The sequence below is a fragment of the Solanum verrucosum genome, unplaced genomic scaffold (assembly GCF_900185275.1).
Source record: "Solanum verrucosum unplaced genomic scaffold, falcon-dt-bn FXZP01000108.1, whole genome shotgun sequence".
Classification (NCBI taxonomy): Eukaryota; Viridiplantae; Streptophyta; class Magnoliopsida; order Solanales; family Solanaceae; genus Solanum; species Solanum verrucosum.
Window position 1 is genome coordinate 4,041,977 of NW_026020274.1, and position 72,089 is coordinate 4,114,065.

At 33.8% G+C, this 72,089-nt stretch overlaps 7 protein-coding genes across 8 annotated transcripts in view; 2 read left to right on the top strand and 5 right to left on the bottom strand.

Annotated features, from left to right (window-relative positions):
- Window positions 1–5,243, bottom strand: part of LOC125834084 (receptor-like cytosolic serine/threonine-protein kinase RBK1) — a 7,560-nt gene extending 2,317 nt beyond the window's left edge. The window contains exons 1-5 of the mRNA XM_049513256.1: window positions 4,939–5,243; window positions 3,659–3,795; window positions 2,480–2,577; window positions 562–893; window positions 1–29 (exon numbers count right to left, since the gene is read on the bottom strand). The exon at window positions 1–29 is cut by the window's left edge and continues 421 nt beyond it. Of these exons, the coding sequence (XP_049369213.1) occupies window positions 1–29; window positions 562–893; window positions 2,480–2,577; window positions 3,659–3,795; window positions 4,939–5,146 (804 nt within the window). The 5' untranslated portion in view covers window positions 5,147–5,243. The remainder of the gene's footprint in view (window positions 30–561; window positions 894–2,479; window positions 2,578–3,658; window positions 3,796–4,938) is intronic.
- A 1,856-nt stretch (window positions 5,244–7,099) lies between these two features.
- LOC125834002 (probable inactive ATP-dependent zinc metalloprotease FTSHI 4, chloroplastic) lies at window positions 7,100–22,821 on the bottom strand. Of its 2 annotated transcripts, none has more exons than XM_049513178.1 (17): window positions 22,519–22,821; window positions 21,726–21,981; window positions 20,826–21,201; window positions 16,469–16,727; window positions 13,798–13,929; window positions 12,468–12,542; window positions 12,261–12,386; window positions 12,044–12,153; window positions 11,894–11,972; window positions 11,671–11,808; window positions 11,457–11,568; window positions 10,567–10,730; window positions 10,384–10,489; window positions 10,158–10,234; window positions 8,685–8,828; window positions 8,443–8,605; window positions 7,100–7,193 (listed from the first exon to the last, which is right to left on the bottom strand). In XM_049513178.1, exons 1-16 carry the CDS (start codon window positions 22,750–22,752, stop codon window positions 8,462–8,464), a joined length of 2,532 nt encoding a protein of 843 aa, XP_049369135.1. In that variant the 5' UTR covers window positions 22,753–22,821; the 3' UTR covers window positions 7,100–7,193; window positions 8,443–8,461. The 2 variants fall into 2 exon arrangements, with proteins under 2 accessions (XP_049369135.1, XP_049369134.1); XM_049513177.1 differs by having other exon boundaries at window positions 7,100–7,189; window positions 22,519–22,799.
- Window positions 22,822–24,961: 2,140 nt separating this feature from the next.
- Window positions 24,962–30,440, bottom strand: LOC125834133 (2-oxoisovalerate dehydrogenase subunit alpha 1, mitochondrial-like). The gene is made up of 9 exons (XM_049513321.1): window positions 30,113–30,440; window positions 26,742–26,879; window positions 26,479–26,661; window positions 26,135–26,292; window positions 25,946–26,045; window positions 25,753–25,864; window positions 25,525–25,664; window positions 25,214–25,399; window positions 24,962–25,140 (listed from the first exon to the last, which is right to left on the bottom strand). The coding sequence occupies exons 1-9, from the start codon at window positions 30,341–30,343 to the stop codon at window positions 24,973–24,975; spliced, it is 1,416 nt and encodes a 471-aa protein (XP_049369278.1). The 5' UTR covers window positions 30,344–30,440; the 3' UTR covers window positions 24,962–24,972.
- A 13,615-nt stretch (window positions 30,441–44,055) lies between these two features.
- LOC125834146 (pentatricopeptide repeat-containing protein At1g43980, mitochondrial) lies at window positions 44,056–45,995 on the bottom strand. Its single transcript, XM_049513338.1, has one exon. It carries the CDS (start codon window positions 45,993–45,995, stop codon window positions 44,109–44,111), a length of 1,887 nt encoding a protein of 628 aa, XP_049369295.1. The 3' UTR covers window positions 44,056–44,108.
- Window positions 45,996–52,881: 6,886 nt separating this feature from the next.
- LOC125834004 (pentatricopeptide repeat-containing protein At3g26540) lies at window positions 52,882–55,020 on the bottom strand. Its single transcript, XM_049513180.1, has one exon. It carries the CDS (start codon window positions 54,995–54,997, stop codon window positions 52,901–52,903), a length of 2,097 nt encoding a protein of 698 aa, XP_049369137.1. The 5' UTR covers window positions 54,998–55,020; the 3' UTR covers window positions 52,882–52,900.
- Window positions 55,021–57,896: 2,876 nt separating this feature from the next.
- On the top strand, window positions 57,897–59,727 carry LOC125833896 (40S ribosomal protein S2-3-like). The gene is made up of 2 exons (XM_049513044.1): window positions 57,897–58,614; window positions 59,384–59,727. Exons 1-2 carry the CDS (start codon window positions 57,946–57,948, stop codon window positions 59,555–59,557), a joined length of 843 nt encoding a protein of 280 aa, XP_049369001.1. The 5' UTR covers window positions 57,897–57,945; the 3' UTR covers window positions 59,558–59,727.
- Window positions 59,728–64,158: 4,431 nt separating this feature from the next.
- LOC125834150 (TOM1-like protein 3) overlaps window positions 64,159–72,089 on the top strand; it is a 17,892-nt gene continuing 9,961 nt past the window's right edge. The window contains exons 1-5 of the mRNA XM_049513343.1: window positions 64,159–64,267; window positions 64,373–64,519; window positions 68,324–68,402; window positions 68,902–69,000; window positions 69,083–69,196. Of these exons, the coding sequence (XP_049369300.1) occupies window positions 64,410–64,519; window positions 68,324–68,402; window positions 68,902–69,000; window positions 69,083–69,196 (402 nt within the window). The 5' untranslated portion in view covers window positions 64,159–64,267; window positions 64,373–64,409. The remainder of the gene's footprint in view (window positions 64,268–64,372; window positions 64,520–68,323; window positions 68,403–68,901; window positions 69,001–69,082; window positions 69,197–72,089) is intronic.

The window sequence follows — 72,089 nt, forward strand, 5'->3', positions numbered from 1 at the left end:
ATGCTTCATATCTCCTCTAGCAGACCTATCTGTTCAAATTATCAAACATTTAAAGAAGGAAGGACAGATAACTATTCCCTACTTTGTATCAAATCCCTTACAATTTAAAACTAGAGATTGTAACATCATTACAGATCTATATAACTCAACTAGTTTTATGAACACCAAAAGCAGACGAAGTCTGTTTTGGAATCATGGAAACTGTAAGGAAAGGTATTTCTAAGGAGTCCTCTGCTGACTTCTTCCTCACCTATGGTGAGAAGGAATCCAATCTACAAAAGGACCACATACATTCAGAAAACAGAAGTTTCTTAAAATCATGAAAACTGAAAGGGAAAATATTGTCAATAATTGCTCTTCTGATCTCTCCTTGCTATGTAGAATAGGATTCCAACCAGAAAAGGAGAACAAACCCTCAAAGTTGGATGACAATACACTTCCGCAACTTAAAAGTATCACACAAAAAACAACAAAAATAACATACCTAGTGTAATCCCACAAGTGGGGTCTAGGGAGGGAATAGCTGCATTTATTTTTAAGATTATCATCATGCTACCTCACCTGATCTTTCTTGCATAGAATTGAAACTAAGATCTTCGTGTGAAGTGCTATGCTCCAGTTGATTATATACCACCAATTCATTCTCTGGTATTTCGGAGCTTTCCACAGAACCTGAATAGTTGATTGAAACAACAGACTGCTCTGTGTTCTCTGCAGTTGGAGGGGGTGCCAAGGGTACTTGTTTGGACATAGAAAAGTATAACTTATGCTCTATGTTGTCAGCATCAACTATGGAATAAGGTCTCACAACCTTGACGAATAAATTATCACCAATTAATGCAACTTTGCAAGGTATGTGTTTAAGGTAATACGTCAAATCCCGCCTGAGGTGCCTGTAAGGGTTTAATCTTGTCAATAGTAGAGAATAAAAAAATGTCAAGTCAAATAAACATGGGGTTCTATCAGAAATATAGAGTCAGATAAACATAAAATTGGTAAATAAAGTTTGACATACATGATGATATAAAATTAATTCAAGTGGCTTAATAAGATGGAAACTTCCTTGTAACAACTACAAAATGCTCATGGTTTTTCATGGATATAAAGTTGGAAGGAAATGATGATTTATCCAAGAGACTCAATTGTCAAGGATAAGTACGAACTTTCTAGTAATAAGTGCAAAAGACATGGTTTTTCTTGAGTCAAATAAGAGAAATGTTGCAAGACATTGTTCCACCTTTGATAAAACTATAGAGCTTTAGATTTATGTGTTTCTGTTTGTATCAGACAGTTCAGAAGCGCAAAAATTGACATCCTGAATACTAATATGGAACAAACAAAAACTCTTTATGCTGAGAAGAAGTGTGTCAACTAAGCTCTAATTAATTGCGGCAAGACCTTATTGTACATGCATGCATATCATGGATTTGATGTAGTTTCTAAAAGTACAATAGCTTAATTTTGCTGTTATCTTCATGAAATCAAAATGTTTATGATCGCATCAGTGAGTTGAGGGACTAGTTTCATGGACTTAAAAAGTATCTCTCATGTTCCTTCCCTTTCAATTAAACCAAACTATAAGAAAGTATTTAAATTAATAACTTCCCTTTTCTCTTCTTCCAACAAAGAAGCAAAATATCTTCCAATAGAAGCCTGATTTTCAAACCACCATAGGAAACACAATATATTGCAATCACACAATATTAATCATCTATGCGAACATTAAGCATAATAGTATATATAGATTAAAATCCCCATTTTACATACTGGATGGTGAGTTTGTTTTTTATTTACAAATCAGAATTATGACTAACAGGTAGAGACTTATCCATGCATTTGTAATGAGAAAAAAGTAGACAGACAGGGTAAAAATGAAGGGGGAGCATCTTGTGACGAAAGCAATGTAGAAGAATAAAGAACTCTAAACAAGGGTCCATGCAAATTCCCTGAAGATCCATTAGTATCTCTTAACTAGTGGAGGACCAAAATCAAAGCTACTCATCAAACAATCGAACAAAATGCAGTTGAAATAGTTCCTTCAATGAAAATATCAGTTCTTAAAAGAAGAGTTAAAAATCTTATCTGAGCAAAGATTTTATGTTTGCTTAATAATAATTAAGGTTCCAACTTTAAGTTTTGGCGGATAGAAAAAGATATATTTATTTACTTATGGATAATAAAATGGCCTCACGATGCATGGATAGATTCCTTTTCTATGGACCAACCACATTGTAATGTTGTGATAAAAGATGGTAGCAACACTGAGACCAGAAATTCTTTGCTCTTTGCCATGTTTATTTCTTCATCTTGTTTAAAAGCCTATTAGAAAGTGGAGCTTTTTATGTAGCCATGGTTTTCTAGTGCATTTCGTCACTAATTCATTGTTGCCTCAAGTCTCAGTATAACTCAGCTCCCAAAGATAGAGACAATATGCAAACTACAGCAACAGGAATTACCATGGTCACATCAGGGAACATACCTATCTAACACAACACATGTTGTATTGATAGTTGTAACCTCTTGTACAACCACCTTCCTTACTGGAGTCCCAGCAGTAATTTTGACTTCAATGTCGACCTAAGCACAGTTTAATAATTTGTATTAAGAGAAAAATTAAAAGGGAGATAGAAATATATAAGAAATAAAATGATTGCTTTAGAAAGCAACATATTGAGATGAGATAGCTAGAAAGACGAGTAAAAGAATAGCTTGGGCATTTAATTAAAATGCCACTCCATCCGGGTGATAGACCCTTCACTTGCCTCCACGATGACTATAGTCTACTACTCTCTCTCTCTCGACTAGTTGGTACAAAGTGGATGCTTTTCATAGCTTAGGTCATGCAAATGCTTCTTAGGTAAGAAGGCCATTCAAGGAAAATCCTGGAATTCCTAGATATTCCGCCTGGATGGATAAAAATACAATCTATATAAAGCCCAAGTATATAGGGGAGACAGTGTCCACCTAGTGCCAGTTAAAATATATAAGGAAAACGGGACTTAAATGAAAGTGCAAAAGGAATGTTAATCATTGCTTCATCAACATATAAAGTGGAGTCAACATGATACAAATAACAGTCCAGCCCTGATTCAGCCTGTAGGATTTATGAACCTTGAAGTCTCTTGTGATATTTATTAAAGTAACTGAAATAAAGGAAGGGATGGTAGCAGAAATAGAAAGATGTTCATGATCCCATATACAATTTAAGAATATAAAAAAGAAAGTTGTCAAGAAGAAACCAGAATATATATTTATCGTAGCCCCCTATCCTGATTAAATAAGACAATATTTAAAAAGCAGTTTCTAAACCAAGTTTGAATACTTAAGGGAGTTGTAATGTTTATTCCTATAGCGAACATTTGAAAATTACTTTTTCAAAAGCAAATCTGTCCTGCATCCGATAATTTTTTACATTTTGTTGAATATGCTACCGTACTGATTTGAACTAACTCAAATATACTGTATTGAAGCACATCAGATCCAACCCACATGTCCCCAGTCCCCAGAGAAGCAAACTTGCTACACCAGTGGGTCTTAAAAATTTCCAGGATTTCATACGTATGACTTCTATGGATACTTCTAGCCACATTTCTAAGATATATCAATTAATAGTTTCTTCCAGTACAGAACTATTATGAGGATCAAGTGTATACATTACCCCTTCACCTTCACAGTCTTGGGCACTTTGCATGAGCATGTTCACATATGCATCAATCTTCTTTGTTACTTCTTTTTCGATCTCACGTTTATGAGTTCCAAACATGGACAGTGGCTCTGCTTCCATTTGATAACCCACTGTGCACAAAAATGGGTTAGGAAACCATACTGTAGGCATGCATAATACTACACAAGATAAGTAGTCAGCTAAAGACAGTGGTCAATCGCACATTTAACCGGTCAGGTAATAATGGAATACCACAGTTCCACATTTACCATAAAAATGGCATAATATAGAAATTACATATTCTTTGTACACACTTCAACAACCACAGGAAAGCAGAACCGCTCAAAATATAGCACTACTGAAGTTATAAACTGTCAAGACCCAAAATATGGCTCCTTAGTAAAGTGACCTTTTATCACAACTTAACCGCAATATAAAAAAATAATCCTTGATGACTAAAACCATTCTATTTTAACCCATTAATTATCAAAAGGGAAAGTTAATCTGGTTAATGGGAATGGTGAAAATTGAAAGCCGCTATAACGCATTAAAAAGCAACAAGAAAGAGTAAAAAATGACTAAAAATATATCCTTGTTTACTTGTAATGGAACTAACTGATAAGTGAAGAAAGTAGAAATTTATTGTTCATTAGTTTCTAAAGTGTGCAGGACACTAAAAGCAAGCTTAAACATAATAAGCTACATCAACATCTTACTCTCATCTAATTTGTGAAAAAAACTCTATATGGAGAAAATAGCATCTAATAGGTCAAAGTGCAACCTCACAGAAAGCATAATACATCTCCATATAAGCTTAAGACGGAAAACAAATTTGTTCTTCCACATGTTTAATCATCGCCTCGATTTGGGTCCATTCACTTTAATTGAACATATAAAAGTTTAGGCCAATATAATGATTTCAAAAGTTTGAGTTGAGCCTAAAGTTGGATCATATTGTTCGGAGGACTCATCACCATCATCATCATCATCTGTAGAGTTATGAAATACCACAGGAATAGAAAACTATAACCTTACTAATCAAGTAAAACTTGTCAAATACAACCCTCTAATCATGGATTCAAAGGTAGCTACAATTGGTAAGATTTTCCTCTTCAACATAAGGAAATGAAATCACAACTATAAGAGTTACTGTCACAAAATTTAGTCAAAGATGACTAAAACGTTGTATCGCCATCCAACTCGAGCACTAAAAGCAACAATCATCAAATAGAAAAATGAGATAATTGCATCAAAAAGTGAGGCAAGACACTCACTAGGATGAAGATATTTATGCAAAACCCCAAGCACAATAATGGTATCGCCCGCATGAAGGATGCTACCCTGTGATCTGATCTCATCAGTAATGCGCTTGATTTCCTGCTCAGGGTGATCCCTGGTTGCATCTAAAGCTATAACAATACGACCCGTTATGAGACTATCAGCATCTGTATGACTATTATTGTTACCCATAGATGATGCCATTTCTTGCAATTCAAATTTCCCAACAAAACAAACACACAAAAATAGCCCTTCAAAAAACAAAAGATATAAAAAATGTCAAGCACCAATTAGGGTTTACTTCTTTGGCAAATTCAAAAGTACACTCAATTGATGAAACTCAAGCACATATTTATAAAGGACTTGAAGCTGCAGGTAAAATAATCAAATTTTGCGCCAATAAGATTGTTCGATAATGAAATCCTTTTAAATTTGTTGAAACGATTGGAGTTTAGAAAATTGTTCGTCTCAGCACCCAAAAAGAGTGATTGAGGGGAATAATTAGAGTATATTCTGAAGGGATATTCTTGAATATTTTTCTGGCGGGAAATGGAACGGCCGGCCATGACGGAACAAAAAAGAAGAAATTGTGCGAAAAATAGCAACAAGACAAGGAAATACTGTATCCAATTTGGCTGGGCATTTCTTGTATCACCTATTCACCAACATTTTTCATTTTCATCTGAAACTCCGATGAAACAAATCAATATTCGTATATACCATTACTTCTTCATTCAAAAGCTCTGCAAAATTTGAAAAATCATCGCATTGATTCAACTTCACAATCATAAATTTTAAATCTTAAATCCAGTACAAATTCCTTAGCTAATTGTGGAAAAAATGGACTTCACATTGTTTAATTTGATCTTATATTATATTTTGGAAGTACTCTTAAAGGTGATACACATAGTTCAACTTAATTAAAATGGTTATTGGAAGAACTGTGTTACACAAAATGAATCAGCTGGTCATATCTTTCTCATTTATGTACAAGGCATTGCATCATTACAGATCGAATGAATATACAGGTACACTTTCCTATTGAATTATATTCTTCATCTTCTATCTTTTCATGCTAACCTCCTGTCCAGCTCCTAGAAACTCTGATTCTATCGTGAATTCTTCCCCTTTAGGTAATAAATTGCAACATTAAAGGTGCTAGTGGCGGATTTTATACAGGAGAATTTAGAAATGTTGCACTAATAATCAAAACCACTGTCATAAAGTAATTTTTCAACTCTTTTTACTAGAATTTTTCCTAATTCCAAGAGTTCATCAATTGCCAAAAAAACAATGTTTAAACATTATAGGTTTTCAGCTGAAGGGAATTCAATTGAATTGGTAGTATTTTTTCCAAGTCACCTCTATTGTTGAGTGCAAGCAAAGCCCCTTATATTTTTCACTTGATGAAATATTCATAGAATTTATTCTTATTTTTTGTAGTCACTTATTTGCTCCGAATACGTTTAATTTCTGTGGATGAATGCCAAGAGATAATGAAAAAAACTGAAGCAAATTTGATGAAGAATGAAAGTCACTAATTTCTACCCAAAAAAAAGGTAACTATTCCATTTTATGCATGTCTGCTGTGTGAAACAAATACAGTTCTAACAGTTTTTCAGCCCAGCAGGCAATAGTAAGTATCGAATTTAATCGCCCTAGTTGATGACAGATACCAATGAATTTGAGTTCAGAATATAGCAAAACTATCAATTACCAAAAATTAATTATGACAACGGCAACAATATTCTGAAACAGAGGAAGTTGAATCTCCAGATATTACAAAATTCTGGATGGGACTTTAATGGATAGGGAAGGGGGTTCGAGCTGGTGTAGGGGAATAATTTACAAAATTTCACTAATAGGCACTTCCATAACCTGTTTGGGACCCAGGTGAGTTGATCGACTGACTGGACTAAAAGGGCACCTTGTAAGTTGTAACCCATCATCTAGAATAGGTTATCGCCCCTCTTGAGCTCCTGTTCCTTGTGCTACTGGGGATGTTAATTTTCAGCTCTGGGAAACACTTCATAAGTGGCAAATGTTTAAGGCTAGCATCATCGGTATAATTTATCACCATCAATCCTCTAGCATAGCCGGAGTCTAGCTCTGATATCAAAATACCTGAATATGCTACTGATGTCTTTTTTTTGAGATAATATGCTACTGATGTCAAAACTTCTCCGAGTAATGTGAGTGTTTGGCTCCTTATATCTAGAACAAACAATGATTGAAGAGTGCAGCAGCCTGCCTGCAACCAATTATGTCAATCAGTACGAGGAACACTGATTAATAGCCCCCTCCATCCAATTTGCTTGCCGCACTTTGACTAAGCATAATTATTAAGAGAAACACAAATATTTAGATATTTGTTGAAAAACATGTCCGTTATATTTTGACTTTCCATGCAGCAGAACGATACAAGAAGGAAAATTCTGTCCGGTAAAACATTTTGTGGTATTTCAAATGTACTAAAATGTTCACTCAAGGAAGGGAAACAACTTGTGGGACGTCTCAAAAGGAAAGTATCATAAGCACTTTTTGGACAGACAGATGTAACATATTTCCCAAAACAAATTTGGTTGTGCTATAATAATGAGTATGTTTCTGTATTGCATCTGCAGGAACTAAGCCATTAATGGCAAGTTACTCACTCCTGCTACGGTGAAGGTTGAGGAATAGTCACATGCTTACAACTCGGTGAGGCCAAAGGTTTAGTTTACCATCTTTATGTGGATTCCTAAGTTCACTGGGTCACTAGTCAAAGATGGTTTTTTGTTTGTCTTTTTTTTTTTTTTAATTTTGTTGCTTTTCTTGGGCTCATCTTTTAAAGTGGTTCTTGTATGACACATTTAAAAAATTTCCAGTTGGAGGATTTTGGCCACAAGAGGATTTAGTTAATAAATCTAAGAACTCATCGTGTCAATTTCAGCTGCATACTGGGATATCTAGAAGCGAAAGAAACTGACACTTTTTGGGAAGCAAAGCAAAATAGAAGGGAGTTGCAAAAAGCTTAGTTTTGTAAAATGTTACCTTCTGTGAACTGTATACAGTTTCATGATGTCCATGGGTAGAGTCCTCCCTATAATATTTTAGGCCATTTTAAGTTAAACAGTAGGCATGCCCCTTACTTTTTCTTAGAAAAAAGTTAACAGTAGGCATGCATTTAATATCCTATAGTCAAGTTTAAGAAATGTAAAGGAGTTGGGATGTCCGCTCTTAGCTTATGATAAAGCAATAGCCCACCTTCTTTATTTTGATCTTTGCTTTTAGTGAACAGGTCAGGCTCTACACCTAACACCCCACCCCCTTTCAGGTTCAATAATGCTCATTTATTTTTATTTTAAATGGGGCAAGCATAATGCAAGCTTTACCAGCCAACCTGATCTGACCTTCGAACTCAGGTAATCACAAATGATGTTACATCCTCATGGAATTGAAGCAGACAAAATAAATCCATAGCAGCACCATATATGCCGTTCAGAGACTAGTGGCAAAACCTGCATCGGATACTTGGATCTATAGGAAATGACTGGCCATCAGAAGTTTTGGCTTCTCCTCGTCTTCTTCAGTTTCTAGTGATACAGCAGCTTTCATTTCCTCGACCCTTTTATCCCATATGCCATCTATTAGCTTCCATGTTTCATCACTAACTATCTGGGTCTGCATAAAAGCATGAAATGACATCAATACATGAGTATTCATCATAAAGATCAATTAATAGAGCATCCATCATGCTTACCTCCATAGGTCGAGGTGCACCAAAAGTTGCAAATCCAACATTTCCAGGTGCAAACGTCACCCTCCCTGGAAGTGAAACTCCATGGACTCCCCACCGTCCAGCATATATAAGGGATCCATATTCATTGATGGGACTCACAGTAGGCTGACAAATGAAAAAACTTTAAAACTATAAATGCCATTACACGACAACAGGCAAGTAAAAGAGTACTATGTAAGAATCAACTGTAACCCACTGCAGGCCATGATAGTAGTTTGTTCATTGGTGATTTACCCCCCTGAATAATCTTAGTTTATATTCCATCAAGTAACTTTTTTTGCATATATGCAGCAATAGGATTTGGCACCCAGGTGCAGCTTCCAAAGCTATCGAGAGCCATGATAATAGTAAGTTATATAATGGGAAAAGGAAATGGGTATTAGAAGGGGGGGAACAAGAAAAAGCCGCCTTAACTAAGAGCATCTGCAGTACACCCCCTCACCACCACTTCACAAGCCTTCAACTTTCTAATCTCCCTACTTTCCCTGAATCACCACATTGCCCCATCCCCCTTTGAGTCTCCTCTCCTTGTTCCTGTCACTGTGCTAATCCTCACCCAACATCAATTGCAATTTAAATCTACTGAAAAAGGTGAGAAAATAAGCTACCCAAAAAAAAGGGGAAGGGGTTGCGGCAATTGATCTAGTCACCTGGACAAATATATAGGATGCTAACAGCAGCAGAATGGTGAATCAAACAAAAACAGCTACGATTAATCATAATAAGGTAGGTCAGATTGTGCTGTGCCACATTGCATTTTCCAAATGAACAGGTGTGCTAGTTCTCTTAAACGATGCAACGTGTAACCCAAGAGCCTGGACACAAGTCCAGGTGCGCACCCAGGTAAAGTGACTTACCTGAATGTTGAGCCATCTTATAACACTAAGAAGCATATAGAGAGAAGGATAACCTCTAGATGCAGACACCAAAGCTGTGAACGAGCAAAGGCAATCCGTCAAGAAAGGGGATTCATCCCCAAAGTTCTATTCTTTGATCAACCGAATTACCAGCTTTATCTCAAAAACCGCTCTAGTGAAGTGGTTCGTGAAGGTTAAATCAGACTAGTCAATCAAGAGAGGGGAAAAGGCAAGAAGCGAAAATCCTACTCTCTTTATCGGGAAAAAAGGCAAGAAGTGGTTGCCTGTATGCCTCAGACAGAAAACAGAATGGCATTTTCTGAGGAACCGGTGTTCGAGATCTCTAAACATGCAACATGTTTCCCAATCCCAAGAGTTTCGATACAAAAGCAGTTATGCCAAATCTACTCCAAAGACTGCCAAACCATAATCCTCCAAAATATTTTATTAATGAAATAAGCAGGCCCATCTTAATTTTTTTCCTTATCTTCGGGAGGGAAGAGAAGAGAATAAAATTGCATTAGTCTTTCCTCAATTATGTCAATAATAAACACTGGAAAGAGAAGTAAAGAATCACCTGAGGACTTTTAGGTGAGCTTTTGTAAATGCTCCAAATTTCATCGGCTTTGATCTCTCCCTTCTCAAGTAACACATCTGATCAACAGACACACAAGCATAAGCCAATCAACGATAAGTGGCCAATACCAGTTGCACAATTTTACAAGTCTTACTCATGGACTCGGCGCCAATAAAGGGAAGACAATGCTTAAAGTGACTAGACAATCAAGGTTAACTAACTTTACCTGTAATTGTCTCTACAGCATCGTGGTTCTCCTTTAGAATAGATAAGCATTTCTCCACGGCATATCGCATGTACTCATCTCTTAGTGCTTCAATTTTAGCAGGGAGCTGCAAAACACAATAACTTGTATTAAAAATTAGATGTTTATTAGATTTAACATTTACAAGATCTAGTATATACTGACATTTGGTAAGAGATCTCTCTGGTATCTGTAATAAGCCTTTCCCAAGGCAGTCAACCCTGTCTGCAGTATCAAAAATTCTGCAAGCCTGGAAGCTTCTAAAGTTGCTTTTGCAGAGATCCAGCATAGATTGTCAACTCCAAACATTTCTTCCTCAATTACTCTGGCTACAGATTCAATCTATCAGTGTCCCATGTGAAAGAATCAAACCAAGAAAAGGAGGAAAAAACAAAGATACAAAAAGAGTGGCCTTTTAAGCAGATTGATATTGTACACATAAGGGGTATTTCCATGGGTTTGCCTTGGCATCATGTTCATGCCATTGTATTGAATCTACATTGTCTAACAGTGCATATTCTCTCAAAGCAAATACCAAACTCAAGGGGATCATGAATAAACAAGAGAACAAGTACAGCTAAAACTGCAGTCTAATATCCAGAAGTCTCCTTTATATTAGTGACTTACCGATTTGAAACACATACTTTGGAAAAACGTCATTTCACTATATGAGACGTACAAGTCTAGTCTAGTATATAACAAGGTAGATACTCAAATTTGTGTCAACTATCAGAGTATTAGACTTATGGATCATATTATGCAATTTTGAAAAAAAAAACAATAATAAAGCATAGATTTAGGACTCATTTATTTGCACTTAACAAGAGTCTGAATCTGAATTATTCAGATCTCAGCCCATTAAGCACATTTGTTTATTTGAAGTATATATCATTGTTCACTTTAAATATCATTGTGCACTTAACCGTCTTATAGTAAATATCATTGTTGGATATGAACAGTGAAGACGAGAAACAGAGATTTCAAACATAAGATCCATAAGACAAATTCACGTCAAGTGTTTATAGAACAGAAATACTATTTTATTTCCCACTTACGAGCACATGCACGGACTATTGAGTTCACATAATCTGCTTTCCTTTTAAACACTCTGCCTCCAATCTCCATGAATTGCATATTGGGGTGACTACGAATGGATTTGATATCCGTCTGTCATTATATCGAAACCAATTGGCACAAATGTGAGCAAGTCACAAATTTAAGAAATACTAAGATTGACTAATATGATTATGATATTTATAGGAAAACAACCTCAGTGAATGGTCGGTAGGGATCTGGAAGGTAACAAGCAAGAACTGCAACAGCAGCTTCTCTGTAAGCTAGTCTTAGTGTTAACTCCTCAGGGACCTCAGTACTATCTTCTTGACCCGTTTCAAATGTGCCTTTTTGCTGTAATATTAAATGATATAACATGAACATAATGTACTAAATCAAACATACAACAGATGCTGCATATCTCAATTTTTACACCTACCCTCTTTAATGCCTCAAGGAGTTCATCTCGTCCTATATAGTCCAAGTCTTTCCTTGCGGTCAAAATTCCAGCTTCATTCCTGCACAGGAGGAGGTGTGAGCTAGTCCCCCCAAATGCAATCAAAAGGAACTATAGTTGAGGATTATGTACAATATATTTTGAAGTTCAGCTCCAGTAAAATCTTCTGTTTGCTCTGCAATTTCCTGCAATAGAGTGTCCTTTTCCCCTTCTGACTGGAAAAATTTGTTCCGAGCATGCACCTGAGAGAATTGAAATGAGAATCAAAACAAAACATACTGACACAAAAACTCCAGACAATCTTCAAAAGATTAACAGATGTCAATCACTAGTGTGCAGCGACACATACCTTCAATATGGCCAATCTACCGTCTTTTGAGGGCAAACCAACCCTAATAATCTTGTCAAAACGACCCTTCCGTAGCAAGGCAGGATCAAGAATATCCAATCTATTGGTTGCACCAATAACTAAGACCTGATAACCCAGCATTAACAGCAAACCTAAGAAGCTCTCATAACTTCTTTACGGGAAACCATCATCTTAACTACAATGTACCTGTGATGTTGACACTTTAAATCCATCCATTTCTGTCAGTATCTGAAGAAGCCCTTGTTCCCTCTCTGCACCACCCTAAGAAAAAAAATACATGTCGTTTACTGTATAAAGTTATTCCAGTACAGCCCATATGTATATTTATTAATGAAATTAGTGAGGGAACCAGCTGAAACATTGGAGAAGCACTCTAGAGAAAAAGGATTTTAGTATTAGAAGTAATACAGAATATACACATTCTAGATTTAGCTACCCAAAACAAGAATGACATTGAAATGAGATTAGACGGGATTGATACCTAAATTTAGACAATTCAGATATCTAAAACTCGGTATTCTGGGCGAACGGTATAACAGATAAGATAGAATGGCTGAATAGAAGGGTGCAACAGGAAGATATTTATGCTGGTGAAAGGCAAATTTTGTAAAAGAATTGTGAGACCTGCAATTCTACGTAGATTTCCAAATATGCTGGTCCATAAGTATGACATTATGATTATTAAAAAGTGTTAAGAACGAGATGAGATACACCTAAAGTCATGTGAAATGAAGTTGTTTGCCAACAATGTCAGTGTCCATGCAACCTATAGAAAAACTTACAATATAGGCAAAAGATCTTTATAAGCGATATCAACTTGTTGGGATTAAGGCATAGTAGTGTTGATACACTTACATCAAGTCTAGTGTTGGTCAAGACTCCAGTCTTTTTAGATTGTTTAGAGGAGAACTGTATGCTGGTAATGCAGATAACCTCCAGCGTCAGGAAACCCCTAATTTATATGTAAAGATAAGTTATTGAAAGGAAACAGCTCCAACGGAGCAGACCTATTTCCAAATCCAACTAGTTCGGGAGTGAATTACGGTTACTGTTGTTGTAGTAGTGATAATGTCTCCAACAAATTATTTAATATTGCATCTGTCGATACAAAAATGGTGAATAATAGCCGAAGTAAAGAAGATCATCAAATTTACAAAGGAGCACCTGAAAACAAACTCTCCACTAGATGTGCTGAAGTTAATCTACGTCCCTTAATTTAAACCCTTGCCCCCAAAAACTCGCCCTCTCTTTCTTTCCTTTCCGGTTTGTTGGTTGTATGGGTTTCAAACTAAAGTACAGAATAACATGTAGGAACAGAGATAGAAGAAGGGTATGGAAACATATGCAAATGGGTGTAGACTTAAGATTGCATGCATCCAAGTTACGTATGAACTTAAACTTCTTTTCATACAATAATTACCAGCGAAAAGTAATACCTCAAAACCGAAAATTGCTTCTGGGAGAATAATTTCAAATATGCAAAATGAAAAAAAAAAGAATAATATGTGTATCATACCCCACCAATATCTGGTCCACCACGTTTGCTGCCAATTGCGTCTATCTCGTCAATGAAAATAATAGAAGGAGCAAATGACCTAGCACTGGAAAAGAGATCCTTCACACGTGAAGCAGCCACACCAACAAACATCTGCATAGATGTGAAAGGTTAGAAGCTAGAAATGCTGCCAAACTAAAAAGAGAAATTCCTGAATCAAATATTGGAGTGCAAACATAGATAGTATCCACATATTATGGAAGTATAGAAGGTTAGGCTAAGGGCCTTACGAAACATGCTTCTGTTCTTTTCTACTTCCTCCCACTAATTTTTCCTATCTTTGGTTACACAGTTGAAGGTTAGACTGTTAAGAGTATATTTCCTGAAGCCACCAACTCAGTTTGATAAGGAGAGCAAAAGATCCTGATTTTTTAGAGAATGGGTACACTATTTTGAGGACATGCTTGCTGCACCTCTATTACAGACAAACAAACAAGGAATTCTGACTAACAGAGCACACCCAAACTTCACCGCACAAAGGAGAAGCACAGATAACTGTCTACCTAAACATAGTGGCAAGGGATATAAAGAAGGTGGAAAATTCTATCACCATTTTTGGACCCACATGCACTTTGAAATCAGCAATTCAGTGGTCTCAAATATTACCATTTTCAATAATATCAAAGCCTTAGACTTCCGCATGAACAACACAAGGTGTATTTATTACAAAATAGAACGCAACACTCTCATGGAGATAGTAAGGAACTTGTACACAATATTCTAGTAAACAAGCTCTTCGGAATAGAAGACGATGGATCCACTACCCAATTCATCCACTTTAACCACCTCCTCTTTATACTCAAAGGAAGTGATCCTTCTCCTCCACATTTACTTCCACTTCTCAAATCCTTGCTCTTTACAATCCCCAACTAAGTAAATTGAGTGACCATCTCATCTTCAAACTTAAACTATTAGAGAGAGCACACTTTTTATAACTCTATTATTATGTCCAACACGCCTCCTCACATTGTGCTAGATTCTTTTTCAAGGGCCAAAATACAAGGATAAAATCACTTTTTGAGTGGCAGAGAAATCTGAACCATGATATCTTAGCTGATTTGATACCATGTTGAATTTTATAATCATCTTAATCTAGTATTTTGGGTTGGGCTTTCATACTCGATCTACAACAATTGGTATTAGAACCAATTGGAGGGAATGCATCATCATCTCCTTGTATAGGCTGGGACAACATCATAAGAGCTAACTTTTGAGGTTGATTATTTAAGCACAAGGTCCACTTTTTAACCATGAAATCAGAGCTAACAGAACTCGTTTTTACAACCGCTTTCTACATTCATGTTCTATGGCACTTGACTAATCTCTCTCAATTTAGGCTCATCAAGCCAGTAGCTTTCTCTCTTCTTGTTCTATCGTTATAGCTTCTCTCTCTCAATACAGCCCATGGAGCTATTCTGGGCTTTTATATATATATATATATACATATATATCTCAATACAACCCATCAAGCCACTAAAACTGTTGCAGATACACTCATTAGCATGTTGAGCCTCATTTGTCTCCCTCTACTTCATATTCACTCCTACTGAGACTCCTCTCTCTCTCTCTAACTTAAAAAATACTAGTAACAAAAAAAATTCTTTAGTACACGTGTGGGATGGAGTTAGACAATGCACTTCTCCCTCATTGTTTGTGCAAGGGTAGAAAATGTCCAAAGTCACTTCACCCTTAACCTAAAGGTTTTGGATTGGATGAACAAATACTTCCACACCAAACATATGTTAGCCGTTAGGTAAATTTTCCTAGACTGTACTGTAGAAAGTAAAGACAATGTTCACACATATTAGATGTTTTACATTTGCTAACTGATACATACCAAGACTGACACACATAAGGTTATTATTTCTGAGGAGTTTTTGGACATTAACAATTGAATCATGCCCAGGGAGACCACAACATAGGGCTGGCCATCAGAGAATCATCCATATGCTTTACAAGAATCCATATTAGAGTATATCCCTGCTTTTGTGGGGAGCTAATATTGATTGTTGATGGTCCGCAATTCAGCATTGTAGCATAGCAAATATAGCGCAGAAGGCAGGTAAATGTTTATGAAAAGTTTATTAGCAGGAAGGAATGACTTTAGACATTCAATCGAGCTGTGCTAAATTATAGCATCCAAAAAGATATCCCACAATGTTTCTTTCAGATCTAAAGGACCTATAGACAATAAGCTTAAACAAAATTGAAAAGTGAATAAGGTTTATATATATAGGTTAATAAACAAAAAAAAGAAACAAATGAAAAAACTTGCAAGTGTTTACAAGAAATAAATACAGGTTCAAGAAACAGAAGCTAATGAAAACCTTGTTATCTTTTCTTATTCTTTTTTGAAATGGGAAGTAAAAAGACCTTGGTATCTTCAACAAGCAATTGTTTGAATCAGCAGGGAAATCAGGAAAATGTTACATCTGGTTTTGCCAAACATAACTGGAATGTAGCTTTCATTTTGGAGTTCATTATAGCAGATATAGTCATACATGCTGTGGTTAACCCTGTAAGCGGATGTTGTTGCCCAAAACAATAGTCAATTAAAGAAACTTTATTAATCTTGCAGCTGTTAGAATTTACTCTTCCATTTAAGTGTGTCGGAATTGCAAGTACTTCTCACCTCAACAAAATCAGTACCATTAGCAGCAAAAAAAGGTAATCCTGCTTCTCCAGCTATAGCTTTTGCCAGAAGTGTTTTGCCAGTTCCAGGAGGACCATGGAGAAGCACACCTTTTGGGCAATAAATCCCTTTGTCTTGAAACTCTTCTTCATTCCTCAATATTCGAACAATCTCTTGAAGTTCTCTCTTAATATATTCTTGGCCAGCAAAATCATCAAAAGTTATACCAGTCTTTTCTTCTGCTGATATGAATTTTGCACTGATGGCAGATGGTAAAAAGAAAATTAGATACGCACAGTGTTTTGTTATTTAAGTAATAAGATTTTATTGATGTTTGGGAAAAACAAACGCCCATATACAAGAGATATGCCAAAAAGTAGAAAATCTACAAAAACAAATGTTTTTTCTACAAAAGGCATTTAATCTCCTATACCTAAGGGGATCTCATGGGTGCACCAAAAATCAGTAAGGGATGAGGGCTACTCCTCAACTAAACTAAATTTATCACCATCCCTTCAAAAGCTCTCCTATTTATTTCTCTCCACACAATCCACTAAGTGCTAATGGAGCTACGTTCCAAACCCTATGTCTTTTCCTCCGTCTGCCACAATTACAGCTGGTCAACATTGCTTTCAAAGTGACTGGCATCACCCATTGTACTCCAAACCATGCTAGAGTTTCCCACCATAATCTCGAGAGTCGAGACAGACCAGCAATGAAGAAGAAGATGGTTAACATGCCCAGGCCCTTGCACATAAACCACCAACTGACATAAGAGAGTTTTCTCTTCCTTAAATTCTCGGTGTCATGATTACCCCCTCTAGCTACTAACCAAGTGAAAGAAAAATACACATCTCTTGGAATCACAGAAATCCAAATCAAACCATAAGGATAGTCAATCTCCTCCCTGGTCAACATCTTCTCTTCTTTTTACAAGGTAAATAATTTTATTAATATTTGGGGGAACCCTATATACAAGCCATACACCAAAAAAAGAGAACCTACACCAAAATATGGTTCTCAACAGAAGAGATCCAATCCTCTATACAAATTGGGACCTCGCAAGTACCAAAAAGAAACTAGGGACGAAACACTACTCTTCATTTTAACAATATCAAGTTCCACGCCTTCAAAAGCCCTCATATTCCTCTCTTTCCAAATGACCCACATGATTGATAAGGGGGCAATGTACCAGGCCCTCGGGCTTTCTTTCCCCTTTTATGAGTCCAACTTTGCAAGGCCTCCCTCACTGTACCCGGCACGACCCATTGCATCTCAAACAAATTTAGGGCCACCCTCCATAACCGACTAGCCACCTTATAATGCAAAAAAAGATGATCTACACTTTCACCTTCCCTTTTACACATGAAACACCAACTAATATAGATGACTCTCCTCTTTCTTAGATTCTCCGTTGTTAATAACACACCCCTTGCCGCCAACCATACAAAGAAACAAACCTTCCTTAGTGCTCTAGCGATCCAAATGGAGTCTTGGGGGTAAGTACCTTCCTCTCTCACTAGCAACTTCTTATAAGAAGAGCTAACGGTGAATAAGCCATCACCACTCTCTTGCAACCTCCCTACATCCATTAAGTTGTTTGGTGTGTCTAGGCTATACAAAAGCTCTATCAATTGTGAAATTCTTTCATCTCACAATGATTTAGGTTCCTTTTGAATCTTAAGTCGCAGTGGATAACACCCTCATGAGACCTACAAATTAGTTGGATTGTCCTCTCTCGCTGGCCAGATTCACGATATAAATTAGGAAAGGCTTCCTTCAACTCGATCTCCTTACACCACTTATGTGTCCTCAAACTAATCCTACTTCCGTCCCCCAACCTTGAAAGAGATATGTCCACAAAAATGTTCTCACCCCTTCATGATACTCCTCCACAAACCATACCTAAACAAAGTAACAATGTTTTTGATACTTGATCCACCATCCATTATACCATATTTATCCACCGCCCCCCTCCAAAGAGCATTCTCCTCCATCCCGAATCTCCATATCCACTTCCCTAACAAAGCTTTATTGTACATCCTGAAATCTTTCACTCCAAGCCCTCCCCATTTCTTTGGATATGCTAGCAAGACAGAAAGAAAGTATCCCAAAGACTTCAGACCCATTCCACCACCTATTTGCTATATCCACATAATCTAGTTCTCTGAGCTACATGTTCTTGAATCTAAACGGAATGCGCAAACTGCTCCTTCTACTCCCATCTAGCAAGATAAGCGCATGATCAGGTCAATCTAGGTAATGGGATTTGCAACACATTTGGGACCAACTCCTCTCAATCAGTGGATACCAAGAATCTAACAAGTCTGATTTTGATGTGGAATCACCTGCTCTGGCCCAAGTAAAATTTGCCCCTGTCAAAGGAAGATCAATAAGATATTGGTTATCAACAAACTCTAAGGACTCCTCCATCGCCCTAGAGATCACCCTTGCAATCCACTCTCTCCTCATGAAATCTTATAGTGTTAAAATCCCCTCCTAACACCCAAGGGACCTCCCACCCTATCATAATAGTGGATATCTCTTCCCATAAACTCTCTTTACTTCCCTCCCCCACCGGGCCGTACACCCCCCTTCCCCCGAAGCATAGCTCCTCACCACTTCCTAAGATTTTACCCGCATTGCGATCATATACTCCCCTTACTTACCTCCATCACCTAATTTTCTGTCATCCCCAAAAACTTTGATATCCCATGCATTCCCTAATGCCGAAACCCAATCATATTTTGCCCATCCACCACCCACCTCAAGACTTCTCTTAAAGGCACCAAAGTCCTCCCCCCCCCCCCCCCCCCCCCCCCAAACTCCCTACTCCCATTTTAGTAATAGCTCTCTTATTGGGTCATTCATCCCCCTTTCACATTCTAAGAAATAATTTTTACTTCTATAATCAACAACTTTACCCTCACACACATCCTCCCATCTCATGTACCCCCACTCTACTCCTACTCCTACATCTCCTCTTGAACACCAATAGGTTAAAATTTACCCTCACCAGCAGTCCTCCAATCTCCTATACCCCCGCTCCTACTCCTACTCCTACCTCTCCTCTTGTACTCCAGCAAGTTACCTTCTTCCTTTTTATCCTTCCGCAAACTCCTTTCCTTACCCACCCTCATGTCAACAATCTCCTTTTCTCTAACCCCTTTTGCCTCTTCTTCAATGTCTCGAAGGAGTTCTAACACCCTACCCTCCTTCCCTTCAAAGACCACCCCCGAAAATTCCCCGAACTTCAAGTATTTCTCTCCCTCCCTACTAATCAAGCTTCTACCTTCCTCAAAACATGCTAATGGCAACACATCATCTTCCTGAACATCATAACAGCCATATTTAGTACCCAAAAACAGTTAACAGTTACCAAAAACATGACTAGCATCCCTTTCTCCCTTAGAAGAAGCAAAAATGGAGTTGGAACCAGTAAAGCAGGTTCAAAATTCAGGATCTGAGATTTTCCAGCCGGACCCAAGGCATTTTCCGGCTCCGGCGACCTCACCGGAGGTGAACCAACCCTAGAACCACTTCCATCCCGGTTCGCCCAGCAACCTAGAGTGGTCGTCACCCTTCGAAAAGTCGGAACGAGTTCCCTTCAGCCCTAGATTTACATAAACCAGCTTGCCGAAACTGGAATTCCGGTCGCCTGGCCTTGTGAGAACTCCAGATCTAACGATCTACCAGCCCCCTGCTGCATGGCTGCTTCTCATAAAATGATTTGACATAAAAGTCTCTATTGTTCCCCAAACCCCATTCCCATACATCATGTCCCTTTGGTGAGCATCCTTGTTTATGCAACAACTCTAACAAACTTAGGAACTCCACCTCTTCTTATTTCCAAAAAATTTCTCCTAAACTGCAAATCACAATAGCCTCCCCATCTTGTAATCTCCAAACTCGCTAGATTGTCATCCCCTTTCGGCTTGAATGTTATATAAGTTGGGGAATGCAATGTTCAAAGCATTATCCACGCACCACTTATACCTCCAAAATCTTACTCTCCTCCTATACCCTACTCTAAATGCCATATTGTCGCTAAATTCTACCCATGTGAACTAGACATACATATGAACTTTGAACTTGTGCCGCATTTCGGGTTTCTCACTTTCATAGATAAGTTCAAAGTCATCAGGGAAATTGGTCCTAAAGGACAACTATACCTATCAAAGCTCACAGTAAAACCCATCTGATTCAAAACATACATAATTTCAAGCTTTACAGTGACAAAGACGAAACTTGATAAAATGCGAGGAAAGGTATAAATCCAACTTCTCTAGAACATACAAAATTGAAAGGAAGTTTACAGTCAATAAACATATAACAAGCAGTGAAAGTTTTCAATTACCGGCTTTTTCCTAATGAACCAAGGGCACGCTGCTTGAGTGGCTCTTTTATCTTTTTGGGAGGGCTGCCCAAATCGCAAGGTATTAATTTTGAATAAATTGGTCTCATCTTATTATCAATCCAAATGTACAATAGAACTGAAAGTGCCAGCCGCATAGACCACACAACTGCTGTCGCGACAGTAGAATAAACTTCAGCAGGGATGTTATTCACATTATACACATCAACATTTACAAGTTGTTGATGCAACTTCCTCCAAACATCATTCCATCTATCTATTGGCATCCGGTCAACGACATGACGCTTGAAAACAATTTCCTTTTTAGTGTCCCCTCCTGAACGATTTGTTTTTCCATCCTTGTAATATGGAAGAATCACTACAAATAAACCGGAAACCAAATAAACAAACTTGGGAATGCGGTAAGATACCATCTATTAGATATTGCATAACTGATTCCTAGAGAAAAAACATCTTGATAAGTGATAACTAAGTTGATAAGGTTAGATATTGTCAGAAATTAACAATAGATTGTAACAATGACTTCCAAGCCTTTCACTACCTAGAATTTTATCGGAGATCCCCAAAGGTACTAATACCTAGAATCATATTCTTTTAATTTGTAACCTTTTACCTAAATGCATGCACAATAGTTTAGTTGGGTGATTTGTCAATTTTCTTGGGAGGTGCAACCATACAAGAAGTGCTCCAACCACACACACTTACCCAATTTTCACCATGTGTATTGGACGGAAAAGTTGTCTGCTACCTAGAAATAAATTCTTTTAATTTGTTATGATGCTCAATCGCAGGAAGACCTTCTATTGCTTAACATATGGTGTACAAAGCTCAATCAAGCATCATAACAAAATGAAAATAAGAAACACATAGAGAATAGTTAACCTGAAACTGTCTGTCCGTAGTTCGAATACTCCATAAACTGCACATTGTTTGCATTCAGAAGGTTTTGGAATTCACTGTAGTCTATCCTATGAGAATTTTCAGGATCCCACTCTGTCCCCTTCAGCTTTCCCTGCATGGCCAGCAATTTCCTACTCCATTCTGAAGCCAGCACAAGCTGCCTCTCTAATTGAACATTTGCCTTTCTTTCAAACTCCTCTAAATTATTTATCCTTTCACGCTCTGCCTCCTTCAGTTTCTGAGATCCCATTAAACAAATCATAGCATTAAAACTAATTTCTTGTATGTAACCTGAAGTAACAAGTCATAATTATTTAGTTGTTGTTAACCCTTAATTGTTTTACCACGTACTTCTAATCCGAATAATGCAAAATATGGTTATCTCAGGAATCATAATCATACTTGAGATTGTTCAATAAATTCCCATAAACAGATAAAAATTCTGCAACCAACTAGAGCATCCGGTAACCAAAAGGAATAACTCTGTATCAAGTTCCACGGAATTCATTCAACAAAACAATTCATGCAATCTCCATCACCCTAATAGGATTCCTAAGTTAACTAATTGTTATAAGTATTATGTTTCGGCAGCAAGCAAAAATTCGATTATCAAATTCCGTAAATTTAACCTTCAAAACCAAGGTAATACTAATCAGCAATCAGCAAATTAGCATGAAAAAATCTAAAACTAATAAAAATTCTTCCCATCTACATCAATGCAAGCATGCGCAAAACCACATCATTCAAGAAAAAAAAAGAGAGAGAGAAAGCTAACCTCAAACAGCTGCTGAGCTGATTCAGTTTCATCACCAGCAGAGTTAGAATCGGAACTGGAAGTGGAGGCAGCAGCTTTACAAGGGTAGACATTGAAGGGCTTTGAGCCAATATAGAGGGAATTCCGGCGAGGTTTTAGGTGCAAATTGAAAGCGGTGAATGGAGATGAAGAGTATCTGGGTAGGGTTTTAGGAGGAGAGAAAGAGGGTTTTAGCAAATGCATATTGGATGTCATCTTCTTCGATTAGCTCATACGTCCTCTTCTCTTATCTTTTATTCTTCTCAATCCTTGTGAATGTCCTAAGTGAAACAGAACTCCATTTTCATCTATATGTATTTCAATCTTTTATTTTCATGAAAAAATATTTACTACTACTATTAGTTTTGGGCCGGCAATTAAAAATTTTGTGTGTATAGCTATTTCCTTTTTTCTTCGATCTCCTGTTCAGCATCTATATTAAAGCTCAATTATTTTGGATTAATGTTGTATAGAGGTTTATTTCTTATACATCCTACCAAACAACTTGTAAAGTCTCTATTTCTTGATAATATAAGCCTAAAAATCTATATAATTATAGCTCATGCCATGCTTGACTAGCCAAGTACACAAACGATCCTACATTTTCTTGTTTCTTTCATATTTTTATTTGTATAAGTATTTCACATTATTGACTAAACTTATGAAAATTGATCCACCACTTCTTATTCTTTACAATTATTTTTAAAAAAATATTTGATTGTGTCGCATAAATTGAAATAGAGGGACTAGTGAAGTAAAGGCATTTTCAATTATTTATATATTTACAAATTATGTTAAAAGTACTATGAATCACAATAATTAATAGCTTAAATTAGTTTTAAAAATTACGATCAAAGAAAAAATTGTTTAACTCTTAAAATTTTATCAGTGTCATATAAATTGAGATAGTATTAGTAATATATATTAGGTTTGTGCTTATATATCTTATACAGTATATAATACAAAGTTAGGAATAGATAAAGTGATGTAACACATCTCGATAATTAACAATGATATTTCTTCTTCTTTTTCCTCATTTTTTTATACAATAAAATATAGGGAAAATTGTATAAAATAGTAAACTATTAATTCAAATTAAATGTTATAACACAGTTTCATTTAATTGTAATTTGTAGCAAACAGTTGTCATTCGCCTCTCTCCCCAGCGAATCACGCTCCCCACTCTCCCAGATCTCGTTCTCCATTCTCCCTTGCCTCTCTCACTTTATACAAACACAAATGTATAAATTGCGTTTATGTTTGTATAAAGCGAGAGAAAATTATATATACAAATACATATATTTTCGTCCTATATACTTATAATTATACAAATACAGATCTTCACCTACCAGTTTTCTTTTCCCTTTCTCTTTTTCTCGCTTTATACAAACATAAATTATACAAATTACAATCTATACTTTGTGTTGTATAAAGCGAGAGAGAGATTTGATATACAAATGTTTTATTTCAATTCAATCGTATACAAATTCAAATATTATGCAGATATACAAACACAATCATTGATACATATACATAGTAGCTACATATATACAATTATCTAACCGATATACATATACAATCGCTGCGCTTTATACAAACGAGAGGCTGCCAACGATTTATACAAATCTGATGCTTATGCAAACTATAGTTATATAGCATACAAATATATTTTTATGTTTGCTAAACATAAAATTTACTCAAAAATATATTTGCATAATGCACTAATTAATTTACAAAAGTTTCTTTTAAATAAATTTTGTCAAACAAATAAAATAATATGCATTAAAATTATAATTATAAAATATTCATCAAATATTTCTTATATAAATTTCATTAATAGAATTAGAGTTAGATGACCAATAATTTTTATTATTATGTCTTTTTAAAAAGTAACTTATATAAAAATAAAAGATTTTCTCTTTTAAATACAATGTTTGATATGTCATTCTAATAGTAGTAGACTTGTGTTTTTCATTAGATAATATGAAAATTTTGTTTTCCAAAATAAATCCACTATTAATAATCAATCACAACAATAATTCAGTGAAATTTCTTAAGTAGTATCTAAAGAGAATAGAGTATACTCAAATGCATTTTTCTTAATTGACATATACAAATTGAATAACTATAACATACTCATTATAAAATCAAGCCATCAACAGAGAGAAAGTTAATACCATTAACATATACTAGACGAGAGATGAAGTCAAGAATTTGTTTCAGAACTTTTGTTTTTAATGTAGCTATTTATATATATATATATAGTTGCATTCTAGCTAGCTATTCAGAAACGGAGTTGGGATTCTGAGTTTATGAGTTTTGGATTCTAGAAGATAAGAGCTTACTAATTAATTATACATATAACGCGAATATTTAAACACAAATGAAGTAATTGTGAAGCTGTAGCTCTGCCCCTAATCATAACACACTATAAGCTTATATAGGAACATCAGAAGGATATTCTTTTGGGAATCTTCTAACAGCATCCTTAACAAATTTCTCTTGGTCTTGAAGATTTAATGGCATTTTGTCATAAACATCTGTAAACAAATCTGTCAATGAAGGTTTCTCCACCTTCTCTGCTGCTTGAATAGCTTCCAACACCTGATTCAAGAAGTAGTTATAAGTATTTAGCAGATATCAGATGAAGATCAATGTTGTTCTGCCAATATTGAACCTGTTTTCTGATGTCTCCGCGAAGTTCCGATTCATTTTCATCATTCCACCAGCCATTTCTTTGAATGTATTTTCTGAATTTTGATATTGGACTTTTTTCTGTTTTCCAGTGTTCGATTTCCTCCACGGGTCGATACTTGGTTGAATCATCAGATGTTGAATGGTGAGCTACTCTATATGTCATGGCCTAAAAGTTACACAAAGAATGTCAAGTCTAGTACTTATAAGAGTGATTTATGTTTAACAATTTCAAGATTCAGTCCAGATTTTGCAACATTGTGTTGTAACTTGAACTCTGATGTGAGTTTTTACCTCTACTAATATTGGCCTTTGTTCCTTAATTGCCATTTTGCGAGCTGCACGAATAGCACTATAAGTTGCCAAGGCATCGTTGCCATCTACACGAATGCTTCTAATACCATACGCTTGTCCTTTAGAGGCGATTCCATCACCTGACATAACAAGACATCAGAAAATCTACCTTGGAGAAAATTCCTAGTAAAAGGTGCATTGTATATCAAATGAGTTTTAGGAAAATACTTCGAAATTGTTGGTTTATAGGAGTGCTAATGGCCCATCCATTGTTGCGGCATATAAAGACAACAGGAGCATCCAGTACCGCTGCAAAGTTTAATGCAGCATGGAAATCTCCCTGCAAATTACATCACGAAAAAATCAGCCAATTGACGTAGAATTTGCCTAAAAGTCGCGTTATTTTGCTTAGTTTAATTACCTCACTGGTGCTACCATCTCCAAAGTAAGTGACCGCGCAAGCCTCCTTTTTTTCCATTTTGAGGGAATAAGCAACGCCCACGGCCTGAGGAATCTGTGTTCTGAGGAAAATGGAATTTGGAGCAGAAAATTGTTTAGATGGAATATCCTGAATCTTAAGGGAAAATGCTAAAAACTTTGAGATTCTTACGCGATTGGCGAAGAAACAGTTAAGTAATTGAGCTCATTAGAACCATGGTGGCATGGCATTTGCCTTCCTTTTCCATAATCAAACTTGTTTCCGAACAATTGATTGGCAACCTGTTCCAAGGGGTAACCGCGCCATAATATAACCCCTACTTCCCTGTACTGCAATGTACAACAACATATTGAATTACATCATTTCCCGGTTGTAGGATCATGAAACTATTGTTAAAATCTATTAGAACAAAAAAAATGCTACTAAACATGATACAAGAAAGTGCCAAAATAAAAAGATTACACTTATTTTGAACCTACGATCTTGAATTCGTCTGTGAATAACAATAATAATACCTGAGGTAACACGAAGTCGTCTAAGGAGAGAGCAGCAGCAGATGCTATGTTGATAGCTTCTTCTCCAGCAGTTGTGAGATAAAAAGACAACCTCCCCTGCCTTTGTGCTTCATAAAAAATGGTATCCATAGTTTGAAGTGTCACCATTGAACTATACATCTTTATTGCCAATTCTTTGCTGACCTAACCAAATAAATGCATCAAATTTCAATTCATTTTATTATTTTTGTTTTCAATTCAATAGAAATGAGTTTTGAAATTACCCCCTCAAAGATTGTCCCTGGAAGTGGATAACCATCATCATCAAGAACTCTATAACAAGGTAATCTCTTTTCAGACGACTCCGAAATAAACTTCATTTGAGAAGTAATTGGAACTTTTCCACCAGGAAAATCCATCACCTGCCAATTCCAACATTAATTACATGAATCATCATTGTACGTGTCGTTACAAATAAAACTTGATCAAATGATAATAACCTGAAAATCATCATCATTTTCAGCAAACAGAGAAGATTGTTCTTTCAATGATAAAAGTCTTGTTGATGAAAAACCAACAAGTGTAATAGATTGGCTAAATGCTTTTTTACTAACTATTCTATGAGTTTGTTTACAATTGGAGAAGAGGATTTTTAGGAATCCCAACATATTATATGAAGTAGTAAAATTAATGGATTCATGAATTTCGAAGGAACAATAAAAGGAGACATTGTTTTGTAGTGTTCACCAATGACAAGTGTAACATGTATCACATGGCTGCCTACACATGACGGAGACGTCAAGAAAGGGTGATTATATATTTGATTTAGAAGAAAATTTAGATATTTTATGTTAAATTTCTAGAAGAAAAATAACTTGACTGGTTAATATCATCCGTCAAGTTATTTTTTCTTGTTCTATTTTTACAAATATCTCATTTTTTTGGTAATTTTTAATTTCGACTTTTCATAGGATATATTAAGATCACAAAAAAATATTAAAAATATTCTAATACATTCTCATATCTTTAGCTTAAGATTATACCGTTAAAGTTTCTTCTTTATTTTCTTAAACACAGTATCAAGTTAGAATTAAATAAATAAATCAAAACAGAAAGCATGCAATATTATCAACCAGTAGCGGCTCTACAGCTTTGAAAAAAAAGCAACTGCGTTAAGGCCCAAAAATTTGAGGGGCCTCATTTTTTAAAAATACAATAGGTTATACATATTTTTTTAAAAATATTGCGTATAATTTGTATAAAATATAAATTTTTCATAAAAGAGCAAGGAAGTAATAGAAGTTTGACAAATTATGAGTACTACTCCCTCCGTCCCTATTTAGTTGTCCACTTTAGAAATGACACACATATTAAGGCAACAATGATTAGCATAGTGAAGTTACAATTTTGCCCTTATTAATTATGATTCCAAAATAAATTTATTCAAGATAACTAATCAATGTTGGGGGAAGTTTAAATGAGGGTATAATAGGAATTTTTTTTTTTTGTCATTTCTTGATTTGTCAAAATGGACAAGTAAATAGGAACATCTAAAAGAGGAAATATGGACAAGTAAATAGGGACGGAGGGAGTATGTCTCAAGAAAGATTAAATAATTGGCTATAATAAACTTCATAAAAAATATATATTCGAATTTAAGGCCTCCATTCAGATTTTGCTTTAGACCATCAATTTATTAGAGCCCCCTGTTAACAACCGAACTAAAGAAGAACTTAGTAGCTCAATTGATTGGCTCTTGACAGTAAATATTATATTCCCTATTTGGCAACCTCTTTCCCTTTTCCATTTTCCTTACCCAAATTAGAAAAAAAAAAAGATAAAGTATTTACGGAATTAAAGACGAATAAAAATGATTTAACAACATCTTACCTAACAATCTGACAACTGAATTTATTGTATACATAAAGACAATTAAAATCGATTTCATAAAAGTCTAACCTAACTAAAAGAGTAACTACTCTTTTGGGAATTAAAGTCTATTAACAAATTATTATTCTTAAGTTTGCGTTTGGACATATCATATAAAGGGATATAAAGTTATGGTTTTAAATTAGTGTCTCAATATGCAATTTGGGGCCATAAATCTAAAATTTCAAATCATGATTTTAATTTTTTTAAATAAAAATCTTGATTCATAAATTTACATTTTAAAAAAAAAGTCTCATCAGTCTAAATTTTGCAAAAGAAAAACTCATGCTCGACATAGAAATGATTTATACCATGTGAAAAGATTATATTAAAGAACAACTAATTACTATTATTATTGACTAATGAATCTTTATAAAATTATGTATATTTAAAAATTTAATTTCGAAGACTTACTTATAAAATAATTATGATATTTTGATCCCTTTGCTATAAACTATAGTTTAGTCATTTTATGATATTTTGATCTCTTTGCTATAACAATTATGATATTTTTATATTTGTTAAAACAAATAAAATTTTAATTTTTTTAAGATCAAATATTCAAACAAAATTTGAGCTTGATATCATAATTTCAAATAATAATTTTATATGACAAGATCCAAATGACCCTAAATCAAACTCTCTGTATTTTTTTACCCAATATTTCCTCAGAAGTCAGAACTGAGATTTGATTTAAGGTTTTTTTTTGTGTGGCTATCCATTTATAATTCACTCCAAAAAGTGTTTATCTTTTGCAATAATCAATTGTTTTTTCAGTCAAAATTGATGTAAAAAGGACTATCTCTGTCATGTCATTATAATGGCCCACCCCACCTAATTTATATTATTTTATTACTATTGACACATGATTTATTTCTTAATCGGAATAAAAAAAATAACTCACGTTGTATCTTATAATATAAAATATATATTTTTTACCTCTTAAACGTTACACGTCATGAAGGTATTCAATAGTAAAAAGAGTTGAACCATAATGGAGTGTCGTTTGATTGGTGAAATAAGATATATTAGAATATTTTTAAAATTAACATAGCTTATAAAGAGTATATTATTTCACTATTTATATGAGATAACTTATTTCACTGTCTATCATTAAATGATAAGGTAAAATAATTCTAATGTATTTGATACTAAAATTATACTTTCTTATTTCACCTATCAAACGATCTAACGCTTACACTTGGCAAATGTAATTATTTTGTGTTCTTGGATAAATGCGAAACTTCTTTTCAAACATCTCAAAATGAAACACGTCAAGGTGATGGTGAGTCACTTTTGTTCAAATCGCCTAAAACCAAACTTTCTTGAATTATTATTATGACTTTTTTTCATTATTATTATTATTTTAAAATTAAATAAACTTTTTAACTTAGAATCTATTAAAGTTCCTGAAATTTCGAATTCAAATTCTCAAAACTAATACTACTATGTAACTTCTTATTATCTTCCAATTTTATTATATATATATATAATTATTCGATATTAATGTAGTAAAACAAATTAAAGTGTGCAGAAATTTAACTAAACATTACTATTATTTTTAAAAAATGATTTTTTTGGTAAATTAGGAATTCAAAAGTTGTTTCGATCGATCACATGTTTAAATTCCAAATATGACATTTTAATAGTAGTTCTTTTTCATTGATATAAATTTCTGATTTTGTCGCTAAAAAAATTATCAAAAGGAAATAGTAAAACACATTACCTGATTTTCAACTTCTTCATAGTCAATTGTATCTAGCTGCTCTCCAGCTTTACCGGACTGGTAACGTTCCGGCCGAAAAATGGCGGCAGACTCGCCGGAAAAACTCCCCGTCGGCTTAATAAAACCACCACCGCCGTTGCCGGAAGAAGTTGTAAATGGTGAGAAGAAACGAACCCTTGTGTTTAGAAGAAAATGGTTAAATTTTGTTGATTTTGAAATCAAATTTGCCATTGATAATAATTTTCTTCAACAAAAAAATGGTTAAATGGAATGTGATAATAAATGAGGCTCAAAGGGAGAAGTTGATATGCATTGGCTAAATAGTTCTATCTTCTTCTTTTTTGTGAGTGTGTATATTATTTATAAGTAAATAAGACCATAGTCATAAATTTGGATTTTTTTATCATATTTTATTAGGAATATGAGTAGAATTAATTAAGTGATCAAAAGAGGTCAAAATTTGAATAAATAATAATAATAATAATGTCATAATTTTTTTAATTTTGAGGAGCCAATGAGGACCATCTAGACTTTTCTTACTCTAATAATAAATTTTTATCAAAAAAAAATAAAATTCAACTGTTTAAATCATTGTAAATATTATTATTTCTTAATTATGGATATTCATAATTTTTAATTACTTCCTTTAATTATTTATTTTTAGAGTCAAACAATAATAAAAAATTGATTAGTATTTTACGATGTATTTTTTTTCATTATATTGTATGCAAAAACTTGTAATTTATAATACTTTTCAGATAATTTTTTAATATCTAAATCTTTAGTTTAAAATATTAAATTAATGTAATTTAATTTAACTTTGAAAATTATTTAAATTGACTTTCAAAAATACAATATGACAACTAGAAAAGAACAGATGGAGTATAATTCCTCCTTATGAGTTGTAATACTTACACGGTTACACCATCACCTCCTTTGTAGAGATTAATATCATAAATCATAATTATGAGATCTTTTGATATTCCCTAATGTATTCCAAAAAAAAAAAGTTTTAAGAATGTCGTTTTAAATATTTGAAAAAAGAAAATAAAACTTATCTTCTATTGTTTCTCTTATTTTTATATTGTTGTTCTTAATCTATAATATTTCTGCTTATTCTACGAATAGCAACCTTTTTTTTTTCAGGAACCAATAATAACCTTAACTTCTTCAACCTTTTATACATTTATATATCTTTTCTAGGTAAGTATGATTTTTTTTATTGAAAATTAAGTGTTATTCGTTGATAAAATTGTTATTTTATTTTTTTATTTTTCATTTACTATTTAATGTCAAAACTAACCAAATTCACACGTTATTTCATTTTTGAAGATGACGCTTCCAATCAAATATTTTCATCATAGGTATACAATTTTACTTTTCTTATTCTCTTTAATTTCAGGTCCACCCCCCTTCCCCCACATTTTTTTGAACATATGAATTTAATTTAATACTCTGCCCCCCTACCAATTTTTTGGTTGTAAAATAAATGCGCCCCAAATTCCTATGAATAATATTTTGGCCGCTGTACATAAAATTTTTTGCATTATAATATCCATTGATAGAAACTTATGTCACTATTTATATACATTTTTTTATTCTCTAAAACATCTAGTTGACAACTTTGAAATCTTTTTTTCTACTATATTCACCTACATTAAATAAATAAATAAAATATATAACCAAAATAAATAAATAAATAAAGAGAATGAAAAAGAGTCTTAACTTAAAGAAAGAAAGGAAAAGTTCAGATTATTAATTGCACATGTACTGAAAGTACTTGTGAAATAAATAAACTCAAGGTATTAAAATTCTTCAAATAATATTAACATAATTTTAAATTTATTTTTTAACTTTTAATTATACTTAGAGTGAAAACTCCGGAAACTTAATGCAATATGAGATTATTTTCTACGGATGATAGTAAATATTAAATCAAAATTTTAACGAGAAAACAAAATTGCTCAATTTCAAATAATACATAAATAAATTGACCCCAATCTATTTCTTTTTTTTAAAAAAATATTTCTTTTGGTATTGGAATTTTATCAAAGTCTTCATCTAGCTAGATATATCTTCTTAGTTCTTTCCCAATGTTTAGGTGACATAAATAATTTTGTCTTAGCACCTAGCTTTGTTTTCATCGTCGATTATATACTCTTGTTTTTCTCATGTTTTAAAAAGAGTCATATTTTTATCAATATAAATCGTAGTGAGATAGTTGAAATTTATTTATTGTTAATCAAACTTTTTAATTTCAAGCACTTAGAGTGAAAAAGAAAATCATATGAAAAGCACTTCATTAGAAATGAACCTTGCAGTAAACAATTTAATTGAATCTCAATATAATTGTCGGACGGAGTGAAAAAAGAAAGAAGTCATCTTCAATAATATATATATATATATATATATATATATATATATATATATATATTATTACTATATAAGAAGAGGGAATAACCAACCACAACAACTCAACATGTGTTCCAATAAGAAGAGGGACCAATATATTTATAAAAAGAAATGACATATAAAATAAAATAGAGAGAGTATTATTTTGGAAAATGAAAAAGGACAAAACACATATAAAATTAAAAGACATAAAAAAAAGTTGGTTTAACTCTCAAACATAAAAAGTAACATAAGTTATTAAAAACTTTAATAAAAAGTACTATAATTTACAATAAATAATAACTTAAAATATCTACAAGACAAAAAAAAAGAGACTAATTTTTGTACTGCTTCTGTCACATAAATTAGGATTGGGATGATTTTAAAATTTTAATTTTGGTTATACATTATAAAATAGCCCAAAAATTGAATGATATGATTTTTTTAAAAATAATCGAATGAATCGTCCTATCGATAACCCTAATGTTACTTCTACTCTGTTTATTTTTACTTAAATTTAGAAAGATATGCTTCATTTCTACCCTCAATCTTATCGCTACATTTATTTGCTATTTAAAATTGAAATTAAAAAGACAAATTACAAATAAGTTTATATATTAGCTCACTTATGAGCAAAATATATTATAACAATCTTTACTAATTTTATAACAATACATAAACTATACTCCCTCCGTCCCATATTAGATGGGCACTTTCAACTTTACACGGTGATTAAGAAATCATTAATACATTGAAAGACTTCGCCATTTTGCTCTTTGTTTATATCAATGCACATTGAAATGAGTTACAAAAAATACACATACAATATAGGAATGGTCATATTAATTGTAGGGGTAAAATGGAAAAGAATTAATTAATTCTATCCTAATTTAATAAGTGCTCAAATAATATGAAAAAAATATTTGTAGTAAGATTCTCATCTAATATGGGACGGAGAGAGTATTAGTTTTTGAAAATGGAAAAGGACAAAACACATACGGAGTATAAAATTAAAAGACATAAAAAAAAGTTGGTTTAACTCTCAAACATAAAAAGTAACATATGTTATTCAAAACTTTAATAAAAAGTACCATAATTTACAATAAATAATAACTTAAAATATCTACAAGACAACAAAAAAAAGACTAATTTTTGTACTGCTTGTGTCACATAAATTAGGATTGGGATGATTTTAAAATTTTAATTTTGGTTATACATTATAAAATAGCCCAAAAATTGAATGATATAATTTTTTAAAAAATAACCTAATGAATCGTCCTATCGATAACCCTAATGTTACTTCTACTCTGTTTATTTTTACTTAAATTTACAAAGATATGTTTCATTTCTACTCTCAATCTTATCGCTACATTTATTTGCTATTTAAAATTGAAATTAAAAAGACAAATGACAAATAAGTTTCTATATTAGCTCACTTATGAGCAAAATATATTATAACAATCTTTATTAATTTTATAACAATACATAAACTATAATCCCTCCGTCTCATATTAGATGGGCACTTTCAACTTTATACGGTTATTAAGAAATCATCAATACATTGGAAGACTTCACCATTTTGCCCTTTGTTTATATCAATGCACATTGAAATGAGTTACAAAAAATACACATACAATATAGGAATGGTCATATTAATTGTAGGGGTAAAATGGAAAATAATTAATTAATTCTATCCTAATTTAATAAGTGCTCAATTAATATGAAAAAAATATTTTTAGTAAGATTCTCATTTAATATGGGACGGAGAGAGTAACAATATAACTTTATTAATATTGGGTCCCGGGCAGCGCCTGGGCTTTCTTTACTAGTATATATATATATATATATATTTATAATGAATAGGTGGAAGATATGAAGCCATTTTTTAAAAAAATACTCCTAGTTTTTGGATAGGTTTCAAGTCATATGGGTATAGGTAGAGAGAGATAAGAGTGACACGTAAAATAGTGCATTTTTAGCATCCATGACTTTATACATTTGTCCATATTCACGTAATTGAAGAAACTAATAAATTAATGTATAGTTTATTTTAGTTTGATAAGTAAGTAATATATAGAATTATTTTTTACATACATTTACAATATCATATACTTTTTTTTTGTCATAATTTATATAATATATTTTTTTAGCCTGTTTAAAATATAATGATATATTTGATAAATATTTAATGACTGTATCAACATTTTATTCATATTAAATCTCACTTATTTGACAAGAAGTCAATAAAGATTTACTCTTTCCGATAGTACCTTTAGATATTACAAGATTTTCATATTTAATTAAAATTTCATACCAAATCAAACGAAAGAAATAATGCTTTTCTTTAAATATTTGTCTAGGCACTTTTGTGATCCTAATTATTACAATGTGATTTTGAATTATGGGTGTTCATTTTTTGTACTGTTTGGTTTGGACTTTTTAATTTTTAGTTTTGAAAAAGTATAATCCAATCTGAACTAAAATAAGTTTATTTTGTTTGGTTTAGTTTTTCTTTTTTCGATTTGATTTTTTCGGTTTGGTTATTTGATTATGTCCATAATTAACAATATAATAAAAGTTATATTTGCAATTTGAAAAACTATAAGTACAAGGAGAAATAGTACTAATATTGAATCTCTTAAATTTACTTTCTTGTCCCGACCCATACCATCGTGATTGGCACCCACACTAACTCTCCGGTGGGAGAACCACTACTACAACTCAAAAAGCAACTAAACCACAACTAAGGCATTTAAGTTACGGAAGCAAGTTAAATACTAAGGAAATAAATAGAGTTCCCATAAACTCTAACAAAAGTCTAACAGTAATAAACTAACAATGCGGAAGTAATGCCTAGAACCTGAAAGTCAATGTACCAAAACATCTAAAGTTCAACAAGTCTAAACAAGAAAGGATGCAACCCCAATCTAATGAACTAATCAACTAACTAGAACATCGTCTAAGTCTGAAATGTGGACATAGACGAAAGGAGAACTCATGGCAGCCCGGAAGAATTGGCTCACCCTTGAATTCGAACGACGATCACTGATCTCCTAAACGAAGTCTATCAGTAGTCGCTTGAAGATGTCATGTACTCAACAAAAATAAGAGCAAGTGCAGTATCAGTACACAACAACAGTGTACTGATAGGATAACGCAGCTATCCCACTAAGTGCAACATACATAAGTCATCACAACAATATAATCACATGCATATAACGAACATATACAATATTATCAACATTTACTAACAACGAACAACTTCACATTTCTCAAGATACACAATTATATTCAATCATTGGTCCTCTCATGGAACCCAAACCCAAACAGTTAGCATACCGGAACGTGGTACCCGATCCAATGATTATGCCGGAACGTGGCAACCGATGCCATAGTTATGCTGGAACGTGGCAACCGATCCATTTAGTTATGCCGGAATGTGGCAACGGATCCATTCAATCACACCATAATCACAATCACAAGTATATCCTCAAGATCATACAATTAAGTCATGATTTCATCGTAACTATCATTCATCTATCTCATTTACAACAAGTGTGATCACTAATGCAACATTCATATACATATATGTATCATAATGAAGCAAGAACAAACATACATCACACAATCATAGAATCACAACCATCACCTACCTCGAAACAAGCTTGAAACCCTAAGAAACTTGATCCTTCCCTTTTCGGATTCGTTCCGCTTGTTCTTGTCTACAAGCAATCATAATAACACGAGAATCAATAAACAATCACTAATTACCCAAATTACTAACAATTCTATGAACCCTAGATCAAATCAATGATTCCAAGTATCCAAAATGGGGCTGTTTCCACCATAGAATCTAGATCAAAACCCTTCCCCATCGATAATTACCCATTCTAATACGTTCTACGAATCGAAAAACAAATTCGGGGAGTGAAAAGTTTACCTTTAGCCTCAAGAATGGTGAAAAATGAGTAGGATTCGCCTGGGGTTCGTTCCTTAGCTCTAAAAATTAAAAAGTGCCAAATAAGGTCGTTTAGGGGTTTATTTACGACTTTAAATCGCGTCTGGGCCGTCTGGCCTGCCACAGCGGCCACCACCCCGCTACATCGTCCCCTCCATAGAGACCAAAATCTCCACCAAGGCGGGTTGCACAAAATAGAGAGCTATTTAAAGAATTCCAAAATCCCCATTTCACAACACACCTCTAACCAACGACGCTCAGAAAATACCCTTTACGCTAAGATCGATTCCGGGACTTCTACTTGCCCGAATTCAATTCCGTAAAGTCATACGGATTCCTTAACGAGTTATCTAACTACTTATGTAATCAAAATCACAATTAACTCACCCGGTAGTTACCAAATTTCCCTACACTTTAAAGACTCCGATTTTGTCCAAATCTGGACTAGGTTGGAAAAATCCAAATACTACGAAAAAGTTTTCCTGCCTCAAATTTTCCCCGTTGGCATTTCTATAACGACGGGAACAGGTCGTTACATTTCTAAAATAAATCACAAGTTAAACTTAAAACACATACTTAAAAATACACCAATTATAGATGTTCAAACATAAAATATAAACTAAGTCTTAATAAAAAAACAATAACTAAAAAGGGACAAAAGTGATAACTCCATATGACCATACATACATAAAATTTGTTTTTTTTTTTTTAAATTCAATTATTAGTTTTAAATTTGAAATTAAACCAAATAACATAAATTATTAATTCAAATAGTGCACACCCCTATATTAAATAGGCAGCATACCTAAAGACCTCCTTTAATGTGGTAGGAATTATTAGTTAGTATATTTAAATTATCAATAGTCTTAATTATCTTCTAATTATTTGGCTACTTCATACTCCCTCCATTTCAAATTTAATTGAATTGCTGAGGTGTTTCACACCTTTTAAAAAAGAAGATTAAGACATAAATTATGCATAACTTTCCATTTTACCCTTATTAATTATTGTCAAATTTATTATTAAAGTAACTAAACATTAATTATAAAAATTAATTCCAATACTAGCTGATGAAGGGTAAAATTGGTAGAATATTCTAAAAATAGTCTTGAAGATTGAACAATTAAGTTAATTTGAAAAATGAAAAATGTCTTAACAATTCAAATATTTTGAAATGGAGGGATTATATTTTTGCACGATCTCATTTAAAGAGTAGGTTACATAACTCATCTGCCACATTAAATGTAATTTTGTTCATGTGATATTTTTTAAAATTAAATTATTATATTTAATTTCTAAAATGCATGACTTTTGAGATTTTTCTTCCGGATCAAATTAGTAAAAAACTTAGCTAGAACTTTACTATTACTAGGCGAAAATAGTATTTCGGAATATTATTAGAAGAAATATATTGTTGAAATACAACCCTGAGGGGTAGCTCAACTGGTAAAGGCTTGGGACAAAGTCCTTCAGGTCGCCGGTTCGAGCCCCAGCAGGGCCACTGGAGGCATTACAAACCGGCCGCGTCTCCAGGGCCTCGTGGAACTAACCGTGGTGGACCCGCCTTGAAACAGCGGGACCCGGTGGGTACAGCTAGTCGGGTTCGCAAAGTAACGCCCGGAAACCACGGTAAAAAAATATATATATATTGTTGAAATACGTAGTCATAATATCTAAATAAGATATATTAAGAATTATAAAGTTTGAACTTCATTATTTTTTTAAAGCTTTTTATTTCACGTTATAATATTTCACAAGTTATGTTGTAAAAAACATAATACGTTATGTCGTATTGCACAACTTCACTCCCATAAAACGTATATAGAGTAAGGAAACAATTCAGTTTCAGAACCCACAAGTCATGTCATATTATGTAACTTGATTCCTAAAGAACTTATGATGAGCGAAAAGACCAAACTTTAAATTGCTTACGTCGAGATTTAACGTGTGTGCACAATAGATAATTTTAATAGCTCAGTTAATTGATTATCTGAATTTCTATTTTATTAGTGAGAGTTACGTTTGACTCTCCATTTTATAATCCCTTCCTTATTTTTTTTTCCTACCTCCATGGTTTTTCGGAAAAGAAAAACATGTGGGCTAAATTAGGCATGCCAAACTAATCTAAAAAAACTAGCCAATCCTTGACAATTAGGAGTAATATAATTAAAGTAGTTTATCTCACGATGTAATATAATATAAAAGTTTATGCTATTTAGGCATGCCAAGCAAGTTCTATTTTTTTTTAATTGCCAATTTAGTCAAGGCAATTTATGTGTTCTTAGCTAAATTTTGGAATTGAAGCTAATTGTTGTTGTGATTGTCCTATATTACTTTTTTTTTTTTTTTTGCAAATTTTTGAAGAGGCTGAGGAAAGACAAACCGATTTTTTAGGTATATATTTCGGTCTCATTTGTTTGTACTTAATGAAAGTCTGAATCTTAATTATTCAGATTCAGCCCAGTAAGTACGTTTGATTCTTAGGCAGATTTGAAAAGATCTGAACGAATCAGATTTGTAGGAGAATCTTAACAATTTTTAGATTAAGAGGTCTGAATCTGATTAAGCATCTAAATATCTAAAACGAGGGTTGGTACCCTAGTATAAACCTATTAATCTTGCTAACTTAAAGTGTTGAGAGTAAAGTTTCTCCAGAACAAGGAGAACGAACGATGTCAATTGTCAAAGCTATTCTAGTTAGTTATTTACTATTAAATTTTAGGAAAAGAAGATTTTATTTTTTTTATGTATACTTGCCAATAAATGAAATAGGTGCTAAAACATGATAATTTAGAAGGGAAATGTCGACAGCTCTTTTTCGAAGTTTGGTAGGGAAGATATTTAGCTATTTTTAATTTAACCTTTTGGATAGGTTTCAAGTCATATAGGTAGAGAGAGATAAGAGTGACACGTAAAATATTCCACTTTTAGCATTTATACATTTTGTACATTGTCCATATTCACGTACTTGAAAGTTTTTTTTTTAAAACAATCAAACTAAATAGAAAAATAAAGACAAGAGGGAGTGGTTCGGATAGTAAATCCGTTCACTTTCAAGTTTCAATTTTTAAGATTGTTAGTTCAAGTCACCAAGGGAACACAGGTAGGAGCTCCAACAGGAGGGGTAAATTTAAAAATAATAATACAAAAATGAAACTATGAAATTAATGTGCCACTCGCTTTAAAAAGTGGGTAATCTCACCGGTCAGGTCAATTAATATTTTGTGTTCAAGTGGTATATGAAAAATGTAATTAGAGGGTTAAAATAAAACAAGATTGAGTTGAACTGTTAAATGAAATTTAGGGGAGGGATTATGTATGTGTTTGGCCTTTTGTTGATCTATTAAATTTTAAACAACCTAACATTCCTTGCCTAGAGTTCATTTCTTTTGTGGCCTTTTGAGAGGGAATTACACTGCCATTTAGTTTCAAACATTACATGAACCTTTGTTCTTCTCAAATTTGTGCAACATAAGTATAATTTAATCTTGAGCAAACAAATATTTCCCATTATTGATCTCAAAACTCAAATTATATACAATACTATCTTTTATTCGACTTATCTAAATAATTCTCGTTCATGAAAAAGATAAGACAACATAAACTGAAAAATATTGCACAATGAAAAAAGAGAAGACAAATTAGTAGGGAATAGAGATATAGCTTCTATTTATTTTTTGTTCATCAATTCTTTATGCAAAATAATAATGTAGTTTTTGTTACACAAACATGAAAAAAGGTTTGTTTCTTTTCCAATCCAAGAATATTTTGCAGCTGTTCAGAGAATTCAACATATCATAGGACATTTTGACAAAGGCTCACCTCTTTTCTGATAACAAGCTCTCAGGATTCATCCAGATCCTTTTGGCAGTAAGATGGAGAACCGAGAACGGGGAATTTTCTGTACCTGAGAAAATGAAGTATAAATTCGAAGTTCATCAAGAATGAAGACTTTTATAGGCTTCTAAGTACTAAGACGAGACGAGTTGATCACATAAGAATACACGCCATAAACAGGCTCATCGTGCTCAGCTTCAATTATTTCAGAATAATAATTACTGATGAAAATTAAAACTTGATACAAGGCACATTCCAAGACTGTTTTTCACTAGGTTAAAAATATTTTTTCTAGCATTATCAATTTCATCATGCAAAACGATGTCAATCAATCACAGAGAAAATTTCACATTCAGAAAGAACATAACTAAAGCAGGAAAAGCTGTGCAAGGCATTTGCTAGTGTAGTATGATGTGCTGAAAAAATTAAGCACTTTGCTAGTGTACTATGCCTACAAGACACAAACTGTCGACACAAAAGCCAGAACAACCAGTCAATAACTGGAACGCAATGATAGCATTCTCGTTGTCTCAGTATCACAAAGTTGAAGAAGGTATGCCTACAAAACACAGGAATGCAGCAAGAACTACCAGAAATAAATAACTTTTACAAGGAAAAAAACATCCTAAGTTTGAAAAGAATCTTTTCTGGTCAATAGGAGAATCTCTACATGTAACACTTCTTCATTTAAAACTGATTTAGTCATTTTTAGCTTCCCTGTTTTATCTTCTAGTCACCTTCCAGTCATAAAAAAATTTCTTTTCATTGAACACAGATGTTTATTTCCATTTTGGAGGTCGTTAAAGGTCTCAGATTTAGTTCCCTGTCAATTGATGCATTCTGTTATCTCTAAGTTTCTTTCTTACACTATACACAGTGATATCAACCAAAGGCCAAGGTTTTATACAGTTCCAGTCCTTGATTTATGCCCTTGTCCTCAATTTTATACAACATGAATCAGCTGAAGTTCAACTAAATTGATGCTATCTTCATTAACCATATTCAATGGAAAACTTTTATGTTATTTTGAATGGTAGTGCTTGCAGATATTTGAGTATCTGGAGGAGGATATAACATAAGGAGACATGTTTGTCCCAATAGTCGTCGTTGTTTGTGATGGAGGCCTTTAGAAGGCTCATAGACAGAACGGTGGCAGAGGCTATATTGAGGGATTGAAGCAGTGAAGGAAATAGGAAGAAGAATGGCAATACCACATCTACTGGTCACCAATGATACCTGACATCTACTTTTCGTTGATGATAGTAAGAGGATGAATATTTTATACAGAGAATTAAAAAAAAAAAAAGATAATAAGAGGAAGAATGGCTATATCACATCTTTTATTTATTTGTTGATGATACATTAATTTTTTAGAAGCTCTGTTTTATGTAATTATCTTTTGATAAGCCACAGGTGGACAGTCTATATTTATTTGGTTTGAAGCAGTTACAGGACTTCACATCAATTTATGGAAGTTCGAGTTGGTACTAAGTGGCAAGGTGCTGAATATTTCTAAATTGGAAAGTATTTATGGAAGTAAGGTGACAGCACCATCACTAAGATGATTGGGTTTGCCACTAGGGGGAAATTTAAGGACAAGGGACTAGAGGAATTGGTAGCAGAGAAATTTGAGAAAAAACTTAAGCACAATGGAAAAGAAGGTAGTTATCTAAGGGTGGGTAAATCACGTAATCTCATACTCCCTCCATCCCAATTTATGTGGCGGTGTTTGCCCCGGTACGGAGTTTAAGATAGAAAGGAAGACTTTTGGAACTTGTGTTCTAAAACAAACCATTGATATTTGTGCGGCTATAAATGATCTCATCAAGGGTAGGGTAGGAAGTTTCAAGTTAAATTGTTTCTAAATAAGGAAGTATGACATTCTTTTCAGGATATACTAAAAAGGAAAGCATGACATATAAATTAAGATAGACGGAGTATCCCACATACTACATGTTTTTGTTTTGCATGTTTCTAACAGCGACTGAAAAGATGACGAGAGATCACACGTGGTAAGGAAAGGAAAGGGAATAGAAGCAAAAATTGTTAGATTATTAGAAGATGAAACTTCAAATGACAGAAGGGATGAAGGATACGAGGAATCCCTGTTTTTAGTGACATTAACGGGAAGTGGCTGTGGAGATCCGCCCAAGAGGAAAATACATTACGAAAAAACAAATTCACAGATAATTCATGGTTCTCGGGTGAAAAGATAACCATGTATGGGGTGAGTGTATCGACGGGGACTATGAATGGAATGTTACACATACTGGGTACGCAGTGGGTAATGCTGTAAGAGTGCTGCACGATTCAGTGAAAGAAGTGTGGCAAAAAAACACTATTATAAAGGAGACTTTCGCATGGGCTTACTAATTGAGAAATGATATGGGTGCTATAGTGGAGAACACTTGAGTCAGGATAATCAGGGAGCAGATTGGATAGTGTTCTCCGAAGAGATATTCCAATCAGCATTGAGAAGGAAAAGATGAAAGGAGGATTTGATGATGTAGAAGGCGACATATACAAAATCTTATGAGGGTAAAAATGTGGTGTGAAGAATGTTTGGGGTGGTAAAGCAACATGGAAAGTATTATCTTTTTCACATATGTGCTGTAAAGGAGCAATATTGACAATCTGATAATCTTATGAATAGAAGGAGAATTGTAGTGAGTTGGTGTTGTTTGTGCAAAGAAAGTGGGAAGAGCACTGACTATATTTTGTTGCATTGCAAATTCACTAAACAACTATGGAACCTCACATGTTCATCGTTCAATGTTGGAAGGGATTTACCAAGTATAGTTGAGGAGGCAATTACGAGTTGGAAGCTGTGCGGAATTGAAAAAGAATGAAGGGCAATATGGAGAACTACACAGCTCTATATGTTTTTTGGATAGTGTAGAAGGAAAGAGAATTGATCCATCATACAGAAAGAAATAAAAGTAACTTAATTTTTGTTTCATTTAGTCTTTTGGTGTAAATCGAAGATCCTACTTGCATAGATGATTGGGATAACTTGTTAGCTAAGTGTGATTGATCCACTCATTCTCATTGTACATGTTCTTAAAATCAACTTCGTGTGGTTTTAATGAAAAGTTCTGATCTATCAACAACAACAACATACCCAGTGAAATCCCACAAAAGTTCTGATCTATCAAGAATGATTATCACAAAAGCAACAATGAGAAAGAAGGCAAACTAACATATAAAGTAAACACTCAAGTATTTGTAGACATGTTAGCTTCACAGATTACAGAGAGATAAGATTCTACATTACCTTTTAATCTTCCCGTCAAACTCAGCATCTCTCAGCCTCAAACTCTATGATGAGGCATCCAAGACATGGAGAGGTTATATGAGTGATATCTATTACTGGACAATCATTGTTCCCTAGAGATGTTTGTGGCTTGATTAAGGTGTATAAAACTACTAAAGCTGAAAGAATTATCTCATATTGATGAAGTTAATGCCTCTCTAAAGGCCAAAATACAAAATATAGGTTTTTGTTAGATGCAACATTCTGAGTTCTATGGAATTGCTCCAATTCTGCATCCTGAAACAAGGCGAGTATCCTTTTACCCTTACTGGTTCTCCATCATATGCATGTGGAAATTTTGAACTTTGGAAAAGCTTTTACCCCTCTTGATGCAATGAATCAGATTCAGACCTTGAAAGTCACTTATAGCAAATCCACATCAATAGCAAAAACAAAGTTGGCTTTGCCCATTGTATAAGAATCAATTTTAAATTTTGATTTTCTATTTGTGCACTATACTCATCTGTTTAGTAGCTATTACTCCCAGTTGCAACTGATTAGCATAAACCTTTATCCCATGTATCCTCTGTCAATAGCTTCAACGTTGAATAAATGCCTATGTCCTTACTGCCACAACTAAGAATTTGGTTTGCTTGGTACATGATTACACTGCTGCGTACACTAATCCAACTGTAACTAGCTACTTTGTTTTCTATTCTCTCTTTCATCTCCTTCCTGACCCGAACAAGGCTCTCCCATCTTCCCCTGGACTCGTATACTTGCGCTAGCACCAAATATGGCAGAGATGATTCTGGTGCTAACTCCATTATCTTCCCTGCAACCTTTTCAGTTGCTTTCAAGTCCCCATAAATATCACAAGCAAGAAGTATTGATTCCCACATTTCACTGTTGGGCTCGTGAGGCATATTTTGTAATATATCTCCGGCTTCTTTAAGTTTACCAGCCCTGGTCATCATGCCCACAACACAAGTGTAGTGCTCAATGCCAGGTGTGATTCCATATTCCTCTTCCATTGAAGAAAATATGGATATACCTTCATCGACAAATCCACCATAGCTGCAAGCTAACAGAAGCGCAGTCAATGTTATTCGATCTGGTTGACCACCAAGTTCAAGTAGTTCATAATAAAGGCTGAGTGATTTGGTAGATTCACCATTGATAGCCAGCCCAAAGATCATGGTGTTCCACGATATCAAATCTCTTGTTAGTAGGTCATTGAAAATATTTGCGGCGGAATCAATCAATCCATATTTACAGTACATATCTACAAGTGAAGTGGAAACAACAGGATCTGATACAAAGCCTAACTTGATGACCAAAGAATGAGCTTGAATCCCCAGATCCACAGGGAAAGTTGTAGTACAGCTAAGAATGCAGCTGAGTGTAAACTCAGTAGCTCTAATATTTTTCCTCAAAGTTAGGACAAATAGCTGCAAGGCATTTTCTTCTAAACTGTTCAGTGCATAGCTCGAAATCATTGAATTGCACAGAGCTGTATCCCAAATATTTGAATCCTTAAATATACGAGCTGAATACTCAATTCTGTTGCAGTGAGAAAACAAGTCAATTGCTGCACTTGAAACAATAGTGTTGCACAAAAATCCCATCTTTACGCAAAGACATAAGATTTGCTTGCCCTTCTCCAAACTGCGCAAGTTTGAACAGCCAATAAGCACTGAAGACATTGTGAACCCATCCGGTGAATATTTGCAAGCTCTCATCAAAGAGAAATAAGACAGAGCTGTATCTTCATACCCTGATTTACAACAGCTCGAAATCAATGAGTTCCATGAAATAACATCCACTGTCTCCATGGCTAAAAATACACCAGTAGCATAGTCTACTATCCCAAGCTTTCCATACATATCAATCAGTGAATTCCCAACCACCACATTAGACAAATCCACACCATTCCTTAGCATATTTCCATGTATCTCCTTGCCATGGAAAGCAAACTCTACATGTGAAACCAATATCGAGTAAGTATATCCACTAGGCCTAATACCATACTTTTGCATTTCCAAGAAAACACCCAAAGCATTCTCAAACAACCCATACAAAGCATACCCCGAAATCATCGAATTCCAACTCACAACATCTCTCTCAGGCATTTCATCAAACAATTGGCGTGCACAATGCACATCACCTGACTGAACTAGCACCTTCAACCATATATTCCAGGACACAACATTCTTGTATGGTATTTCATCAAAGACTTTAAAAGCATCAATTTTTGTACCAAACTTGCTATACAAATCAAGATAACAATTACCCAGAAAAGTATTCTTGTTGAAACCAAGTTTTATTAATTTCCCATGAAGTATTTGCAAAGAACTGAATGAGAGGCAGTGGGGTATGAGACGAGAATAGAATGAAAGTGAATGTGTGTGGTATTTGTAAACTCTTTGTACAAAAGGGTACATACAACTACAACAACTGAAGAATCCCGCTCAGTGTAGCTTTGAATATTCATAAGGTAAAAGGAACCATTCTGCTACTGAGTTGCACAAATATGAGCGCCACATTTAATTTGTAGGTAAAGTTCAATCAAATATTTCAGACATTATTTTGGTAAAGACTAAGCTCCGGTTTGACCATACATTTTTTAAATTATTTTTGGATGAAGTCGTGCTAAAGTTTTTCTATGTGTTTGATCATAATTTTTGAAGAAATTATTTGACTTGGTAAAACGAAAAAAGGTCTAAAATATAACTATTAAAATTGATATAAAAATACCATTTGTTAACCTATTGTCCACAAAAATATACTTTAAATTTACTTTTATTCACAAAGAGCCCATAAATTGAATTAATTAATTTTCTTATTTAATATGTGATATGATTAACTAAAATTAATTTAACTCAACCCGGATCCATCTAGGGATGGCAATGGGGCGGTGTAGGGCAAGGGTGATGCGGGTTGAACTTAATCCGTAAAATTTTTAATTCGCCCCGCCCCGCATAACAACTTTTTCATTGTTAACGCGCCCCACCCTACCCCGCACAGACCCGCCCCACATGAACCCACTCAACATAATTTTTTTAATATTTTCTTTTTCTAGTTATGTTTGATACTAAAAATAAAATTCAAAAAAATAAATTCATTTTTCATTGAGTTATATTAATTTAATAGGATAGTGATTTAAAATTTTATTTTTTAGAGGTCAATTGGGGGAAACATGTAAGAAATTGTATTATTTTTTATTGAACCATTTCATTTATTATCTTAAATATTTTAGTAGCTTTAATGAAATTATCTTCATAAATAATGTTCTATTACTCTTATAACATGTAAAAAGTTAAAATTAAGTTTGAATTCACATAAAATCACATATACCTGCAACCCGCCCGCCCACATTAATTTTTTAAAAACCCACTTCAACTCACCCCGCATCCGCCCCGCCCCACATAGCCTTAAACTCACCCCGCATTTGCCCCGCCCCATTGCCATCCCTAGATCCATCCAATCCTGACCCAACTAAAAACCCAATTATTCTAAACGTGAGAACCTATTAGCTTAAAATATTTCTGCTGTAACTCCGGCACTAACAATAGTTATAGTAGAGAAATATATTTTGTTGATCAACAAGATTTTCAATTTTCTTCCTCTGCCTAAAATCATGATGATCCAAGCCTGACGTCGTTACCTTTCTAAACACCCTTTAATCGTTCGATTTTCGATGAACTGATAATCAATAGCCGCTTACACTCTTCAATCATTTGGTTTTCGATGAACTGATCAAATATGGTTCTCCTGCCATTTACTCCCTTTCCCTGGCCTTGATCTCCTTCACCATATTTGTCGGAATCCTGCTCTCCGCATCTGCAGATAAAACGACACCGTTCCAAATTGTGAAGTGTTGGTGGGTCATAGGTGGGTGATTTAATGGGTAGATCTTGGGGATCCGGCTCCCCTCCATTACCCATTTCCTTCATTTCGTCAAGTGCATGTTTAGATGAGAAACATGTGTCTTATTTAAAGTTTAAAGGTTAAGATTATATTATATTAACTAATAGCATAACCATAGTTAAGTCAACTAATTTTAGAAAACTACTCTCCAAATTTGGTAAGAACTCACTATATTCCATACAAAATTTTATATTTATTAATATCATTAATTTCATCTTATATTTTAATATTTTAATATTAAAATTATAGAACACGAAACATTTATATTTAATGTGATAAATAATAATCTTCAAAAACATTTGCATTCAACACTATGTTTTCTTTTATTTCAAAAAAAGAAAGATAAAAGAATATTTTAAAAAGGGAAAGTGCATAAGTACCCCCAACCTATGCCCAAAATCCCTGAGACACACCTAACATTTACTAAGGTCCTATTACCCCCCCCCCACCCCCCACCCCGAACTTATTTTATATATAATTTTCTACCTCTTTTCGCCCTACGTGGCATTATCCTTGAAAAAATTATCAACACGCGCTGGGCCTACAAGATAGTGCCACGTAGGCCGAAAAGGGGTAGAAAATTATATATAAAATAAGTTCGGGAGGGTAATAGGACCTTAGTAAAGGTTAGGTGTATCTCAGGGATTTTGGGCATAAGTTGAGGGGTACTTATGCATTTTCCCTTTTAAAAAAACATGTATTTTTCCCCTTCAAACATAATAGCCACATTTTCTCCTTGGAATAATTTTGGTATTTGTAGATCATGAAGCATTTATATTTAATGTGGTAAAATAATAATCTTCAAAAATATTTGCATTAAATAAACAATGTTTTCTTTTATTTAAAAAAAAAAGATAGAAGAATATTTTTAAAAAACATATATTTTTCCCCTTCAAACACGATAGCCACATTTTCTCCTTAGAATAATTTTGGAATTTCATGTTTATTTCTAAAAATCTTTCGTCTTTTTTTTTTTAATTTCATGTTCTTTTATTTTATGATTTTAATATTGATAATTCTTCACCTTTTTTTTTTGTTTCTTAACATAATATAATATTGGGATAATACATATATTGGACCTTAAACTTGGCTTCAAATTTTAACTTTGACTTCCAACTTTCATAGTGCACAACACAAGCACTTTAACTATCCAACCTTTTAATAAATAAACACGCGATTTTTGGAGCCAAAGAGCGTGAAATGCAAACGCTTCCACGTGTATTAGTGAGCCACTCAATGGCTGCCAACTAATTAAATACTTTACACGTCCATTTTAGAACTAAAAAAAAATTTAATTAAGGGTAGAGTTGTCATTTCAACATTTTTTTCACTGTTGTGGGCCTCGAAAATTACTCCTAACTCGCGCAAAATACGTGCACATCACGCGTTTTGCCAGGTAAGACACGCGTGTTTATTTATTAAAAGGTTGGATAGTTAAAGTGTATGTTTGTGCACTATGAAAGTTGGAGGTCAAAGTTAAAATTTGAAGCCAAGTTTAAGGTCCAATATATGTATTATTTCAAGAACAAAGTTTGAGAAAATGGCCAAATGACCCCCCAACCTATTACCGAATTTCCAACTACACACCTATTCTCCGCGGGAGTCCTATTACCCCCCTGAACTACTTTAAAATAGAATAAATAACCCCTTAAGTGTTGAGTTGGCATAGAAAGTGTATTTCACTCTCTTTGAGAGAGTGAGTTGCCTATTTATTAATTTTCGTTTCTAATTTTTTTTTTCTTTCTCTTTCTTTCTTCTTATTTATCTATACAATTATACATTTTTCACTATTATCATTGTTGAAGCTTTTTCAATGGATGTTTGGAATAAAAATTATCAACAAAAAATGCATTTAATGAATAAATAATTTTTCAATAAACTTATTTAGAATATATCAAACAAATTAACTTTTTTTTAAAAAAAAAAACATACCCATTAATTAATTATTTTTAAAGTGATGAATTCAAGAGTAACAAAATCAAAGTACTTGTATATTTAAAAAATATTTTCAAACTTAATAAAAGAAACTAAAACAAAACAATTTCTTCTACATTTTAAAAGAAGGATCCTACATGTTCTCCTAAAATACATGAAGAATCAAAATCAAAAACTCAAATTATAAATTAATCATGAAAATTTTAGAGGGAGAAATAATAGAGAATGGGGAAGAGAGAGAGGTTTCTCAAATTGGTGTTACAAATTGATCTTCTCATCCGGGATTATTTTGAGTAGTCGGCGGAATCTTCAAGGGATGAATCTTATCTCGAATGTTCATGACCCATTTAATGTGTATCTGAAATTGTCTAAGGAAGAAAATCGAACGAAATGTAAAAAAATGTGGAAAAATTGTTGAATTAGTTGGATGAAAGATTTGATTAATTAGGATCACTATCTTGTAGACTCTAGAGATTCGGAGTAGATGAAAAGGTGAGTTGAATTTTCGTTTTTATAAAATGTTAGAGATATAAAAAATTATTGAGGTAAAAAATGGTGTTTAGTATATATAGTTAGGGTTGAAGAAATGATTGGGGAAGAAAGAAAGAGGAAGGAGGAGAACTTTTTAAAAAAAAAAATCATTAAATGGTTAAATACATGTGTCAAGTGCGTGTATTTCACCACAAGACAGATGCCTGGTAATGACATTTCAGGGAGGAAATAATTCCACTTTAAAATAGTTGAGGGGGGTAATAGGACTCTGTGAAGTATAAGTGTGTAGTTGGAAATCCGGTTATAGATTGGGGGGTCATTTAGCCATTTTCTCAACAAAGTTTACTAGTACATAAAATTGTTTAGTTGATTCTCACCTTAAATATCATACAATTTAATATTTAAATGTAAAATATAATATGAAATTAATGATATTAATATATATCAAATTTTGAATGGAATATATAGTAATTCTTACCAAATTTAAGAGTAGTTTTTTAAAATTAGTTGACTTAACTATGATTGTGATATTTGTTAATATAATATAATCTTGATCCTTAAACTTTAAATAAGACACGTGTCTCTCATTTAGACATGCAATTGACGAAATGGAGGGAAGAGGTAATGGAGGGGAGCAGATCCATATCTGGGTATGAGCTAAATTAAATTAATTTTAATGAATTATTTTTCTAGTGAATCAAAATGTGAGACGTATTAAATGACAAAATTAATTAATTCAATTAATGATCCATTTGTAAATAAGGGTAATAAAGGGCCATAAAGGTTAACCCCAAGGGCATTTTGTGGCTAATAGGTTAACATAGTATATTTTATATCAATTTCAATAGTTTAAAGATATTTTAGGCCCTTCACCGTTGGGCATCCAATTTATATAAAGGAGCATCCAATTTATATATTTACCTTACTTTTAACAAGTTTTATGTAACAAAATTAACATTATGAGTCAAATAAAAATAAATACATCATAAACACAAATACAATACAAAAGTTGAGCAAGTATCTTGTGTTTCTCAAGCTTGTCAAATTGCGATTAATATAAAAGAATAAATACAAAAAATTCCCCTAAACTAATCCACGAAACTTAGTTTTTTTCAATATAACTTTAATTCCAGACTCATTGACAATGTAATTTTCTCCTCTTTCAACCTTCACCAAACCCTCCGGCATTCAGGTTTCTCTCTCTTCCTCGGAAAATTTTACACTATGTGTTTGGCCATAAAAAATATTTATTTCTTTTTTTTTTCTAAATAACCGTTGACTATTTTTGAAAATTAGTGAGAGTTGGCTATGCTTCATTATGAAATTTGGAAAAAAAAAATTAACACACAAGTACTATGTGGCAATTCACGTTCTACACGGCATCCTAGTTAGTGTCCTGCATGTATTATGCTACGTAAAATGTATGTGTCTACTTATTCAACTTTATACAAGTTCAAGTGTAACAACCTGAATTTAAGGATTACTTGGCGTATTCTTCCAATATTGTAGATATCATTATCATTTTGTACTGCTGGTCACAATCACCAAACAAAGCCACCCTTTAGGCCTTTACCAATCCAACATTATTACCTCTAATCTTAAAAAGAGGAATAAAATAATTTTCTCAATCCAACACCAAAAATGAGCAGAAGTATAAGAAGAGGAATAAAATGATTTTTCCAATCCAACATTATTTACTTGTAGTGAAAAATCACTTTTAACTTAGTGGAAAAACATACTATTGTTATCCCTCTTTCTGTCGATTATGCAGAGTTTCTGTTTCCACATGCAATATTACTACTAATGTAGAAGATTTTAAGTTGTTAATTAGTGTTTTTGACCCAACATACCCATTAGTGATTCTGAAGTCCTAGAAATCGAGATCCCTTTGAAATATTATCTGACCCATGAATTGTGAAATGAAGAGCACATTACAAGATTAGCATTTCAAGCCATAAGCAGGATAATGCATGTGAAAGTGTGTGTTGGCTTCAAGAACCATCTATTCTAAGCATTTCAGTAAAACCTTTCAGGTAAAGGTGAAGCCAGTAGCCGAGCACAGGGGAAACCAAGAAAATAAAATTAGTTTTATTGAAAAAAAAAGTGATTTCATAAATAAGCATGTATTAAATGTCGAAAGGTACAACATGATATGCATCAAAATTCAAAAAGAAGAAAACCCATTTTCTTCCACCCAAATTACCCTGAAGCTTTAAAGAAAGAGGCTTTAAGAAGATTCAAAATGTACTGGAAAAAATGTAAATACACGAGAGAACAAAAATAAAAGATGAAAGTTTTAACTTGTATAATGCAAGGGGAGGACACTTATACACCTAAATCAAAATACTAACACTTCAACTCATCCCTTCTATTATTATAGTGAACAATAATATAAGAGGAGTTCCATACTTCAAGTGTGTTACTAGGAAAGCATCCGATGCTACACAATTCATAGACAAATGCCAGATCCCAGAAGAAAGTCTTTAAAACTTCCAATTTTCTTCATTAATTTTTTGGGCATGCAGTATGCAAATGGGAAAGATGAAAGGAGTGCTGTAGCATGCATACCAGGAGAAGGAAGATCTGCTCCCTATTTATCTGTTAGAGACCACTCAAGTTATGACTGCACACAGCCACTTCATTGTTGAAAATGTCAAAGCCCACCACAAATGATCATCTTTTATAACACAAGGAGTTATGTAACAGCCACCTAAACAGCAACTTCCTTGCATTACAGTTCAAAAATATTGTTGTGCTTGAATTATGCATGTATTCGTAAGTTCAGGCACTTTTGGGAGATCTGCTTCTCTGCAGTATTTGGCTCCGGTAAAATATTTAGTGTCAGAGCAATATTCAGCAATTTGGCACACTAAAAAAGTTCCAAAGTGCACAATCAGGCTTGTGTCTACATATTCTAGCGACAATTGCTTTAGCCAACCTTGTAACAAGTTAGATCTTGTCCGAAACTTGAAGCAAAACGGAATAAAAAATCTCAGTCCTTCAGAAAACTAAGATGTCTGACAGCCCATTTTCCTAACCTTGTGTTATTGTATTCTTTGGAAGAGTCAAAAACTCTTGCTAACATAGGGGCTGTGGGTTGAAATGGCATCTTCTCAACAAAATCTTCAAGCTCATCAAAGAATCCATGCAGACCATATAACTTTATCATGGATTCGTAATGCTCTACTTGTGGTATAATAAAATAATCTTGACTCAGTGAATTGAAATACTGTCCACCCAATTTCACACAACCCTGAGAAATACATGCAAGCAGTACAGCTTGGAAGGTTGTACTATCTGGCTTCACTCCATCCTCCTTCATCAACTCAAACAATTTCAATATTGCTTCACTTTGTTTGTTATAATAACATCCAAGCATCAGAGAATTCCAGAGAACAACATCTTTCACAGAAGTCCCAATGAAAACATTCAGTGCATAGTCAAGACAACGACATTTGGAATACATATCAACCAAAGCTCCTCTGATAACGATGTCCAAATCATAACCATTTCTAATCAAAAACCCATGGATTTGTTTACCTTGTTCACGAGCAAAAATATTTGCACAAACCGCCAAGAGAGTAGCAAAAGTGAATTTACTAGGTGTCGCCTCTTGTTGCATTTCCCAGAAAATTACTAAAGCTTCTTCACTCATCCTATGACGAGCATAGCTACTCAACAAAGCATTCCAAGAAACCATATCTCGGAAATGACGCATTTCGTAAAACCAAGTTCTAGCCTTTCTCAAGTTCCCACATTTCCCATACATATCAAGAAGGGCATTAGCAACACTCAAGTCGGAGTAGAAACCATGCCTATACATGTATCCATGAACCTGCTTCCCCAATTCAAGATCTGAAAGCCCTGCAGAAACATTCAGGATCAAACTTACAGTCACACGATCAGTGTTCCTCATATCGTTGCACATTAAAATGATTAACTCCATTGCTTCATCCCATTGTGAATTATGTGCATATCCTGCTAGCATTGCATTCCATGAAACTATACTGCGTTCAGGCATCCTATCAAAAAGCTCCCTTGCTAACCTGGTTTTCCCACTCAGCGTATATCCTGACACCATAGAAGTCCAATGAATCAAATTTTTAGGGGATAGTAGGTCAAAAATTGTCCGAGCACACACTAAATCCCCACATTTGGCATACACATCAATTAGAGAGCACGAAACAACCTCATCCTCTTCATAACTAATCTTGATAATTAATCCATGAATTTGAATTACTTCACGAAATCCTCTAAAACTAGAACAAGCAACTAGAGCATTTGAGACTGTAAATGTCAGCGGCCTCACATTAAGACTAATCATTTTGAAAAACAGAAAGACAGACTCTTTTCCATTACCCATCTCAAGATACCTCCTAACAATCACATTCCAAGTAACAGCATTTGGTCTCTCAATTTCATCAAACATTTTCCGTGCATCCCCCATTCTCCTACACTTCCCATACACATCCACAAGTGAACTCCCTAAAATCACATTACCACCAAAACCATATTTAAAAACAAGGGCATGCACCTGTCTAGAAAGCCAAAGCGCCAAGGTAGAAGCACACGAAGCAAGAACACTCGCAAAAGTAACCTCAGCAGCAAAAATCCCAGACTTATGCATATCAGAAAACACACCCAATGCCTTCCCAGCATACCCATTTTGTGAATAAGCAGTAACCATAGCATTCCAAGACCCACCATCTCTTTGAGGCATTTCATCAAACAGCTCTCTTGCATCAACCAAACACCCACATTTACCATACGCTTCAATTGCTCGATTGAGCAAGAATACAGGTGGGGTTGGAGCAAAACTAACCAAATGCGACTCGACTTTACGGACTTCAACAATGGCCTTCTTTGATGCACAGATTCTGAAGAGATGAACATAGAGAGCAAAAGGGAAAGGAACTGGAGCTGAGAACAAAACAGAGACAGCTTTTCCAAGTCGACCCAAACGAAGATGGTTGATGATTGTAGTTGTTAAGGCTTTCGCTTGTGAAGATGTTGCCCCTTTGGAGCTGCAGGGGGTGGTGGGTTCGCCATTGATGATATGGTTCAGGACGGTAGCTGCGTTCATACCCATGCAAGTTGCATGGAAGATTGAATTCTTGATGGACAGTTTAGAGATTCAAACTGTAATTGGATCTCATCAAACTAACAAACAAATTCACAAACTCAAGCTTATATTATTTCATTTCAAATGAACCAAAATGACAAGAGTTGCTTAGAATCTAACACTCTGTTTCATTGTTCCGTATTATATTATATTGTATTGTATTGTTATCATATCTACAATATTTATTTTTATTGTTACTTATATTGTATTGTTAAATTTGTTGTTATGTAACGATGAAAATCCTATTTTATGGAACAATCGATTTGGTGTGTTTCCATTGTAACTTAATTTCTTTTTTCAATTATATCCTTACATAATATTTCATATTACTAGTTTACCCTTTACCCAACATTATTTAATTCTAGTCAAACCTCATACACTATAATAATTAAGGATATTTAATAAATTTATAAATTACAATACAATATGATACAGTCAAACCCAACAATAAAAATGTTATTAAACAATACAGTCTAGCCAAATATTGTATCTATCATACAGTACAATACAATAAAGTACAATACAATACAGTACATTATGAAACAATGGGTAACAATGATCCAAACAAAGTGTAAGTTCCAACTCCAAGATTATAAACCAAATATCTGTCCATAAATTATAGTATTACAGAAAAAATGTTATGTTAGGACCATGAAAAAAATTATCTAATATTTGCCCATATATGTTTTAAAGGATATTCAATTACAAAATATGAAGAATAATTGACAAAACTAGGTTCTATGAAAACTTTACCTTTCAATTTTCATGATAAATTGGCCAAAACTCATAAAAATAAAAATAGCATCGAAATCGATTTAATTTATATAATTGGAATGCAGTTCTTCCTATTTTAATGAAGTGAAAACAATTATACTCTTGGGATCGTTTGGTAGAATATATAAAAATAATGCTAAATAGAGTGTATTAATAATATTTGCATTAACAATTCATGTATTAGTTGTGCTTGCATTAATTATACATAAATTATTTTTATGCATTGTTTGTTTGATGCATTAAAAATAGAATCCATTGCATTATAAAAATTATTTACAAAGTATCCTTCATTATGGTGGAAAAGATATAAAAAATGAATTGAGAGGAAATGGGGCCTTTAATTGAGTTAATACATGCAGTGACGGACCCAAAATTTTCGTTCAGGGGGTTCGAAAAATGAAAGTATAAACTTGTATATAAGCCAACAAAACAAAATTTCAAAGAAGTAGTAGTATATAGTTTTAGTGGCCGACCCTTGATTTTTTTTGGGTTTAAAACCACACTTTTAGCATGTTTTATAAAATAAAAAACTAAAAAAATGTGAAAACGGAACTGAAACTAAAAAATAAAATGCTAACACAAGGATTTGAACCCTTGGTGTGAAGCTTAATTTCAAGGGGACCTACCGTTGGGCTATATATTTCTCCTTGTTATTGAGGGGGTTCAAATATAGATATCCACAAAAATACAGAAGATTACCTTAAATATACAGTGTAATTTTTTGCCGAGGGGGTTCGAATGAACCTCCTGGAACCCACGTGGGTCTGCCCCTGAATGCATGCAGTAAAAGTTAAAATCATTGCATTGTTAATACCTAGAAATTCATGGTATTAGATAGTGTTTTCAAAAACGTTTTTTTGGGCTTTTTTTGGGGCGAGTCTCAGGGCAGGGATCAACAAAAACGCATCGGAATGCAAATGCAAGGCGTAGATCCAAAGGGCGTAAGTTTCAAGCGTAAAAACGTATGCTCTGGCCTTTTTTTTGAACTTTTTTTGCTTTAAATCATATTTTTATTATTGATGTAATGATGTTTCACAATTAGTAATTGTAATACTTTTTTCATCATTATTGGTGATTAATACCTTTCTCAAATAAAAACCTTATTATTTTTTTATATATATTATAGGTTATTTAATAAATATATTTGTAAAATAATTGAAAGTTTTACTTTTACTTTTTTAGTAATAAAATTATAAAAATATACATGAGACTACACTTCGTAGATCCATAAGACTTATGTCCTGTGTCTCGGTGCTTACGTCTCGTCCCGTATTGCATACAACGTCTCGCCTCATGCCCCCGCCGTTTAAAACACTGGTATTAACAATACACACCTTAATACACAATAGAGTGACATTAGTTATACACAAATTGAAAAAGAGTACCAAACAAAATACTACTAATACACAAGGTTAATATATACATTATTTTTTTAATACACTCTACCAAACGACCCTTAGTATACAACTTAAATTAGTAAAAACCATACTTAATGCTTGTTGCTGTATTTTGTGGCCATTACTGTTGCACTTAGGCTAAACAGGTGTTATGATGGTTGTTATTATAGATATGTTGGTGTCGCTCATAAAACAAAGAAAATTCATGAGAATTCATACATAAAATTAATTATACTACTAATTAAGATAGAGATTTTGTTTTTAAAACTGAATAACTAAATCCATACCCTGGCCAACAAATAACTTATTTTAAGAAGTATACAATGACAATTTTTTTTTTAATACGACAAATCGAACAATTAACAAAAAAATAATATCAATATAAGTATAACTAATCTCAACGAATCAAACAATTAATAAAAATATAATACCAATATAAGTATAACTAATTTCAACGTAATTTATCCAACATAACTTGTATTCAAATCAAACGATTCCTCGAAATGTACGGTTTTTAATTATTTGGCACTTGATGCTAATATCTTTAGGCTAAAAATTGCAAACTATTATGGGCTATATACGGAAGTTGTATCATTATGGGCCAAACTTGTAGTTCCGTATGGACTTTCTTTCCCTCAAGCCCATTTTACGAAACCCTAGCTCCCTTATAAACCTAACAATCCGTCATTTTTCATCTTCTCACACACTCTGTAAACCCTAGCTGTACACCCAATACCTACAATCATGGCGGAGAGAGGAGAAGGGGAGAGAGGTGGATTCGGTCGTGGATTTGGAGGACGTGGTGGGAGAGGTGGAGACCGCGGTGGACGGGGCCGTGGAGGCCGTCGTCCACGTCGTGAAACAGAGGAGGAGAAATGGGTTCCGGTCACAAAGCTAGGAAGGCTCGTTAAGGATGGCAAAATCCGCTCACTTGAGCAAATCTACCTTCACTCACTCCCAATCAAGGAGTTTCAAATCATCGATACTCTCATCGGTCCATCTCTCAAGGACGAGGTGATGAAAATCATGCCGGTTCAGAAGCAGACCCGTGCCGGACAGAGAACCAGGTTCAAGGCGTTTGTTGTTGTAGGTGACGGGAATGGTCACGTTGGTTTGGGTGTTAAGTGCTCGAAGGAAGTCGCTACTGCTATTCGTGGAGGAATTATATTGGCTAAGCTATCAGTGATTCCAGTGAGGAGAGGTTACTGGGGTAACAAGATTGGTAAGCCACACACTGTGCCTTGCAAGGTTACAGGGAAATGTGGGTCTGTTACTGTGAGGATGGTGCCTGCTCCTCGTGGTGCTGGTATTGTTGCTGCTCGTGTCCCCAAGAAGGTCCTTCAGTTTGCTGGTATTGAAGATGTCTTCACATCTTCTCGTGGATCCACCAAAACCCTTGGCAACTTCGTTAAGGTTCGATCTTTTAGCAGATCTTGCATATATCATTATTTTTAATTGTGTGATGATTCTATTATATGTATCGTCTAATACTATAGCATGCGTATAACATTATAATTTAACAAAAAAGTTCAATTTGACAGTACATTTTGTTTAAAATGGCTAATGTGGAGAGGACAACCGGGAAGTCTTTTCCAGTAAAACTTTTTGTAAATTGCCTTGAGCTTGATGTTAATAAAGAAGTAAAGAATGATCTTTCTATAAGAAAGTTATTATCTGTATCAATATATGGCTACAAAGTTTTCAAATTTTAGGAAAAATTGCACTGAAACTTTGTAGATTATTACAGAGATGGTAACAATTGTTAGTCTTATAGTTCCAAATCTTGTCATTCTCGAGAACAAGATTGTTTGGTTTAGTTCCGAAAGTATGGATGTATTAAGAGTATTGGTTAAATTGGGATAAGTGTGTGCGTCTGCCTGTGACTGAATTCAGTGTTGAGCAAGTCGAATTGTGGGGTAGGAGCAGTACCATTATTGATTCTTACCATTTCCTGCAATACCTGTGCTGCAATGTGTGATAAGCACTTTTGTTCTTAAAAAGATATAAAATCACACTATGTAGATGGCGTTTGGATTGTGGCTTATCACAAGTGTCTATCCAAACACCATCTTAGACCTTGTTTAAATGAAGGGAATATAACTCATAGCATAAAAAGGCATATATTTGCTGTTTGTGTTGTGGATGTGTTTTGAGTCTGATGCCACTCATATTATGTATGCAGGCTACCTTTGATTGTTTAATGAAGACTTACGGGTTCCTGACCCCAGACTTCTGGAAAGAGACTCGTTTCACCAAATCTCCATTCCAAGAGTACTTTGATATCTTGGCAAAACCAGCGAATAAGGTTATTGTCTACGCCACCGAAGAGGCAGCGCCTGAGAGGGTTGAGGCTTGATTCATTAGATGTGTTATGAGCTCTGTTGTTTTGTTCTAGTAGTTCTCTTCTCTCTGATACGTTAGTATTCTAAATTTTGTTCTGTTTCTGAGGGATGTTTTCCGCAGACTTGCAAAACATAATGTTCCTTGTTTTGGTTTGTTTTCAACAATACATATGAATTTTCTTAATTTGATCTCATATGTTTACTGGATTAGTTTCTCTTATCAGCTGACATGATTAGCATGTTTCATTTTACCAGAGGTAAGATTATTGTGTGGCTTGTTAAATCCATCTTCCAAGAATTTATCCACTTCCCCTTTACTCCATTGCCTTCATTAATAAGAAAAAACCTTCTATTTCTGTCAACTTACCTGGCTTCCCCTAGCTCTTTCCACCGTCTGGGGTCTCTTTCCTCCTACCTCTTCCACTATATGGGCTCTCTTTCCTTCCAATGGTATGCTCCCTTGGTGCTGGTCTACCATGCTTGTTAATCACTGGGTAACCTAGATCGATCCAAGCAATACTCAAGTCTCTTATTACTATACAATTAGTTGATATAGTTACAATGTAGATCAATTTTTACTCTTTTTCTCTGTTAACCCATTCATTTTAATCACATGATATGCCAACTCAACGTATAAATTTACCCATCTATTAGCCGTATATACTATCTCCATTAACATGAACTATTTACCCGTCGTTCATTTCTTTTTGAAAAATAAAAATTAGAAATAAGGCAAAGAAACAAATCTAAGTTATGATGAAATTATCGGCTACACACTTGAATTATGCAGGTGGTCTATAATCCCTTGAACTTATTATTTTTCGTATTTTTTAACCTCTTCAATTAATTACCTTAGTAAAGAAAAAAAGGGTACGACACACACACTTACGATCTTATTGTTTGGTGCAATCTTAATAGAAATGTATTTGATCATCTCCATAACTGTGTAAACCTTACAGATATTCATGCTCGAGGTTGCTGAACTTGTTATTTAACTTCTCATACGCTTGGATCTGTACCCAAACAGGCTATTTATTTATGTCATAAATAAATGGCATCCTCCAGATAACAATAGTATAAAGTTTAATGTGGATGGCTCATGACTCTGCAAACCGGTTTTTTTCGCGGTAGCATTGGGTTTGCAGGTAGTATAGATCATGCATCTATTGTCTTGATGGAATATCAAGTCCAAAAGGCATGGAGTCATCTGGTTTTGTTTGATAAACCACACCCAGGCATCCCTTTTGAACAGCTACTACTTAGTAGTTTTGCTATCACTGTTTAATGCTACAATCACAAATACCAACTATATATGCAGCAGTTGTTAGGTTTGTTTACTTGTTTATACACTTTTAACCCTAAAAGAAAACAATCATACTTCTGGTATAATGAACATGCATGCTATCATGTTGGAAAAATAAGAGAGATATAAAGTCAAAAAAATTCGTAAACAAATCTGGGCAAGTGAAAAAAATAACTTCAATATTTAACATCAGTTGGAACTGAACAAATATTACTACCAATGAACAAGAAGGAAGAGATTATAGCATTGCAAATACGAAGCTAGCATTTGGCTAATTATAATCAAATATCTATTAAGCTGTAAAATTGGATCAGATTTTAAAAACTAATCCACTCAAAAACTCAAATTTTCAAGTTCCAAATTTCAACCAGAAATAACATCTATGTTTCCACCAATGGGCTTTTGTACAATAATAAGAAGCTGTGTTAATTCTTTGCTTGTTCAGTTATAAAATCGACTTTCACAATTTTTATCAATTTCACCCTTAAATACATATTTTTCTCCACTTAAACTCAAATACACATTCAAATAATAAGGCAAAAGTTAGAAAATGACCTTCTCTATTTGTTGTTTACCATTAGATTTTTTTATTTTTAAAAAATAATAATCCCATATTTCCAAATTGCTGTAAACATAAATCAAAACATATAGCCGCTAGTTTTTTTTTTTTTTTATTTAATCCTGTAGGACCATGATAGTTAATTGTCATTTTTTTTCTATCTTTACTTGGGTTAATTCTTCGTGTTAGAATATCTTTTATTTTGGGCAAAATTTTAAAGGAAAAAAAGACAATATATTGAATATTTCATTTTACGGATTATTATTGGTTCATGTCTTCTAGAAGTGGAATATACATACACAAGAATAGTCATTAAACTTAATCTTCTAAGGAGACTTGATTATTGTCATTGACTATAGCAATTTTCATTCCTTTTTAATAATATAATAGTCGGATGGAATATAATAACGATAATATACTCAAAGCATTTGACAAGTGAAGAATAGTTGAATTTAGTGATGAATTCAAAATTTTCAATAAGTAAATTTAATATATAAAGTAGTAAATGCACAAAGAAGTCAATATAATAAAATTCAGTCAATTGGAAAACAATTAAAATATATTATTACGATTTTTTCTTGAACAATGGATCTCCACAATAGAACTTTTCAAGAGTAAATCAACTTCATGTGCTATTTGATTGGTTGAATTTGTGATCTTTTAAAAAAGTTAAATTTATTTTGTTGATTACTATCGAACATTCTCATTAATTTAAACAAGGTCTCTAATATTTACTTTTCAATCATTATTTTTGAAATATAAATCAAATATACTCTATATGCATAATGTAATTCATTTGAGTCCTCTTGATATTACGTAGGTCAATCCCTAATGGGATACCCACTGGAGGGGTCTCAAGTTGATCATTAAATGAGAATATTTTCAATAAGATTTTTTTTAATCAAATATATTTGATTTGTTGGATTAAAATAGCAAGGTGTCGTGTAAAGATTAATAATTGCTAATTACGATGTTGATACATCAGATGATAATTTTTTTTTCTTTTATATTAGACAATCATAATATTTTGATACTGTTTGGTTAAGCAACCTACTTATAAGTAATTAATACTTCCTATGTCCCTAATTACTTGTTTATTTTTAAATTGACACACCTACTAAGAAAACAATTAATGACATAGTGAGTTTAACATTTTACCCCTATTAATTATGAAGTGAATGAAAAGTTCTACATTTTTCAATGTAATTAGTCATTTAATTGAGGGTATAATAGGTAAAAAAAATTGTCCTTTCTTTATTTGTCAAAATGGATAAGTAATTAGGGACAACTATAAAAGGAAAAATTGACAAGTAATTAGGGAGAAAAAGAGTATAAACCTAAATTGTTGAGAGATAAATCTTTCTCTAATCAAAACTCTAAAAATAACTATATTATAAATGCTATTATATATATACTTTTGGTTTCCCACCCGGTGTTCGATACCCATATTGGAGTTACCCGCTCCCTGACAAAGGCAACTCTGTACCCAAAAGAGCTCGAACCCGAGACCTCTTGGTTAACGATGAAGGAGTACTTACCACTCCATCACACACTCTTGTTGGTTAAATACTATTATATTATTGTATGAGAAAAATAATTTTCAATATAAAGAACTTCTCTCGAAGAAAAAAGGAAAATAATTATACTAATACTTTAAATTTCAATCTATAAAAAACTATAATTCAAATATGGAAAGAGAATCTTCAAACTTTCTCCTAAGAAAGGATCAATCATGATAATATTTAACTTTCAATTCATAAAAAATCAAAATCCAAATATTACAAGAAAATCTTCAAACTTTATCCCAAAAAAGAAAATTAATTATAATATTACTTTAGTTTTTTCCATAAGAAAACTAAAACTCAAATATGATAAAAAAATCTCTAAACTTTCTCCAAAAAAATAAAATAAAATCAATTATGATAACACTTTAACTTTCCTTTCATAAAAAATTAAAAACTCAAATATGATAAAAAAATCTTCAAATTTTATTCCAAAAAACAAATCAATTGTGATAATAGGTTAATTTTACTTTCATAAAAAATAAAAATTCAAATATGTTGAAACTTTATCTCCCAAAAAGGAAAATCAATTATAATAATACTTTAACTTTTCTACCAAAAAAGGTCAAATTCAAATATGATAAGAAAATCAAAATAAAAATCCTAATTACTATAATCATTTAACTTTCTTTCCAGAAATATATAAAATTCAACTATAATAAGAAATGACAAAAAACTCCTATAAAAAGGATTAAGAATTAAGAAATCTCACTCAACACCTCCTATTTCTCTTTTTTCGAATCTATACAAATAAGATGAGAGCTCAGAAAGCCAGAAAAATCGAACTAGTAAGATTGTTGTAATAGTCAAATCCTAAACTATTTTCCGGTCCATTTCTAGTGGTTCAATACGCGCTTACAAAAAAAAAGTTGAAGAAAAGGCTTAAGGTAACACCAAAAAACCCACACACTTAAATCCAATCTCTCTCTCTCTCTGTGCGTGTATTTTAGAGGTAAATTACTAAATTATATCAAAGATCTTGACTGTTTCATTTCTCAGATGATTTTGATACCCTTTACTTTGATCTTTCTTTGAATTTTGTATTTTTTCTTCATTTCAGCTGTGTATCATCATGATCTTGAAAATAGTTTTGTTTGGGTTTGTTTCATTATTGATCTGGTCTATTTTTGATTTTGACGCTTTTCTTTTATTTGGGTGTTGTTTATCTTCATTCTAGAATTAGAAAAATTAATTCTTGGTGGGAATTGGGAATTGGGTATTTTGATGATCTGTTTCCTTCTTTGATTCTTGGTGGGTTTTGGGGTATCTTTTGTTCAATCGCAAGTTAGTTTGATTCTTGGTGAGGTTCTACTTTGAATTTTTGTTTTGTTTAAAGTGTTTATGTTCTTACCTTCGAATTTATCGAAATTTTGATGTTTTTGCCCTTTTTTACAGGGAGATCAAGACGGAATAATTTGAAGAAACGGTGGAAATTAGAAGAGATGGCTAACAATGCGGCGGCTTGTGCAGAAAGGGCAACTAGTGATATGCTGATTGGGCCAGACTGGGCTATAAACATTGAGCTTTGTGATATTATCAACATGAATCCTGGGTAACTTTCTTGTCTATATGTCTGTGTGGTATTTTGTAATCCTGGGTAAAGATTGCTTGAAATGACTGTGTAATTTATTTTGATATATTGAGAAATTCATCATCCAGATTTGAAGACCAAATCTCAAGTGATAACTTGAGAAATTCATCACTGATACTGACTCATACAAGGATGGGTTATCATTACCGTTTACGGGCTGTTGATGGATATGAGATGATTGTTGGTCTTATTTTAATTATTTTAGCTCGTTTTTGTTGGGTACCAAGTGACATGACTGATAAGAATATATCTAAAGTTTCAAAACTTCCGGATCAACAAATTCGCATTACTGATGATGGTCGTTCCATAGAGTTAAGCGACAAGTGTGTAAACCAAGATGTTGATGTTGCTTTTCCTGAAGTGCGTGGTGGAGTCATGTATTGCAATCTAAACATACTGGTTTACACACTTGCCACATAATTCTTTGGGACGACCACTATCAAGATTGTGAAGCTGTTGTTCTTGAACTTTTGGGACTTCAGATATACCTTGTCAGTTATGTCACTTTCATAAGGAGTATCCAGCAAGAATGAGCTGAAATCATTAAAATAAGCAGTCGTCTCATACCAATCAAGTCACGTAAAAGGCAATGATAACTCATCTATGTATGCATCAATGTCACGTGATGAGTTTCTCAAGATATCACTTGGGATTTGGTCTTCCAAGGTGGATGATGAGTTGTATTCATTTTATCCGCCTCAGAGCGAATAGGAGGGACTCATGTATTTTGCATGCTCAATTTTTTTCCCACCATGGGCAAAATCATGCTGAGTTTGGACAGAAACATCTGTAATATACTCCAGTCTGGCAGTTGGGGTGGACTAGCTGCATAACTGAAGTTGTGAAATGACGAGGCACAGTCAGGATATGCAGTGGTGAAGACCTAGCCCGTCAGTCCATTAGGTTGAAACAATCCCCCAATAGTGGCAATTGTTTCGTGATTCTCAGTAGGGGGGAGAAGAGTTGCTTCAAATCCATTGGAGAATCCTGAAACCAACTGCCTAGGGAAACATCTCCATTATGATTTTTCCCAACAGGGAAAGCTGAAGAAGCAGTTACACGGTCACTAGGCTCCTTTTATTTTGTGTCCTTGGTTTCTATTTTAAAATCTTACTAGAAGTAGAGAAATAAGATAAGAGTGAATGATGACCATAAGGTAAGGAGATAGGTGGAATGAAGGAAATTGGTCAAAGGAAAACCCAGTTATAGAACTTGAATAGATCATCTCTTATCAAGAAACCATAGCTAGTTCATCACTCTGTTAGTTATGTTGTGCTTGAAGTGCTATAGAATAGTTAAAAGTTAATACTGCTTGATGGATCTTTCTGTCTGCGCTGAATGAGATCCTTCGAGTTAGCTATTGCTTTATGAAGTTCTTTTTGATCAAGTAAAGTAAAAACCAATATCAGGATGGTACTGCAAGAGTTACAAAAACATAGGAATGTTACAATTTCTCAATTACATCTCATATCATCCAAAAAAGTGCATCATATCATCTATCATTTTGCCCTTGTACCAAAAGTATATATTTTCTAAGTATCTTGTTAGAGAAGAAATATGGTTGTTCTTTCCCTCAAAACATTCATAGATGCTTTTTATGAATGTCAACTAAGTATCGTAAGTAAATTGCTCCCGGTTGTTCAATTATTTGGTAACCAGTGTCATTCTTTGATAAATGATCACTATGAGTTAGACTCAATAGAATTTGATCAATCCTATTTTCTGTCGTTAAGGTGGAGAACTGGACCAAGAATTCTCTTTCTTCATCCTCAATATCTAGTCAATCAATCCATAAATTGCATAATGGGATTGTCTTCCATAGACATCTTCAGTTTTCTGCAAGTTCTCTGAGCCTGCAACAGAGCAGCAAACTCTCACTTCCTCGGGCTTAACCTGAGACACTCCAAATAGATTTAGAAAAAGTGACCAGACTTTCTGTACTTGGTTGCCGTGGAGGAACAAGTGATTGATGCTTTTCAAGGAGTTCTCACAAAAGAATCTCTTCTTTGAAGTTTATCATGAGTCAAACCGGCACCTTAAGCCTCTTAGGTGCTCGCCTGCTACTCATTCAAAACAAACAACTTTAAGAGGTGCTTTAGTTTTCTAGATCATTTTCCAAGGTGGGAAACCCCCCCCCCCCCCCCCCCCCCCCACGCGCGCGCACACACACACACAGAGCTAGCTGGACAAGTGTGTTATGACTTACGTATCCAAAGAAACAGGATGTAGAAATTCTAGCAAAATACTAGGTCCTCATTTTACCAATCATTAAGACTTTTGCCCAACTGCAGTGCCATCCTGCAATAGATATCTTTCAGCTGTGATGCTGTCATTATTACAGCGAGATTATATATTAGGGAACTCATTTTTATGCAACCCTATGTCCTACCAATAGTACAACCAAAATCTCTAGTACTTTCCATTTACCCATTTTAGCTTAGTATGCATATGAAATTCTCTTTAATAACTGTGAATGTGCTTCCAGATGGTAGTTTTATTAGGCATGAGTGAAGCTCTTGGAGTCCAGTAATTTTCGTTCCATTATTTAATGATCACTTCATACCTCAACTGCCCCTTTTTGCTATAATGTAGTCTTGAATGCCATTTAAAAAGCTATACTTTGTTATGGAGCTTGACATTCTTCACTCCCAAATCTCCACCTTTATTGATCACTACATTTTTCCATCTAACCGTATGCAGCTTTCTCTGCTAGAGTTTCCTTCACAGAGGAAGTTGCTCCTAAGTTTATTAAACTAGTTTTTTAACGTAGAAGGACGGGGAATGAGCGACATCAATAGGTGACCATATGATCAAAAACACTATTCACCAAAGTGAGTCTTCCACCAAAGGATAAATATTGTTTCTTCCATGGAGCTATTTTTTTCCCACATCAAGAGTTCCTTGCCAAATCCCTTTTCTTTCAATCTAGAACCAAGAAAAAGGCTCAAATAAGTAGTAGGGAATGACTCAACTTTGCATCCAAGAATATCAGAAAGCTCCAAAATGTTGTCTTAGCATTTAAAATAAAAACTCTTCTTTTGGCCAAGTTAATTTTAGGCCACAAACTGCTTCAAAAGCCAATAAAATGATTCCGAGGTGCAACATTTGGTTTCTTTCAGCATCAAAAGAATGATGTGTCATCTGCGAATATGTGTGATCTCCAAGCTCCTATCACTGTGTCCATCTATATGAAAGCCCTTGAGTTATTCATAACTTCCATCCTCTTTAAGGGTTAAATTTAACACTTCCATCACATTGGCAACGGGATAAGGAGAGTGGATTTCCTTGTTTTAATCCTTTTTGATTGAAAGAACCCTTGTGGTTTAAATTTAACAACTTATTTATGTGATGAAAGTATGGGAAGTATTTCACCGTGACTGTTAGTTGTCTATCTTCATTTCACCTGAAAATTATGTACTGGGGGAAATGGAAAATTGAAAAAGGAAAAAGAAAGTCATGCTTATGGGTAGTAAAGTCTCTCAAAGAAATCCCAGGGCATGATAGGCAGTAAAGTAGGTAAACATGTATAAAGTTGGATGTTGCCTTTCTGGCTGATACAAGTGTAAGATGCACACTTCTGCTGCACTTTCTTTTATTTGAAATGGTACTCTTCGGCTCTTCGCTGTCAATTCATGTTCCATCTAGATCTTCTGAAATTGTTTGTTGTCCTGTAGTAAAATTTTAAATTACCCTAGTTTGTCTTGCCATGTTGAGCTTTTCTATAGTTGATTTTGTACCAGCTTACTGATTAAATTCTAATTGCAGACAAGCAAAGGACGCTCTTAAGATTATCAAGAAACGCTTGGGGAGTAAAAATCCGAAAATACAGCTCCTTACACTATTTGTAAGTACATTTCACTTGCCCTTACCATTACTAGATTTCATCTTTTTGTTTAGGCTACATAGAGTTTTTGCAATTATGATTAAAGATACAGGTCTAAAATTTGAGCGTCTCATATCTTAGTAATTCACTTATCGTTAGTTTAACAAACAAATATGACATGCTACGGGTCTCAACTTTCTCGTTCCTGATAGGAGGAGTATAGTTATCAAACTTTAGTTTACTGGTGTACTACGTTGAAATATCTCCTCTGTGTTTCAGCACATCCATAGTGTTCACTTCATCAACGCGTCATGTTTTGACTGCTCGTGTCCCAAGTCACATTTAAGCTATCAGTAATTCAATGAATATCCCAGGAGTAGATTTTTCATGTGCATATAACACTTCCAAATATGGCTATTGTCATGGGATTTGCCCTTTGAAGTTGCAAAAGATTTTGTAAAGAGAAACTTGAATTGAAGATTATTTACTAATTCTTTCTTTCTACAAATTATTTATTCAGGTTCTTGAGACTCTGAGCAAAAATTGTGGAGAGAATGTATTTCAGCAAATTGTGGAGCGTGAGATTTTACGAGACATGGTCAAAATTGTGAAGAAGAAGGTAAACAACACCTAATATACATGGTTCCCTTAACTTGTTAAACCTATTTGAAATCTCTAATAACTATGGTTTTTGATTACAGCCTGACTTAAATGTGAGGGAGAAGATTTTGATTTTGATAGATTCATGGCAAGAAGCTTTGGGAGGGCCAGGGGGGAGATTTCCCCAGTATTACGCTGCATATAATGAGCTGAAGGTGATTCATTTGTGTCCCTATTATTATGCTCAAGCATCTATCAATCTTTGGGTGAAAGCCTGTTCAACGTTGTCCTTGGTTGATTTTCCCCTTACTGTAGCGCCTGCTATAGCAAAGGTTCATGTTTTTTCAGTTGCAGTTGGTAATAATGACTTCGATATTTTATCACATAAAAGAAATAAATTCCTGGACATAGCTGAATCAGTTCATCTCTCTTACTTTCTCAATAAAAGAATTATGGGTGTAACCAAAGGTGGCTAAGCAAGTCTAGATGTCAGAACTGATCTGTTAGATAAGAAAGTGAATATGGTTTCTCGATATCAGTTCACATTGACCTCTATTTAGATTCTTTTGAGCTGGATAAAATGAACCGAAGGGAATGGAAAATGAACCAAAGAAAGATAAAGAAAACAGAAAGAAGAGAGTTTCCTTCCTTTTAGGTGCAGAGCATAACTGCAGAAGAATAATTTTTATTTCTACATTGCCCCGTTGAAATAGTTAAGTGGTCCTTAGTAGAAACTAGTTTCTCCAATTTCAACTTGTTTCTCTCTTCTCTAGCCAAACCAAACAAGTTAAAGGAATGCGACAAAAGAAGTGCAAACCAACTATTGATCGTGGAAGTTCTGCAGAACTTCTGTTCATGAGACTGCTATAGCCTAACTGATGGATTCAACCTCATATTATCAATATATGTTGCCTTTGGCTGACGTTTGTTTTCCCGTTCCTTTGTAAAATTACTAAACTCTTTATTTCCTAAATGGAGAGTACTTCCCTACAATATTATTTTCTTTGTAAATTAGTTAACTGATACTGGCTCCTCCTTAGTAGCTTCAGTTCAAAAGTTCTGGAGAAGACTTCCTAAGATGATAGTTATGTTTTTCTTTCTGTTGTCAACTTTGTAATTGCAAAAATATGTTTAAGAGCATTAAAGTTTGAGTCGTCAAAACATGTTTGATATACTCAGTTCATTTAAGAAATCAATCCTCAATACATGTATTTACAATTATGTGGATCTAGCTAATATAGATCATCATAGAGGCCCTTTTTGGAAGTATGTATTTTCTACGTGGAGCGTTAACAAAAAATATATTACTCATCTAATACGAAAATAAAGAGGAAGAGTTCAGGGCACACTACACAGTACAAGGAATAACACTAACTTTAACCAACTTATGACATAAAGCATGCCATATGTTATGCTGCAAATATTGATCAAAATACACTTATAGCGTTTAAGTATAACAGATTCAATGGTGAGATAAAGAAAAACAAACCTTAATCTGATACAATATTGGTGCAGCAAATATTAGAATAGAAAAGAAACAACATAAGTTGAAGGTTTAACAACATGTGCCTGTTTCCCAAGAAAAAGTAGTTAGCTGAACATAATTTTCTTTATTTCTGATACACAAAGAAGTGGCTGCAATTTTTTTAGAAGAACTCCTAATTCATCACCAATGATCCCTGATTTAAGATATAGTTAACCTTTCTTAAGTACAATATAGAGATTAGAGCAGATGGATCCTATCTTCTATTTCAAACACCTCACTCCTCTCCATTTATCGAATGATAATCCAATTTAATTGAAAATACTGCTAAACCTTTTTTTTTGTGGGTAAGTGAACGTAATTGAAGACAACTAGATCACATGAACTCACAAGGAGCTATTCAGAAGAAAGAAAAAGAAAAAGAAGAAGAAGAGAGACTCTCATTGATTATTTTTCAAAGAACTGAGTATTACAATACAGAAGCTAGTATATATAGCTCATACTTTGAATGACTCAGTAACTGCCTTATAACTAACTACATGTGAGTTTGTTATAACAAACTTATTACAAAGACACTTCTACCCTTAACTGTCATTAACTACTTTTAACTAACTTCTTTAACTAGCTTGTCAATCAGGGAATATCTCATTACTCCCCTTCAAGCTAGGAGGGACAAAGATGTTCAACACTCCTAGCTTGGATAACAGATATTCATGTTGTAATCTGGACAGTCCTTTTGTCAACACATCTGCAGGTTGTTCTTGTGTGGGAATGTAGTCTACTTTGATCAAGCCTTGCTGTAGTCTTTCCCTTATAAAGTGACAGTCAATCTCTATATGTTTTGTCCTTTCATGGTACACTGGGTTTGCAGCGATTTGTATAGCAGCCTTGCTATCACTATAGACTTGCACTGGCAATTGAACTTCAACTCCCACTTCTTTGAGCATTCCAAGTAACCATACTAACTCTGAAACAGTAGAAGCCAGGCTCCTGTACTCAGCTTCAGCTGAACTTCTGGAGACTGTGTTCTGCTTCTTGGCTTTCCAAGACACCAAAGAACCACCTATCTTGACCATGTAACCTGTAACCGACCTTCTGGTAAGTGGACAAGAAGCCCAGTCTGCATCACAAAATGCAGTTACTGTTTCATTAGAAGAACTGGCTAATAACAGACCTTGTCCAGGCTCTTTTTTTAAGTATCTGACCACCCTTAATGCAGCTTCCATGTGTGACTTCTTAGGCTGCTGTAGAAACTGACTTAGTGTTTGAGTGCTAAAAGATATATCTGGTCTGGTCATGTTGAGATACAACAACTTTCCTATTAACTTCTGATATGCTGCCTGATCTATCAAAGGATCTTCAGAGACCTTTCTATCTTCTACTTGCTCATCATATTGCCTTGAAGTTAATTTGACATTGACATCCATAGGAGTTCCTGCAGGTTTGGTTGCTGACATACCAACTTCAGATATAAGTTCGAGGGCATATTTCCTTTGATTCATCAGTATACCTTTTGATGACCTAGTGAACTCAATACCTAGAAAGTATTTTAGGTCACCTAAGTCCTTCATCTTGAAAGCCTTTTGTAGTGACTGTTTTGTTTCTTCTATCAACTGAAGACTGCT

Bases quoted from the DNA above. Each gene is read 5' to 3' on its own strand.
- LOC125834004 (XM_049513180.1), bottom strand. From the start codon at position 54,997: ATGGGTATGAACGCAGCTACCGTCCTGAACCATATCATCAATGGCGAA.
- LOC125834133 (XM_049513321.1), bottom strand. From the start codon at position 30,343: ATGGCAAATTTGATTTCAAAATCAACAAAATTTAACCATTTTCTTCTA. The intron at 25,865-25,945 runs GTAATTAAACTA...TGTAATTTGCAG, and splicing joins GAGATGGTAGCACCAGTGAG to GGAGATTTCCATGCTGCATT. The intron at 25,141-25,213 runs GTTCAATATTGG...TTCTTGAATCAG, and splicing joins GCGGAGACATCAGAAAACAG to GTGTTGGAAGCTATTCAAGC.
- LOC125833896 (XM_049513044.1), top strand. From the start codon at position 57,946: ATGGCGGAGAGAGGAGAAGGGGAGAGAGGTGGATTCGGTCGTGGATTT. The intron at 58,615-59,383 runs GTTCGATCTTTT...TTATGTATGCAG, and splicing joins CCCTTGGCAACTTCGTTAAG to GCTACCTTTGATTGTTTAAT.
- LOC125834002 (XM_049513178.1), bottom strand. From the start codon at position 22,752: ATGACATCCAATATGCATTTGCTAAAACCCTCTTTCTCTCCTCCTAAA. The intron at 11,809-11,893 runs GTAGGTGTAAAA...TTAATATTACAG, and splicing joins TCCTTGAGGCATTAAAGAGG to CAAAAAGGCACATTTGAAAC. The intron at 10,490-10,566 runs GTCAGTATATAC...TGTGTTTTGCAG, and splicing joins AGAGAGATCTCTTACCAAAT to CTCCCTGCTAAAATTGAAGC.
- LOC125834146 (XM_049513338.1), bottom strand. From the start codon at position 45,995: ATGTACCCTTTTGTACAAAGAGTTTACAAATACCACACACATTCACTT.